Consider the following 72,089-nt stretch of genomic DNA (forward strand, 5'->3'; position numbering starts at 1 on the left):
CTGAGTAGACAGCGACCGGTGAACCGTCTCCGAAGCGTGGAAAGATTCAAAAGTCCGCTGGCCTCTGTTTTTTGGGATGCGCATGGAATAATTTTTATCGATTATCTTGAGTAGGGAAAAACCATTAAAAGTGACTATTATATGGCGTTAGTGGAGCGTTTAAAGGTCGAAATCGCGGCAAAACGGCCCCATATGAAGAAGAAAAAAGTGTTGTTCCACCAAGACAACGGACCGTGCCACAAGTCATTGAGAAAGATGGCAAAAATTCATGAATTGGGCTTCGAATAGCTTCCCCACCCACCGTATTCTCCAGATCTGGCCCCCAGCGACTTTTTCTTTTTCTCAGACCTCAAAAGGATGCTCGCATGGAAAAAATTTGGATGGGGGTATATTAACTTCCCAGCAAAAAAGAGCTGCCAAAAAAGTAGTTTAGATCCCCAATCTGTGATCCGGAAGTAGTGCAAACTTGGATCATCTCCAATGAATTTTACATGGGCTTGTCATAGCATGGAAGTACTCCCTTTTTGGATCCTTTGCATTGCTTTAGAAGTTGTGCCCTGGAAGTGAATTTGAATGAAGAAATTTAAAAAGCGAGAAAAAATTGTTTTTTCAACCAATTTCATTTTTTTTCATCCATATGTTTTATTACACTATTATTTTCCTATTATCTAATTTTTACAATTTGAAAAACTTTTTCGCTCCGACCAGGGATTGAACCTGGGTTTACTGGCACCATAACAGAACGCCTTAGCACACTCAGCCACATACGCCATTGAACATAAAGCGTCGAAAGGTCAATTCAAATATTTGTGATATGATCGTAATACGACACCAAGGAATAACATTCTAATTGCTTTTCGAGATGTTCTTTATTAGTATGAACGAAAAAATAAGAAACGTAGGTTCAAATCTCACCAGCAGCAATTTTTTTTATCAAATATTTTTCTAAAAAAATATTTTTTATGTTATGTATCGTTTTTATTTTTTATTTTCGGCATATATTTTCGTATAAATATATTTTTTTCTATTAAAATCAATAAATTTGAAAACCCTTCTCAAAAGAACTTCCATGGAAATGAAAACGGAAAAAACGGGGATGAAATTTTTTTTTGTTATTATTATTATTTTACTTTTTTATGGATTTTCTATCTTTTTAATTTTTTTATTAGTTTTCTATTATTTTGTAAAATTTAATTGTCCAAAATTTGCACTTAAAATATCCTGATTGCGTTCTTTCTAATACTTGTCCACACCGGAAGTAGAAAAAAATCATTGGGGGATCCCAAGATGCACTTTAGAAGAAATGTTTGTGTGCATGTCCAAAAGGACTGCATCGGAAGTGGAAAAAAATCATTGGGGGATCCCGCGATGCTCTTTAGAAGAAATGTTTGTGGACTTGTCCACAAGGACTGCATCGGAAGTTGGAAAAACTCGATGGGGGATTCTGGGATGGGCTTTGAAAGAAATGTTTGTGGAACAACTTCCAATTTTTTTGTTGGGTTTGTCATTCCGTTTGTAACACATCGAAATTGGTTCTGAAATTCTGAATCGATCTGACCATGTCCGTCCATCCGTCCGTCCGTCCGTCTGTTGAAATCACGCTAACTTCCGAACGAAACAAGATATCGACTTGAAACTTGGCACAAGTAGTTGTTATTGATGTAGGTCGGATGGTATTGCAAATGGGCCATATCGGTCTACTTTTACGTATAGCCCCCATATAAACGGACCCCCAAATTTGGCTTGCGATTGCACTAAGAGAAGCAAATTTCATCCGATCAGGCTAAAATTTGGTACATGGTGTTAGTATATGGTCTCTAACAACCATGCAAACATTAGTTCACATCGGTCCATAATGATATATAGCCCCCATATAAACCGATCCCCCGATTTTGCTTGCGGAGCTTCTAAGAGAAGCAAATTTCATCCGATCCGGCTGAAATTTGGTACATGGTGTTGGTATATGGTCTCTAACAACCATGCAAAAATTGGTCCACATCGGTCTATAATTATATATAGCCCCCATATAAACCGATCCCCAGATTTGGCTTGCGGAGCCTCAAAGAGAAGAAAATTTCATCCGATCCGGCTGAAATTTGGTACATGATGTTGGTATATGGTCTCTAACAACCATGCAAAAATTGGTCCATATCGGTCCATAATTATATATAGCCCCCATATAAACCGATCCCCAGATTTGGCTTGTGGAGCCTCTAAGAGAAGCATATTTCATCCGATCCGGCTGAAATTTGGTACATTGTGTTGGTATATGGTCTCTAACAATCATGCAAAAATTGGTCCACATCGGTCCATAATTATATATAGCCCCCATATAAAACGTTCTCCAGATTTGACCTCCGGAGTCTCTTGGAGGAGCAAAATTCATCCGATCCGGTTCAAAATAGGAACGTGGTGTTAGTATATGGTCGCTAACAACCATACCAAAATTGGTCCAATCACACAAAAATTGGTCCATATCGGTTCATAATCATGGTTGCCACTAGAGCCAAAAATAATCTACCAAAATTTTATTTCTATAGAAAATTTTGTCAAAATTTTATTTCTAGAGAAAATTTTGTTCAAATTTTATTCGGTTCATAATAAAATTTTCATCATTTTCAAAATTTTATTTCTATAGAAAATTTTGTCAAAATTTTATTTCTATAGAAAATTTTGTCAAAATTTTATTTCTATAGAAAATTTTGTTCAAATTTTATTCGGTTCATAATCATGGTTGCCACTCGAGCCGCAAATAATCTACCAAGATTTTATTTCTATAGAAAATTTTGTCAAAAGTTTATTTCTATAGAAAATTTTGTTAAAATTTTATTTCTGTAGAAATTTTTGTCAAAATTTTCTTTCTACAGAATATTTTGTCAAAATTTTTATTTCTATAGAAAATTTTGTGAAAATTTTATTTCTATAGAAAATTTTGTTAAAATTTTATTTCTGGAGAAAATTTTGTCAAAATTTTATGTCTACTTTGTCAAACTGAATTATATACGTATTGGATCGATCTTTTTGATTTAATATATACCACGTATGGACTTAATCACTATGGACTGAATAGTCTAAGTGAGCCTGAATCTTAATCGGGCTGCCACTTTAACCTACCACGTATGGACATACATACAATGTAGAAGATGGTGTTAGGAGGTTTTAAGATACCTTGCCATCGGCAAGCGTTACCGCAACTTAAATAATTCGATTGTGGATGGGAGTGTTTAGAAGAAGTTTCTATGCAATCCATGATGGAGGGTACATAAGCTTCGGCCTGGCCGAACTTACGGCCCTATATACTTGTTTAGTTTAATATATACCATGTATGGACTATGTTGTATATATTACGATGTTAGGAAGTTTTAAGATACCTTGTCATCGGCTTCAGTAGAAGTTTCTACGCAATCCTTGGTGGAGGGTACATAAGCTTCGGCCTGGCCGAACCTACGGCCGTATATACTTGTTTTTTTTATTAAAATGATTACGAGAGGTAAAATCTGGAAATTTTACTTTCAGTTTCAATCAATTTCCATGATCAGTACGATGGCCAAATTTTGTAAATTGTTGTTAAAAATCCTAAAATGTCAATTAATTTTTGTTATTTTAATCATCGCAATCAGAAAAACATGGAATACAATTTAGTTCAATTTGCGCACAAAGTAGTTCACTTTTCCCATAAAATAGTATCGTTTTGTTTTCTGGGCGGCAAAAGGGAACCCAATTAAGGTTCCAACTAACTCCACCTTCTAATTAGTCTCCATATATGTATGTCTCGGTCTATAATGCCAACTAATGGATGTTACAAACCCTATGACCAAATGAAAATACCATCATCTACACTCTACTAATGCAACTAACGAATGTACTTTAGTGTACAAAAGATAACATTGTTTTGGCTATGTTCGAAAAGAAAAAAAGTAGCTGTTGTATCAGAAGCCCTAATAACTGATAAGCAAAGTAAGTTTTGATAAGCTACCGCCAATTCCATTATCACTTCTGGTCTGATTGACCATTTACCAAAAAATTATTATTGAATATTAGTAACGCATTCTATGGCATTTGTAACGGACTTCAAACATTAAACCATGGTATCCGCGAAATAGATAATCCGCAATTAATTAATCGATCGTTTAAAAGATAATGAAATTTCTTGCTAAAAAGTGAATAAAAAAATCCCCAAAAAAACAAAAAAAAAATGATAACTCTGTTAAAATGGATATATATCTTATTTTTAAATTTTGAATATTTTAACTACGGAAGTGCAGTTTTTTCGAAATCGCAAAAATATGTGGGGAATTATTTCATTAATCAGCTGTCGTTAGACCAAGATATTCGGTTGGCTGAAAATCCTACAGATTTTGAAAATTCGAATATTTACGGTGATTTTGTGAATACGGAAATTAGTCAATTGCCAACATCAACGGACAATCCTCTTGAGAAGAATCGAAATATTTTAAGTAATCTGAATAATGTGGATTTTGAACCTCTGCTACAGAAACTTGATACCGATAATGGTTACACTTGCCTCTTGGATGATATTAAAACTGCCCTATTATGGTGGTCATTTCCCAATGGAACTCTAAGAAATTTCCATTGGAAATTCACACGTAGGTTCTGTTTTTGCTTAGCATTTCAAAAATTTCTTCCAAGTTATTTTTGAATATTTCAGCGGTACACAATTACTTGGATTTGTCTTATCGTCACTATTCGTCAGACGAAGCCCTCTATAATAGAACCCGTCTCTTTTGTGTCAATAACATTGTGGTCTTTTCGGCTGCCCATAATAATCTTACAAGTGCACCGCGTCGTACATTGGAATCAGTTGCAGATAGTTTGATGTATTTAACATTAACTGGTAATAAATTCAATAGCCATTCATCAGACGTTCAAAAGGATGGTAAGTTGTAAAAAAAGCCAAGTACACCGAATAAAAATATTTCAATCGCAGAAATGATAGTGCCACTCAGAGTTGGAATATGATCACCTCCAGAGCAACTTTAAAAGTTCTTCCAAAAATATCCTCCCAAATATGTTCTTTATATGAACTATACAGGAAATTTTTTTAGTTAAAATTTGTATAACTTCCTTTTTATAGCCTCCACCATAGGATGGGGGTATAACAGGTTGGCTGATAAGTCCCCGGTCTAACAAAGAAAAACACATTTCTTTATCAAAATTCGTTTTTATTATTCAACATAGTTCCCTTCAATAGCGAGACAACGATTATAACGACCTACCAATTGTTTATACCCACCACCATAGAATGGTGACGGGGGTATAATAAGTTTGTCATTCCTTTTGTAACACATCGAAATATCGATTTCCGACTATATAAAGTATATATATATATTCTTGATCAGGGAGAAATTCTAAGACGACATAGCCATGTCCGTCTGTCTGTCTGTTGTAATCACGCTACAGTCTTCAATAATAAAGCAATCGTGCTGAAATTTCGCACAAACTCGTCTTTTGTCTGCAGACAGGTCAAGTTCGAAGATGGGCTCTATTTGTCCAAGTTTTGATATAGTCCCCATATAAACCGACCTCCCGATTTGGGGTCTTGGGCTTATAAAAACCTTAGTTTCTATCCAATTTGCCTGAAATCTAGAGGTATTTTATGACCACAAAGAGGTGTTTTGGTATAGCCCCCATATAGACCGATCTCCCGATTATATTTCTAGAGCTTCTAGAATCGATAGTTTCTATCCAATTCGCCTGAAATTGGAAATCTAGAGGTATTTAAGCACCATAAAGAGGTGTGCCAAAAATGGTGACTATCGGTTGATGTTTAGGCATAACCCCCATATAGACCGATTTCCCGATTTTACTTCTTGGGCTTCTAGAATCCGTAGTTATTATCCAATTTGGTTGAAATTTGAAATCTGGCGGTATTTTACGAACATAAAATAATAAAAAAAATGTGCTAAAAATGGTGAGTATCGGTCCAGGTTTTGGTATATCCCCCATATAGACCGATCTCCCGATTTGGGGTCTTGGGCTTATAGAATCCGTAGTTTTTATCCAATTTGCCTGAAATTGGAAATCTAGAGGTATTTTAGAACAATAAAGAGGTGTGCCGAAAATGATGAGTATCGGTCCAATTTTTTGGTATAGCCCCCATATAGACCGATCGCCAGTTGCTTCTTCTTGGGCGTCTAAAATCTGTAGCTTTTATCCAATTTGCCTGAACTTAGACATCTAGAGGTATTTTAAAACCCTAAAGAGGTGTGCTGGAAATGATGAGTATCGGACCATGTTTTTATATAGCCCCCATATAGACCGATCTCCAGATTTTATTCTTGGGCTTATAGAAACCGTAGTTTTTATCCAATTTGTCTGAAATTGGAAATCTAGAGGTATTTTAGGACCATAAAAGGGTATGCCGAAAATGGTGAGTATAGTTCCATGTTTTGATATAGCCATCAGATAGACCTATCTCCCGATATTACTTTTTGGGCTTCCACTTTGCCTGAGATCGAAAATCTGGAGGTTTTTAGGAATACAAATAGGTGTGGAAGTAATTATTTTATTTTTTAGGCTTCTAGAATCCGTAGTTTTTATCCAATTTGCCTGAAATGAGAAATCTACAGGTATTTTATGACCTTAAATATGAGAGCCGAAAATGGCGTGTATTGGTCCATGTTTTGGTTTATCTCCCAAATAGACCGCTCTCCCGATTTTACTTCTTGGGCTTTTAGAAACCATAGTTTTTATCAAATTTGCATGAAATTTTAAATCTAGAAGTATTTTAGGAACATATGTTAAAGAGGTGTGCCGAAAATGGTGAATATCGGTCCATGTGCAGTGATATTGAAAATTGATTGAAACTGAATTATAGTTTCCAGATTTTACTTCTGGTAATCATTTAAATAATGGGGGTAAAAATCGACAGATGTTAGATTTTAAATCAAGGCGTTATTTCATCGTTTTCTTGCACACTTGCACACGATGTTTATGATTCCCCTAAAACTCAAACATATATGGTTCTTATAAATCCAGAATCTGATCTAGTCTTCATAGGTAAAATCTATGAATTTATCTTCGGGAAGTGTACTGGTTGAACTGATCTGCTTGTCACCAAATCCCCCTGAAATTTTCACAGGAAACTTTAATATTTGATTCATAGTGGTGGGTATTTAAGATTCGGCTCGGCCGAACTTACTGCTTTATATACTTGTTGATACTATTTTGGTAGTACTCCTTCGGTTTTGCCTCAAAATAGGCCTCAGTTTCGGCGATCACCTCTTCATTGCAGCCAAATTTTTTCCCTGCGAGCATCCTCTTGAGGTCTAAGAACAAAAAAAAGTCGCTGGGGGCCAGATCTGTAGAATAAGGTGGTTGGGGAAGCAATTCGAAGCCCAATTCATGCATTTTTGCCATCGTACTCAATGACTTGTGGCACGGTGCGTTGTCTTGGTGGAACAACACTTTTTATACCCACCACCATAGAATGGTGACGGGGGTATAATAAGTTTGTCATTCCGTTTGTAACACATCGAAATATCGATTTCCGACTATATATAGTATATATATTCTTGATCAGGGAGAAATTCTAAGACGATATAACGATGTCCGTCTGTCCGTCTGTCTGTCTGGCTGTCTGGCTGTCTGTCTGGCTGTCTGTCTGCCTGTTGTAGTCATGCTACAGTCTTCAATAATTAAGCAATCGTGCTGAAATTTTGCACAAACTCGTCTTTTGTCTGCAGGCAGGTCAAGTTCGAAGATGGGCTATATCGGTCCAGGTTTTGATATAGTCCCCATATAAACCGACCTCCCGATTTGGGGTCTTGGGCTTATAAAAACCTTAGTTTCTATCCAATTTGCCTGAAATTGGAAATCTAGAGAGGTGTGCCAAAAATGGTGAGTATCGGTCCATGTTTTGGTATAGCCCCCATATAGACCGATCTCCCGATTATATTTCTAGGGCTTCTAGAATCGATAGTATCTATCCAATTCGCCTGAAATTGGAAATCTAGAGGTATTTTAGCACCATAAAGAGGTGTGCCAAAAATGGTGACTATCGGTTGATGTTTAGGTATAACCCCCATATAGACCGATTTCCCGATTTTGAAATCTGGAGGTATTTTACGACCATAAAGAGGTGTGCTAAAAAGGTGAGTATCGGTCCAGGTTTTGGTATATCCCCCATATAGACCGATCTCCCGATTTGGGGTCTTGGGCTTATAGAATCCGTAGTTTTTATCCAATTTGCCTGAAATTGGAAATCTAGAGGTATTTTAGAACAATAAAGAGGTGTGCCGAAAATGGTGAGTATCGGTCCATGTTTTGGTATAGCCTCGATATAGACCGATCGCCAGTTGTTACTTCTTGAGCGTCTAAAATCTGTAGTTTTTATCCAATTTGCCTGAAATTAGAAATCTAGAAGTATTTTAACACCCTAAAGAAGTGTGCTGAAAATGATGAGTATCGGACCATGTTTTTATATAGCCCCCATATAGACCGATCTCCAGATTTTATTCTTGGGCTTATAGAAACCTTAGTTTTTATCCAACTTGCATCAAATTGGAAATCTAGAAGTATTTTAGGACCATAAAAGGGTATACCGAAAATGGTGAGTATAGGTCCATGTTTTGATATAGCCATCAGATAGACCGATCTCCCGATATTACTTTTTGGGCTTCCACTTTGCCTGAAATCGAAAATCTGCAGGTTTTTAGGAATACAAATAGGTGTGCAAGAAATGATTTTATTTTTTAGGCTTCTAGAATCCGTAGTTTTCATCCAATTTGCCTGAAATGAGAAATCTACAGATATTTTAGGACCTTAAATATGAGAGCCGAAAATGGCGTGTATTGGTTCATGTTTTGGTTTATCTCCCAAATAGACCGATTTCCCGATTTTACTTCTTGGGCTTTTAGAAACCATAGTTTTTATCAAATTTGCATGAAATTTTAAATCTAGAAGTATTTTAGGAACATATGTTAAAGAGGTGTGCCGAAAATGGTGAATATCGGTCCATGTTTTGGTATATCCCCCATATAGACCGATCTCCCGATTTGGGGTCTTGGGCTTATAGAATCCGTAGTTTTTATCCAATTTGCCTGAAATTGGAAATCTAGAGGTATTTTAGAACAATAAAGAGGTGTGCCGAAAATGATGAGTATCGGTCCAATTTTTTTGGTATAGCCCCCATATAGACCGATCGCCAGTTGCTACTTCTTGGGCGTCTAAAATCTGTAGCTTTTATCCAATTTTCCTGAACTTAGAAATCTAGAGGTATTTTAAAACCCTAAAGAGGTGTGCTGAAAATGATGAGTATCTGATCATGTTTTTATATAGCACCCATATAGACCGGTCTCCAGATTTTATTCTTAGGCTTATAGAAACCGTAGTTTTTATCCAATTTGTCTGAAATTGGAAATCTAGAGGTATTTTAGAACCATAAAGAGGTGTGTTGAAAATGGTGAGTATCGGTCCATATTTTGGTATAGTCCCCATATAGACCGATCTCCCGATTTTACTTCTTGGGCTTATAGAAACCGCAGTTTCTATTCAAATTACCTGAAATTGGAAATCTAGAGGTATTGTAGGACCACAAATACGTGTGCCAAAAATTGTGAGTATCGGTCCATATTTTGGTATAGCCCCCATATAGACCGATTTCCCGATTTTACTTCTTGGGCTTCTAGAATCCGAAGTTTTTATCCCATTTGCCTGAAATTGGAAACCTAGAGGTATTTTCGGGTCATAAAGAGGTGTGCCCAAAACGGTGAGTATCGGTCCATATTTTAGTATAGCTCCCATAAGAACGATCTCCCGATTTGACTCCTTGTGTTTCTAGAAACCGTAGTTTTTATCTGATTTGCCTGAAATTGTAAATATTCTGGTATTTTAGGTTCACAAAAACGTGTATCGGATTAAGTTTTTATCAGTCCATTTGCTAATGCCTCCATATAGACCTACTTCACTTCTTGAGGGTGTAGAAGGCGCACTGATCATGAAAAGATTTTACTTCTACAGATTTAAGATTTCAAATCAAGACGTTATTTTATAATTTTCTTGCACACTTAAAAGAGATGTTAATGATTCCTCTAAAACTCAAACAAAAATGGTTCTTATAAATCCAGAATCTGATATAGTCCTCATAGGTGAAATCTTTAAATTTATTTTCGGGAAGAGTCCTCAAGCCCTCCTGAAATTTCAAAGGAAACCCTAATATTTGGTTCATGGTGGTGGGTATTTAAGATTCGGCCCGGCCGAACTTACTGCTGTATATACTTGTTGTCTTCAAATTTAATATTGAGCACTTTTTTAAACTTTTCTCATGGCCATAACTCGAAAAGTGCTGTGATTTTTTAGGTCGTATGAAGTTGGTATGTACAAGAGAGGTTCTACCCATCTTCGGACAAAGGGGAGTTCCTCCTCGCCGATCAGATATCAAAAGATATCGAATAATAAATTAACATTGTCTAGACACCACCCCTAACCTTCCCCGAAGATTTCCAGCAAATCTTCTTTGAATTTTTAAAATATCGTGCAAGAGGGGGGTCCCTCTTCTCGACTAGTTATCAAAAAATGAGGTATTCTATCTTCATTTCTCCAACCCCCCACGTCCACTGTAAATTTCAAGTTAAGCTAAGTACTATGTTCGCTTTTCGAATTGAAATTGTTGCGGTTACTTTTTAAAACAATTTAATATAAAGCAGATAAATTAACTCAATTGATGCGCAGTTTCTTGTTCCTCTAAATTTCGGCAAGACATTATGGGAATATGTTTGTTTTCGTTTATAATTTTGATTATTTCAGGAAAAGTAATCGCGAAAATAAAGTGATTTTCAACTCGAAAACTGAACATAGTACTCACCTTTAATCGCAGAATTTTAGATTTTTTATACCCTCCACCTTAGGATGGGGGTATATTAACTTTGTGATTCCGTTTGTTATACCCTCCACCATGGGATGGGGGTACATTAACTTTGTCATTCCGTTTGTAACACATCGAAATATTGCTCTAAGACCCCATAAAGTATATATATTCTGGGTCGTGGTGAAATTCTGAGTCGATCTGAGCATGTCCGTCCGTCCGTCTGTTGAAATAACGCTAACTTCCGAACGAAACACGCTATCGACTTGAAACTTGGCACAAGTAGTTGTTATTGATGTAGGTCGGATGGTATTGCAAATGGGCTATATCGGTCCACTTTTACGTGTAGCCCCCATATAAACGGACCCCAAAATTTGGCTTGCGATTGCTCTAAGAGAAGCAAATTTCATCCGATCCGGCTGAAATTTGGTATATGGTGTTAGTATATGGTCTCTAACAACCATGCAAAAATTGGTCCGCATCGGTCCATAATTACATATAGCCCCCATATAAACCGATCCCCCGATTTGGCTTGCGGAGCCTCTAAGAGAACCACATTTCATCCGATCCGGCTGAAATTTGGTACATGGTGGTAGTATATGGTATCTAACAACCATGCAAAAATTGGTCTACATCGGTCCATAATTACATATAGCCCCCATATAAACCGATCCCCAGATTTGTCCTCCGGAGAATTGGTCCATATCGGTCCACAATTATATATAGCCCACATATAAACCGTTCCTCTGATTTGATCTCCGGAGCCTCTTGGAGGAGCAAAATTCATCCGATCCGGTTGAAATTTGCAACGTGGTGTTAGTATAAGGCCGCTGATAACCATGCCAAAATTGGTCCATATCGGTCTATAGTTATATAAGCCAATCCCCAATCACACAAAAATTGGTCCATATCGGTTCATAATCATGGTTGCCACTCGAGCCAAAAATAATCTACCAAAATTTTATTTTTATAGAAAACATTGTCAAAATGTTATTTCTATAGAAAAGTTTGTCAAAATTTTATTTCTATAGAAATTTTTTTCCAAATTTTATTTCTAAAGGAAATTTTTTTCTAAATTTTACTTCTATAGAAAATTTTGTCAAAATTTTATTTCTATTGAAAATTTTTTCCAAATTTTATTTCTATAGAAAATTTTTTCCAAATTTTACTTCTATAGAAAATGTTGTCAAAATTTTATTTCTATAGAAACTTTAAACTTAATTATGTACGTATTTAATCGGCCTTTTTTAGTTTAATATATACCACGTATGGACTATGTGGTATATATTACGGTGTTAGGAGGTTTTAAGATACCTTGCCAGTCTTTAGTAGAAGTTTCTACGCAATCCATGGTGGAGGGTACATAAGCTTCGGCCTGGCCGAACACTTGTTTTCACTATACTTTAAAAATGTAGGCAACGGTGTGATACCCCTCCCCGACCAAATATTGAAAACTGAAGTGGCGGATCGTTGTCTAAATGCCACCCCTCTCCTTCCTTGAAAATTTCCAGCAAACTTTAGTCCAATTTTCAAGGAGTCGGGCAAGGAGGGGTTTCCCCTCTCCGATCAGATATCAAAAAATGAGGTATCCTATCTTTTACACCTTACTACCTTATTAATCTGAAAATTTAAAGTAAATCTATTCAGCCGGTTTCCAGCTTACCCGGAACATACAAAAACATAAAACACTTTTCATATAAGACCCAAATTGAATCATCTCACCCAGCCAGATCTTACTAGAGACTATGTAAATGTGGATTAGCCAACACTGGAAAAATATGTATAGCCAGGCTTGTAAGATGAGTATCTGGCATTTTCTTTTCAATTATGCTATTCCATTAATCTTCATGTCCAATTTGCTCGCATTTAAAATTGTTATTAATGTAAAATGAAACACTTTTTTTTTTGATTCAATTAATTTTTTAATTGAAATGTCTTCAATCACGAAAATGTTATTAACAATAATAGTTTTAGTTGGGCAAGCAAAAATATTTGATTAAAAATTAATTGATTTGAAAATTTCAATTTCAATTAAAAATTAATTAATTGCTGTCGATTGGAAAACTCCACCAGTTTTTAAATGATTCAATTAAAAACTTTTTAACCAAATCAATTAATTGTGTTTTGCAATCAATATCGATTAAATTTTTAATTAAATTGTTGATTGGAACAATTAATTTTTTAATGAAACCCACGAACATTCTCATTCATTTTCTTAGCTAAATTTATGTCCATAGTGTGAATAAAACATAATTGTATTAATTAACTTTTTTATTAAAATTAAATAAATCATTAGTTTTAAATATTGGACTTAACATTTTTGATTCGACTGATCGGCCACTAATGTTTCCCTGCTTTTTCACCTTTCATAATATTTTACCACTGATTAATGCCCAACATTCTATGTACACACAGGTATTGCATGGGCTACATTTCCACGCCTTCCAAAACTTATAGAATTGGACATAAGTAATTGCAGAATTGAACATATTACCCGTGAGGTATTTCGCAATGTGACTTCGTTGAAAAATCTCTACATGTCGCACAATCGAATGCTGGTGATTATCTCCGATACATTCTACCATGTGAGATCATTACACTATCTGGATTTATCCTTTACCAACACTTTCGATTACAGTGCCAAACCATCGGTAGATAGTATCATCAATCTTTTCTATGGCCTTAAAATTCAACAGTCCACCTTTAAATATTTACCGAATTTAATTTACTTGGATTTATCGCATACCAAGGTGACCAGGAACAGTGCGGTGGCCTTTAATCATTTGAGTGATAAGCTGAAATATTTGAGTTTATGCTTCACAGCATTTCCCATGATTGGTCCTGGTATGTTCAAAACACTTGTGGGCCTCGATTTATCGGGAAATGCCTATGCTGCCTATAATATACTCGATGGAGCTTTTGATGGCATCTCCAAGACATTGAATGTCTTCTATTTTGAGTTATCGAATTTGAAGAACATCTCATGGATAAAGAATTTCAAGAAGTTAAGGATATTGGGATTGGCTGGCAATAACATCAATTCAATATCGCTAAATCTCTTTGGGACACTGAAAAATTTGGAGATACTCGATTTGGGTTCGAATCATGTGGGCAATTGGTACAATCAAGTGTTTGCCAATAATGAGAAACTGCGCGTGCTCAATCTCAGGGATAACAACATCAACATCATCACCTCGGAGATGTTGAAGGATTTTGCTTTGCTCGATTATCTCAGTATGGGAGAGAATAATTTCGTATGCGATTGTTTATTAAGGGATTTGGTTGATGTTTCCCAATCGAATAATAAAAATTGTGCCCGTAAGGTCCTAGATGATGCAGTGGGTCTGGTGTATAATAAGTTGTCATCATTGCCCTTGGACCCAAAAGCTGTGATGAATATCACATCGATAATAGGAACACATGCCTTCAAGAGGTTACTGAAAATGACGAAAAATCCCACAATAACCAATAATTTCAATTTGAAAGGAAAACTCAAGAAATTCCGTTACATTTTGAGTCATCCTCCCGCGATAAAGGCCACTCAGGGCTGTAGCCCATCTTTTGAGACGCCATCTTTAATGGGTAGCCGACTCAACGAATCTACCCTATTGAAATTTCAACTTTTGGACTATGAAGATGAACACTATTGGTGTTTCAATGAAACCGAGCGCCTTAGTTTTGTTGACCTGAATTGTAATAAGCGATCCCTGGTAGAGGATATAGCCGATCAATTGAATAATCTAACATTTTATGTGCTAGTGAGTGTGGGAACTGTCTTGGGAGTGTCCATGCTAGGAGCCATTATCTATGTGAAACGTTGGCATATCTATTACTACTATTCATCACTGAAATCGGCTGCCCTTATGTCTGAGGCAACTAAGGAGAGATTTCAGACAAGCTCTGGTGTTTCAGATGACATGATGTATGACATATTCATTAGCTATTGTCAAAATGATCGAGATTGGGTATTGCATGAACTTATGCCAAATGTTGAGGAGAATGGTGATATTTCCATTTGTTTGCACGAAAGAGATTTTCAGGTGCGTAAGAGAATTTTTTTTTTTTGTAGATTTTAGTTTTTTAATTATATTCTTTCCATACAGATTGGCGTTACTATTCTTGATAATATTATATCATGCATGGATCGATCTCGTTCACTTATGCTGATTATCTCTTCTAATTTCTTGCTTAGTCATTGGTGTCAATTTGAAATGCATTTGGCACAACATAGGTAAGTAAGAGGGGTGAACGTTTTCCCATAATATTGTATCCCATTGAATCGAAATAAAAATTTTAGTGAAATTGTTTATATAGAAAATTTTGTAAAAATGTTATTTCTCTAGAAAATTTTGTCAAAATTGTATTTTTATGGAATAATTTTCTTTTAAATTTTATTTCTATAGAAGTTTTGTCAAAATTTTATTTCTATAGGAAATTTTGTAAAAATTTTATTTCTACAGGAAATTTTGTCAAAATTTTATTTCTACGGAAAATTTTGTCAAATTGTTATTTCTATAGAACATTTGTCAAAATTTATTTACATAAAAAATGTTATCAAAATTGTATTTCTATAGAAAAATATTGTCAAAATTTTATTTCTGTAGGAAATTTTATCAAAATTTTATTTCTATAGAAAATTTTCTCAAAATTTTATTTGTATAGAAAATTTTGTCAAAATTTTATTTCTATAGATTTTTTTTCAAAATGTTATTTCTATAGAAAATTTTTTCAAAATGTTATTTTTATAGAAAGTTTTGTCGAAATTTTGTTTCTACACGGATGAAAAAGACTGTTTTTCATATGTTTGGAACACAAATTTTTAAACACAATATTTTTGAGTGCAAGCATATAATGTTCATAAACTAGCATAACATGTTTGGGACATATATGTTAATATGTTAGAACATATTATGTTTGGGACATAAAATGTTTGTAAATATAATATGCTTGGATGCAAACATATATTAATTTAGAAATAGCCTATAAACATATATGTGTTTAGTAGTTTGGAGCGCTATTTAACAGGGAGCGATATTGAATTAAGTTGGTGGTTGTTGCTTGTTATTACAAAATTAACATTTTATTTTTCCTTGGGCAATTGATCAGCTACTTCTTTGATCCTTACAAACTGTGTGGTCCGCTGTTCGAATCCCCGTCCGGCAAAAGGTAAAATTAAAATAAAAAAAAATCATAAATTGAATAATTTCTTCTACAATGTTTGTATTACAGAAAAAGGTGCTAAGAACTAAAAAATCTCGTGAAAGTGAGAATGATGTCGGGGAATATACAATTGGGCAGAAACAAAATTTTGAGCATTCAGGTCGAAAACCTATGTTGTTAGCACCTATATTACCTGTTTATTTTCATAATTCATTATGATTGTAAATATATAAATAAATAAATAAAATTTTGAGCACAATATTGTTTGGGAGAATTTTTTTTAAGCATATAATATTTTTGGGTGCGAAATGCTTCCAAACATATTATATGGTCACATAATAACATATTGTTTTTTGGAAGACAACATTATTGAATTTGGATGCAAAAATACAAAATGTTTGGAACTTAGACTACCCAAACATATTATATTGTTTAGACCAATAGACTTTCAAACATATTATATATTGGAAGAGATCAAACATATAAATGTTTGGGCAATACTCAAAAATGTATATGCTTGAAGCAAAATATGTTTGGGACTATATGTTACAGAAGCGATTTTTTGTGAGGGTGTATACAAAATTTTGTCAAAATGTTATTTCTGTAGGAAATTTTATCAACATTTTATTTCTACAAAACATTTTCTCAAAAATTTATTTCTATAGAAAATTTTCTGAAATTTTATTTGTATAGAAAATGTTGTCAAAATTTTATTTCTATAGAAAATTTTATCAAAACTTTATTTCTGTAGATTTTTTTTTCACAATTTTATTTCTGTAGATTAATTTTTTCAACATTTTATTTCTAACGAAAATTTTTCAAAAGTTACAAATGTCAATGTCCTAGTAATTTTTGTAATATTTTAATATATATATTTTTACTTTTATTTGGTTAATTTGTGTTAAATTTTCTTCTTTTGTTAAAGTTAATTTTACATGAAGACAGACAACGATGGTGTTCGAAATACTGGAAATAACTAAAAATAAAACACTATAAAAAACTAAGATTTTATCTTGTTTTATTACAACATGACCTCAAGCGTTACAAACTCCGCACATAATTATACTAAAAGGTCAACATTTTGTATAGAAATAAAATCTGGAAAAAATTTTCTATACAAATAAAATATCCTGTAGAAATAACATTTTGACAAAATTTCTATCGAAATACAATTTTGACAAAATGTTCTAAGGAAATAAAATTTTGACAAAATTTTCTATAGATATATAATTTTGACAACATGTTCTATTGAAATAAAATTTTGACAAAATTTTCTATAGAAATAAAATTTTGACAAAATTTTCTTTAGAAATAAAATGTTGATAAAATTTTGTATAGTAATAACATTTTGACAAAATTTTCTATAGTAATAAAATTTTGACAAAATTTTCTATAGAAATAAAATTTGGTAGATTATTTTTGGGGATCGGTTATATAACTATAGACCGATACGGACCAATTTCAGCATGGTTGTTAGCGGCCATGTATTAGCCCAATGTACCAAATTTCACCACGTACCAAATTTCAACCGGATCGGATGAATTTTGCTCCTCCAAGAGCTCCGGAAGTCAAATCTGGGGATCGGTTTAAATGGGGGTTATATATAATTAAGACCGGTATGGACCAATTTTTGCATGGTTACTTACACCACGTACAAAATTTCAACCGGATCGAGTGAATTTTACTCCTCCTTGAGGCTCCGGAGGTCAAATATGGGGATCGGTTTATATGGGGGCTATATATAATTATGGACCGTTATGGACCAATTCCTGCATGGTTGTTAGAGATCATATACTAACATCACGTACCAATTTTCAGCCGGATGGGTTGAAACTTGCTTCTCTTAGAGGCTCCGCAAGCCAAATCTGAGGATTGGTTTATATGGGGGCTATATATAACAAGTAAGTAAAGTCTAAAGTCGGGCGGGGCCGACTATATTATACCCTTCACCACCATGTAGACCAACATTTGTGTTACCATCTCAAATACTTCAAATTTGCTGGGAGCTATATAAAGGAGACAAGATATATATATGCGAGCCATATCTAAATCTGAACCGATTTCAACCAAATTTGGCACAATTACCGATACTACAAAACGTACTCCTTGTGCCAAATTTGAAGCAAATCACGACAAAACCCTGGATTTTGAGGCCATATAAGTTCAAATCGGACGAAAGATATATAAGGGAGCTATATCTAAATCTGAATCGATTTTGACCATATTTGGCACATACAATAGTATCGTTAAAAGTACCGCTTGTGCAAAATTTGAAGCAAATCACGACAAAACCCTGGATTTTGAGGCCATATAAGTTCAAATCGGACGAAAGATATATATGGGAACTATATCTAAATTTGAACCGATTTCAATCAAATTTACCAAACATTGGTAGAATGTCAATTCTACCCTCTGTGCAAAATTTCACGAAGATCGGTAGTAAACTTTGGCCTCTGTGGTCATATGAGTCTAAATCGGACGAAAGATATATATGGGAGCTATATCTAAATCTGAACCGATTTGGCTGATATTTTGCAAGATTTTCGAGATTCATAAAATATTTGGATGTACGATATTTCAAGAAAATCGGTTGATAAACACGCTAACTATGACCAAATCGGGGATAAATATATATGGCAGCTATATCTAAATCTGAACCGATTTTTTCCAAAACCAATAGCGATTGTTTCTGTCCCAAGAAACGGCCCTATGCCAAATTTGAGGACGATCGGACTTAAATTGAGAGCTGTACTTTGTGCACAAAATTACATATACAGACAGACGGACGGACAGACAGACAGACAGACAGACAGACGGACATCGCTAAATCGACTCAGAATTTAATTCTAAGCCGATCGGTATACTAAAAGATGGGTCTATGGCAACTATTTCTTGGCGTTACATACAAATGCACAAACTTATTATACCCTGTACCACAGTAGTGGTGAAGGGTATAAATATGGGAAATATGAAGCGAGAGAAATTTTTAGGCAATTGTACAAAAGAGCATTTGCGATTTATCAGGCGATACTTATGTATTCGAGATATAGGACAATTTGAGTAACATTTACAATTTTTGCTACTCAGCAGTGACGATTTTACAAGGATATTGGTTAGATCTTGCCAAGATTTGTGGTCGGGCGACTTGGAGCCTTATTTAAAACTCAACCGTTCTGTGGAAAGTCTGGCATTACAGTGTGTAGGATAAATATGACTAAGATATGAGGAAATTATCACAGAATTTTGTGTAAAGTGTGGGAATTTTGGCCATATTTGTATAAACCGGAAAAACGAATATATGGAGGCATTATCTAATTCTGAACCAAATTAGATCAAACTTGACACACTTAAATATCATATTAAATATATTCTCCGTGGAAACTATGCAGTCAATTGGAGGAAAATCCCATTGAAAATGGGTCTAAAATATGAAATAGTCTACCATATTTTCCCAACTCTGGTGTACATATAACGGGAGTTATATATAATCTGAACCGATTTCGACTAAATTTGACATGCATAGTTAGAATAATAATTCTGTTATCTCTGCAAAATTTCACGTAAATGGGAGTTTAACTTTGGCTCCCGTGGTCATTTGAGTATAAATCGGGCGAAAGATATATATGGGAGCTATATCCAAATCTGAACCGATTTCAACCAAATTTGGCACACTTACCGATACTGTTAAACGTACTCCTTGTGCACAATTTGAACCAAATCACGGCAAAACTCTGGCTTTTGAGACAATATAAGTTCAAATCGGACGAAAGTTATATATGGGAGCTATATTTAAATCTGAACCGATTTGAATCAAATTTACCAAGCGTTGGTAGAATGTCAATTCTACTCTTTACGCAAAATTTCACGCAAATCGGTAGTAACCTTTGGCCTCTGTGGTCATATGAGTCTAAATCGGACGAAAGATATATATGGAAGCTATATCTAAATCTGAACCGATTTAGCTGATATTTTCCAAGTTTTTCGAGACTCATAAAATATTCGGATGTACTGAATTTGAAGAACATCGGTTGATAAACACGCCAATTATGACCAGATCGGGGATAAATATATATGGCAGCTATATCTAAATCTGAACCGATTTTTTCTAAAATCAATAGCGATTGTCTTTGTCCCAAACAACGACCCTATGCCAAATTTGAGGACGATCGGACTTAAACTGCAACGTGTACTTTGCGCACAAAAATACATGAACAGACAGACAGACGGACGGACAGACAGACAGCCAGACAGACAGACGGACATCGCTAAATCGACTCAGAATTTAATTCTAAGACGATCGGTATACTAAACGATGGGTCTCAGACTTTTCCTTCTTGGCGTTACATACAAATGCACAAACTTATTATACCCTGTACCACAGTAGTGGTGAAGGGTATAATTATGGACCGATATGAACCAATTATTGCATGGTTATTAGAGACCATATACTAACACCATGTATCAAATTTCAACCGGATCGGATGAATTTTGCTCCTCCAAGAGGCTCTGCAATCCAAATCTGAGCGTCGGTTTATATGGGGGCTATACGCAAAAGTGGTCAAGTTTCACGTCGATAGCCTGTTTCGTTCGGAAGTTAGCGTGATTTCAACAGACGGACGGATGGACGGACATGCTTAGATCGACTCAGAATTTCACCACGACCCAGAATATATGTTATATACTTTATGGATTCTAAGAGCAATATTTCGATGTGTTACAAATGGAATGACAAAGTTAATATACCCCCCATCCTATGGTGGAGGGTATAAAAATGATTATGTCTAATATTTATACCCTTCACCATTACTGTGGTACAGGGTATAATAAGTTTGTGCATTTGTATGTAACGCCAAGAAATAGTGGTCATAGACCCATCGTTTAGTATACCGATCGGCTTAGAATTAAATTCTGAGTCGATTTAGCGATGTCCGTCTGTCTGTCTGGCTGTCTGTCTGTCCGTCCGTCTGTCTGTCTGTTCATGTATTTTTGTGCGCAAAATACACGTTGCAGTTTAAGTCCGATCGTCCTCAAATTTGGCATAGGGTCGTTGTTTGGGACAAAGACAATCGCTATTGATTTTAGAAAAAATCGGTTCAGATTTAGATATAGCTAATTTTGTGCACAAAGTACAGCTCGCAATTTAAGTCCGATCGTCCTTAAATTTGGCATAGGGCCGTTTCTTGGTACAGAGACAATCGCTATTGGTTTTGGAAAAAATCGGTTCAGATTTAGATATAGCTGCCATATATATTTATCCCCGATTTGGTCATAGTTAGCGTGTTTATCAACCGATTTTCTTGAAATATCGTACAACCAAATATTTTATGAATCTCGAAAATCTTGCAAAATATTAGCCAAATCGGTTCAGATTTAGATATAGCTCCCATATATATCTTTCGTCCGATTTAGACTCATATGACCACAGAGGCCAAAGTTTACTACCGATCTTCGTGATCTTTGCACAGAGGGTAGAATTGACATTCTACCAATGTTTGGTAAATTTGATTGAAATCGGTTCAAATTTAGATATAGCTCCCATACACACAAAAAAAAAATCTGATTCAATCACAAAATTAATTGATCCAATTAATTTTTTAATTGAAATGTCTTCAATCACGAAAATGATAGTATCAATCACAGTTTTAATTGGGCATAGAAAAAATTCTTAATTAAACAATTAATTAATTTCATTACCAAATTTCAATTAATTTTTTAATTGATTCAATTAAAAATTTAATTGATGTTGATTGCAAAACTCAATTAATTTAGTAATTAAAAAAGGTAACTATTTTCAATTACATTCTGAATTGGCTTAGAAATTTTATTTGGATTAACAATTGATTGTTTGAAAAAAATTTAATTAAAAATTTAAAAAAAAATGTTCATCACTTTTTTAACTGACTTAGTCTTCCGAATTTCTTTAAAGGTTAATTGTATCAATTAACTTTTTAATTAAAAATTTTAAAATTTTCAATCATTGACTTAATTAACTTAATGTTTCTATCTTGATTAAAAACTTAATTGTACCAATTAATTTATTAATTGAAAAAAAAAATTCAACTTCAATTAACTTTTTAATTGGAAATATTTTGGTGATATTTTTTTCTGTGTATATATCTTTCGTCCGATTTGAACTTATATGGCCACAAAAGCCAGAGTTTTGCCGTGATTTGCTTCAAATTTTGCACAAGCGGTACTTTTAACAATACTATTGTATGTGCCAAATATGGTCAAAATCGATTCGGATTTAGATATAGCTCCCATATATATCTCTTTCTTTCTTTATTTGCTTTCCCATGCACAAGACCACTTGAGTCTCATATTTCAGCATGAGAAGTTTAAAATCATAATTAAATAGATATAATATAATTACAATATTAGGTTTCATGAAAAAAAAAAATTAAAATTTAAAAAATTAATCAAAATAGATCTATAAGCAAATAACCTTAATATTTTATATTGAAAAACTGATTACAGACTGAAAAAAAACACTATTAGAATTTAAGTTTGACAATTGTAAAAAGAGGAGAAAAATAACAGCAATTAAAATAAAATTTATAAAATTTATAATTACAGATAATGGATAAAGAATATTAAAATTGAAAATATGAAAAAGAAAAACAAAAACAAAAACAAAAAATTGAACGAAAATTTTATAACAAATAAAAGAAAGTTATAAATAAAAGTACATATTGCATAAAAATAAGGGTACATATTGCATGAAAACGAAAACAAATTTTAAGAATTAAAACTAGCTAGCAAACAGTTTAGAGTAAAATAAAACAAATGATAAAGAATCTTGTTTAATTATTACTCAAAAACGAGATAACATTTTTCTTAAAGGCATCTGCATTACTTATACATTGGATATTATAAGTAAGTGAGTTCCACAGACGGATGGAGTTAATAAAAAATTGCCACTCAGAGACCAAACAGCTATGACGAAGCAAAATTAATCTTTTTCCTCTATTAAATCTTGAAAAAACGCAGGCGTTGAAATAAATGCACCGGGTGATCACTATAAATAATCCTATGCAAGAAAACAAGGACTCTTAACTTAAGTAGATTGTGAAATGTCATGTCATACAAGCATACTGAGAAAGCCGAAACACTGTCATATCTTCGTATACCATATACGTAGCGGGTAATGCTATTGAACGTCCTATTCATTCTCTGCATACTTAGGGCATCGCACTTAGCAAAAAGTTCACATCCGTAAAGCATAATGGACATCAAGAATGACTTGGCTAAGATAACCCTAATATCTTTCGTCCGATTTGAACTTATATGGCCTCAAAATCCAGGGTTTTGTCGTGATTTGCTTCAAATTTGGCACAAGGAGTACGTTTAGTAGTATCGGTAATTGTGCCAAATTTGGTTGAAATCGGTTCAGATTTAGATATGGCTCGCATATATATATCTTGTCTCCTTTATATAGCTCCCAGCAAATTTGAAGTATTTGAGATGGTAACACAAATGTTTGTCTACATATTGGTGAAGGGTATAATATAGTCGGCTCCGCCCGACTTTAGACTTTACTTACTTGTTTTTCTTGAATTTGTCGAAAAATAATTACTTATTCTTGTGAAATCGGCGAGACATCTACACTCATTATACAGTTTAGTTAAAATTTTACAAATGATTTCTAAATTTTCTAAAATTAATCAAAATTTTCCTTCCTGGCGGGTTCAACTGTTTGTTGAGAGTAGTTTCAGTAGTCATGTCACTACTGCAAGATTATCACGCAAATTCTATTTCAAGTCACAGCATGTGGAATGGAATTTAATGTACAGGACGAGGTCAACAACACACCTGGCCCTGTATTTCGACGTGCTGACCTCATTCCTTTTTGTTGAATATGAAAAAGAGCAAAATGATTAGATTTCTAATTTTAGTTCTTGTTTTTTCTTTCAAATTTACAGAATGTTCGATGTCTGCAAGGATCAACTTATACTCGTATTCCTCGAAGATATCCCACGAAGCAAAAGGCCAAAAAATCTACAATATCTTATGGATGTCAAGACATATATTAAATGGCCGGGTCGTAAGAATGGAAAACAACGCCCTGATGAATATAAAATATTTTGGAGACGTTTAAGGCGTTCCATGCAGAGAATGGCAAATAATGCTCTGTAATATGGGTTGGACTATACTGCGTAAATAATACGAGAATGCATATATGTCTATATATTTATAATTAAGGTAAAGGATGTCACAAATCCTGTGGTGAGATCAGCCATGATGATGATGACATAAAGCTTCAAGTACAGCTTTCGAATTTCAGGGTATTCGATGTTGGGTGCAAAAAATAACGACAACACCATTACTTACAGCACGATTAAGAAACGGATTTCTGTTCTTCGCTTCGGATATAGCTATAATGGAGAATAATTCTTCAAAATTATTTACTGAAAGAAATTAAATAATTTTATAATAATAATAAAATATGAAAACCTTATATTTAAAATTCTAATATGAATTAAATGTGATATAACATAATATATATAATAATACATTTCTATTTTATTTTTGCTTCGACAGCGTCAATCTAATTTTTAGGTTGGTTAATAAGTTAATTTGCTCTAGACCTTTCCAAGAAGAAATTTTAAGTAAAAAATAATAATGTATATGCATTAAAATAGAGTTATATTCTCAATGGCGGCTTCCCATTGAGAATATGCACTCAAAGAAAAATAATTGTAATATTAAAGAATGGTGTTATACAACGAACGTTTACGTTAATACAATGAACATTTACATTAATACAATGAAACCAATTATCTTATTAACGAATTTGTACAAATGTACTCATCGATTAGTGTAGAATGAACCGATATGGATTAATTTTCGTATGGTAGCTAGAACGAATGGTGATATCGCGTACCAAATTTGAACCGGATCGGATGAAAATCGCTCCTGAAGAAGGCTCGCGAAGTCAAATATGTGGGTTAATTTATATAATTATGTTACAGATTGATTTTTGCATGATAGTTAGAGGCACCCCATGCCGGGATGGATTCAAGAAGACAAATCTAGGGATTGATTCATATATGCGATATATATAAATATGAACTAATTTGTTGCATGGACATATATTGATAACACATACCAAATTTCAACCGGATCGGATGATATTTGCTCTTTCACGAAGCTCCGAAAATCAAATCTGGGGATCGGATTATATTATAGGCTGATATGGACAAATTTTTATAAAGTATTTAGAACTAACATCAGAAATTAAAATTTCAAAGGGATTGGATGAAATTTGATCTTCCACAAGGCTCCAGGATTCAAATCTGGGTATCGGTTTATATACACGGATGAAAAAGACTGTTTTTCATATGTTTGGCTATAAACATTATATGTTTGGAACACAAATTTTTAAACACAATATTTTTGAGTGCAAGCATATAATGTTCATAAACTAGCATAACATGTTTGGGACATATATGTTAATATGTTAGAACATATTATGTTTGGGACATAAAATGTTTGTAAATATAATATGCTTGGATGCAAACATATATTAATTTAGAAATAGCCTATAAACATATATGTGTTTAGTAGCTTGGAGCGCTATTTAACAGGGAGCGATATTGAATTAAGTTGGTGGTTGTTGCTTGTTATTACAAAATTAACATTTTATTTTTGCTTGGGCAAATGATCAGCTACTTCTTTGATCCTTACAAACTGTGTGGTCCGCTGTTCGAATCCCCGTCCGGCAAAAGGTAAAATTAAAATAAAAATAAAATCATAAATTGAATAATTTCTTCTACAATGTTTGTATTACAGAAAAAGGTGCTAAGAACTAAAAAATCTCGTGGAAGTGAGAAAGATGTCGGGGAATATACAATTGGGCAGAAACAAAATTTTGAGCATTCAGGTCGAAAACCTATGTTGTTAGCACCTATATTACCTGTTTATTTTCATAATTCATTATGATTGTAAATATATAAATAACTAAATAAAATTTTGAGCACAATATTGTTTGGGAGAATTTTTTTAAGCATATAATATTTTTGGCTGCAAAATGCTTCCAAACATATTATATGTTCACATAATAACATATTGTTTTTTGGAAGACAACATTATTGAATTTGGATGCAAAAATACAAAATGTTTGGAACTTAGACTATCCAAACATATATTGTTTAGACCAATATGCTTTCAAACATATTATATATTGGTAGAGATCAAACATATAAATGTTTGGGCAATACCCAAAAATGTATATGCTTGAAGCAAAATATGTTTGGGAATATATGTTACAGAAGCGATTTTTTGTGAGCGTGTAGGGACTATACCTAAAGATGACCAAATATGACCCATTTGCAATACAATTGGATTTACCTCACAACCAACTACTTTGGAAGTTTGTCTGATTTCAACAGGTAGAAGAACGCCGCTAGATCAACTCAGAATTTCACCATCACCCAGAATATACATTCTTTTTGGTGTTTGAGACCAATGAGACCTATGATTGAGGGTATACAAAAAATACATTTTTCCTATTGTTTAAGAAATTTTCTTTAGCGCTACGAAGTTAAAGCCAGACACAATTAAAGAAAAACAAGTAAGTAAAGTCTAAAGTCGGGCGGGGCCGACTATATTATACCCTTCACCCCTATGAAGGCCAAAATTTGTGTTACCATCTCAACTACTTCACATTTGCTGAAAGGTATATAAAAGAGACAATTTTTTATTTCTACAAAATCTCTAGAATTAAAATTTAAATCGGCTAACGCTGTCCAGTTAATTGGAGGAAACTTCTATTGAAAATGGGTCTAAAATGTGTAACAGTCTACCATATTTCCCCAACTCTGGTGTACGTATATATGGGAGCTATATACAATCTGAACCAATTTTGACTAAATTTGACATGCGAAATTTCACGTAAATGGGAGTATAACATTGGCCCCCCTGGTCGTATGAGAGCAAGTCGGACGGAAGATATATATGGGAGCCATATCTAAATCTGAACCGATTTCAACCAAATTTGGCACAGTTACCGATACTACTAAACGTACTCCTTGTGCGAAATTTGAAGCAAAAAACGGCAAAACCCTGGATTTTGAATAAGTTCAAATAGGACGAAAGATATATATGGGAGCTATATCTAAATCTGAATCGATTTTGACCATATTTGGCACATACAATAGTATCGTTAAAAGTACCGCTTGTGCAAATTTTGAAGTATGTCAGGGCAAAACTCTGGCTTTTGAGACCGTATAAGTCCAAATCGGGCGAAAGATATATATGTGAGCTATATCTAAATCTGAACCGATTTGGCTGATATTTTGCAAGATTTTCGAGATTCTTAAAATATTTGGATGTACGGTATTTCAAGAAAATCGGTTGATAAACACGCTAACTATGACCAAATCGGGGATAAATATATATGGCAGGTATATATAAATCTGAACCGATTTTTTCCAAAACCAATAGCGATTTGAGGACGATCGGACTTAAATTGCGAGATGTACTTTGTGCACAAAATTACATATACAGACAGACGGACGGACAGACAGACAGACGGACATCGCTAAATCGACTCAGAATTTAATTCTAAGCCGATCGGTATACTACAAGATGGGTCTATGGCCACTATTTCTTGGCGTTACATACAAATGCACAAACTTATTATACCCTGTACCACAGTAGTGGTGAAGGGTATAACAAGTATATACGGCCGCAAGTTCGGCCAGGCCGAATCTTATGTACCCTCCACCATGGATTGTATAGAAACTTGTACTAAAGACTGTCATCCCCAATTGAATTACTTGGGTTGCGGTAACACTTTCCGATGGAAAGGTATCTTAAAACTTCTTAACACCGTCTTCTCAATATATTAAAAAAAAATAAATAAATAATTAAATACGTATATAATTCAGTTTGACAAAATTTTCTATAGAAATAAAATTTTGACAAAATGTTATATTGAAATAAAATTTTGACAAAATTTTCTATAGAAATAAAATATTGACAAAATTGTCTATACAAATAAAATCTTGACAAAATTTTATATACAAATAAAATCTTCACAAAATTTTGTATAGTAATTAAATTTTGACAAAATTTTCTATAGAAATAAAATGTTGATAAAATTTTGTATAGTAATAACATTTTGACAAAATTTTCTATAGTAATAAAATTTTGACAAAATTTTCTATGGAAATAAAATTTTGGTAGATTATTTTTGGGGATCGGCTATATATAACTATAGACCGATACGAACCAATTTTGGCATGGTTATTAGCGGCCATGTACTAGCCCAATGTAAAGTCTAAAGTCGGGCGGAGCCGACTATATTATACCCTTCACCACCATGTAGACAAAAATTTGTGTTACCATCTCAACTACTTCAAACTTGCTGGGAGCTATATAAAGGTTTACATTTCCAGATACAAATACTTTTAATGGAGACAATTTTTTGTACTATTACAAAAACACTAGAGTTACAATTTAAATTGGCTAACGCTATCCAGTTAGTTGGAGGAAAATCCCATAGAAAATGTGTCTAAAATATGAAACAGTCTGCCATATTTCCCCAACTCTGGTGTACATATATATGGGAGCTATATATAATCTGAGCCGAATAATAATTCTAGAATAATAATTCTGTTATCTCTGCAAAATTTCACGTATAACTTTGGCCCCCGTGGTCATGTGAGTCTAAGTCGGGCGAAAGATATATATGGGAGCTATATCTAAATTTGGCACGCTTAACGATACTATTAAACGTACCCCTTGTGCAAAATTTGAAGCAAATCAGGCAAACCTCTGGCTTTTGAGGCCATATGAGTCTAAATCGGGCGAAAGATAAATCTAAACTGATTTTAACCAAATTTAGCACACTGAATGCTACTCTTAAACTTACTCCTTGTTCAAAATTTGAAGCAAATCAGGGCAAAACTCTCGCTTTTGAGGTCATATTATTCGAAATCGGACGAAAGGTATATATGGGAGCTATATCTAAATTTGAACCAATTTCACCGAAATTTGGTACACTTAATGATACTATTAAACGTACTCATTGTGCAAAATTTGAAGCAAATCAGGGAAAAACTCTTGCTTTTCAGGCCATATAAGTTCAAATCGGACGAGAGATATATATGGGAGCTATATCCAGATCTGAACCGATTTGACTGATATTTTGCACATCTTACGAAAGCCCCAAAATATTTGGCTGGCCGAAATTTTGAGAAATTCGTTGATAAATACGTCAATTATGACCAGATCGGTGATAAATATATATGGCAGCTATATCTAAATCTGAACCGATTTCTTCCAAAATCAATAGGGTTCTATTCTGAGCCAAAACACATACTTGTGCCAAATTTGAAGTCGATTGCGACTAAAACTGGAGCCATCGTGGTGCAATGGTTAGCATGTCCGCCTTGCATACACAAGGTCGTGGGTCCGATTCCTGCTTCGACCGAACACCAACAAGTTTTTCAGCGGTGGATTATCCCACCTCAGTAATGCTGGTGACATTTCTGAGGGTTTCAAAACTTCTCTAAGTGGTTTTACTGCAATGTGGAACGCCGTTCGGACTCGGCTATAAAAAGGAGGTCCCTTGTCATTGAGCTTAACATGGAATCGGGCAGCACTCAGTGATAAGAGAGAAGTTCACCAATGTGCTATCACAATGGGCTGAATAGTCTAAGTGAGCCTGATACATCGGGCTGCCACCTAACCTAACCTAACCTAAAACTGCGACCTAGACTTTGATTACAAAAATGTGTTCACGGACAGACGGACATGGCTATATCGACTCAGGAGCCCACCCTGAGCATTTTTGCCAAAGACACCATGTGTCTATCTCGTCTCCTTCTGGGTGTTGCAAACACACAAAAAATTTTTTCTCTGATTCAATCACCAAATTAATTGATCCAATTAATTTTTTAATTGAAATGTCTTCAATTACGAAAATGATAGTTCCAATCACAGTTTTAATTGGGCATAGAAAGTATTCTTGATTAAAAAATTAATTGATTTTTTCAGCAAAATTCAATTAATTTTTTAATTGATTCAATTAAGAATTTAATTGATGTTGATTGCAAAACGCAATTAATTTATTAATTTAAAAAGGTAACTATTTTTAATTACTTAGTTAGATTGGCTTAGAGTTTTTATTTGGATTAACAAATGATTGTTTGAAATACATTTTTAATTAAAAAAGTAAAAAAAAATCAGCACTTTTTTAACTGAATTAGTCTTCCGAATTTGGTAAAAAAGTTTTTTTTTTTTTTTTTTTTTTTTTTAATAATCTTTATTTCATTTAAATTAAATTTTCCATGCTTTGTTGGTCTCAGCGCCCTTAAGGCATTATTGAGACGAGCTGGCAACAATTTACTTATATGTACTATTTACAAATCGATTCAATTAAAGTTTAAATTTAATTAAAATAATTTATATCTTAATTAGGTAAGAAGCGTTTCTAGTTTACTTAATATGTAGGCTTTGATAGCTACTTTATATTGAGATATCCTGGTAATAGACTTTAATTCGTCAGGTAATTTATTATATTCACTAGCTCCCATGAATTCAATACGTTGTTTCGTGACTTCAAGTCTGCAACGCGACGTTCTCAGGTTATGGCGATTCCTTGTATGAAATAACATCTGATTTGGAAAATATTGCACCGTGCGATAACCTATATTATTCATAGATTTAAACACATATATTAACAATTGGTACAAATATATGCCACGAATTGGCAAAATTGGCCTGCACACATCCGCATAAAGGGAAAAAGTTGGATATGTTTGTGGTAATTTATGTACAATCTTTATTGCCTTGTTCTGCAGTCGTTGCAGAGTTTTCAGTGTTGTGGTATTTCTGCTTGCAAAAATTACTGCTGCGTAGTTTAAATGACTCTGAATTAACGCTTGATAAAGAAGAGTCTTTGCCTTTTTGGAGAGTTTATTCTTCATTTTGAATAACACCCCAATGGCAGGAGCTATCTTCCGTTTAATTTCAGATAAGTGCATATCCCATGATAGGTTTGCCTGCAATGTTACACCCAGGTACTTCACGAATTTACTTGTCTGAATAGTATGTCCACCCATTTGAATATTGAAATCCCCTTCATCACTGGAGCGAGGAGTAAAACGTACAATTTTTGTCTTTGTCGGATTTAATATTAATTTATTGATACGGACAAATTCAAGAATAAGAGAAATATCTCTCTCCATATTAATCTTTAACATCAAATCGTTCCCATACGGATACAACAAGCATACGTCATCAGCAAATATGAACATTCTACCCGCCAAATCCAAGTTGCTTATGTCATTTATATATATTGTGAAAAGCAAGGGCCCCAAACAACTTCCTTGTGGCACACCGCAATTCACAACTGAAGTGCTACTTCGACAACTACCGACTTCCACAAACTGCTTTCTATCACGCAAGTAACTTTTAAGCAACTCTCTCTCACTTCCATCCACGCCATAATACCTCAGCTTTTCTAACAGAATCTCACTGTCAACAAGGTCAAAAGCTTTTGTAAAATCGAGGAACAAACCTGCTACACCCTTTGATCCACGATCTAAACCATCACATATGCTATTCACAACATTTAAAACGGCTTCCTCAGCTCCACAACCCTTCCTAAATCCGAACTGGTACCTATAAATATACCCTTCGAAATGTAAACGAAGCCTTTGATACAAAATTTTCTCAAATATTTTGTCAAGTACCGAGAGAACTGAAACAGGACGAAAACTCTCAACTGCCGAGGCGTTTACAACTTTCGGAATTGGAATGACTTTACTAACCTTCAAGCAGTCGGGAAAAACAGCAGACTCAACCATTTTATTATAGATCCTAAGCAATATTGGAGCCAAGATCTCCTTGCAGAAAACTATAGTCTTAGGGGACACCCTGTCATATCCTGTAGATTTCCTAACATTCAAATCGCACAAAACTGATTCAATTTCCCCAATTGATGCAGTTGGTAAAGAAAACCGGTTCGCACTGCGAGGTAACGTCCGCATACTATTACAGCTATCACCTGGCCTTATATGGATCTGCTGCCGTAAATGACAAACCGAGTCAATAAAGTACCCATTAAATCTATTGGCTATATCTTGGTGATTTGATTCAATTTCCCCACTTTCAGAGACAAGGCAAATGTTGTTCTCCCTCACTCTCCCTATGGCGTTATTAAGAAAATGCCAACATTTCTTAGGATCTTCACCCACTTGCATCAGATTGTCATAATAGTAATTACTGCGAGATATCTTTAAAGCTACTTTTATAATTCTACTCAACCTTTTCACCATATCGTCATACTTCCCATTTCTGCATTTCCTGCGTTTTTTCAATAGTTTCTGCTTGTACATAATCAGAGATTGTAAATTCCGACTAATCCACGGAGCAATACAAAACCTTAATGGCTTCCTATATGTATATGCAGTCGTCGAATTCGAAACACCCTCATTAATAATAGTGACCAGTCTCTCTGCTGACTCAGATGCTCCTAAACTTTCATCGAATCCATCTAAATGAACCTGCAAATATCGATTAAGACTATCATAGTCACACCGGCTGACATTAATCTCAGTATCACGGTTACTAACAAAGTCGCTCGCAATTTCAATATGTACAATGTTATGATCTGTCAATTGGCATTCAACCGAATGTACAGTAACTTCGGTTGAAATATTACTGAACACATGATCAATGCTCGAACCACTTGCGGGCCTGGTAATAAAATGGTGACAAGCCTGCACATCATAATTCAAAAACATGTTGGACAAATCCGAGTAATGTGGATTACGAAATAAATCAATATTCATATCCCCCATAAAAACCATAGGAAGTTGTGAACGAGATTCCATAAAACTCTCCAGGTATAGTAAAAAATCATTAGTACAACACTTTTGAGAACGGTATACAGTAACAATTTCCAATGGCTTATTGCCGACGCGAAAATTATTAAGTACTATTGCTATTCTATCTATATAACCTTCACTTTTGCAATATTTAGTTGAAAATTTTAATCTATCGCTAACGTATAGCGAGGTACCTCCGTACCCATCACTCCTGCAGCAGTGAACGTCCGAATAACCTGGAATCTTATATAATTGGGTTACATGTTCTTCAAACCACGATTCTTGTATAGCAATTATATCAGGAATTTTCGAAAATTCTGCTATAAGCGATTTAAATTTATTAAATTTATCCAGCGAAGAAACGCTTCTCACGTTTAAGCAAACAATATTTAAAAATTTGTAATTAATATTATCTAAATAATTATTAAATAATGAAAAGTTTTGAAAATAACAATTATTCATTTTTAACGAAAAGGAACTAATGCAATTTATGTATAATCAATTATATATAAACATTACTTAAGATGGAGAATCATATGGCATATCATTACTTGCGTCTGATTCAATGACAGTTTCTATTTCATTTTGGACTCCCGATCTTCGTTTCCATGGCTGAGTAGCCGAATTTAATAGAATTTTATCAACTTCATCCTTGTTTCTAATTATTTGGGCTTTCGATATGGCATTACGCTTATAAAAAACTTTCCCATCTCTTGCAAAGATATAAGAATATCCAATGTTTTTTAAAGTTCGAGCATAATTTAGTAGTTCCATTGTGTCTTTGCTAAGGTAATCGTTTACAAAGACTCGACTTGTAGCTTCGCTGTCTTTAAACTTTGTCTTAGCAGCCATTAACAAATCCTTTGTTTTTTTTGAAGAAAATTTTACGACCACGGATTTTTTTGCGTTTGAATTAGGTCTATTAGCTCTAGAATTATCGTTCTTTTTCTGAATAAAAAAAGCTTCTTCAATATGGTCTTGAGTTATTTCAACACCAACAGTTTTTGAAAGTTTAATTACTGAATCAGCTGCCGATTGACCATCAGTCACTTCCATACCATTAATTACACAGTCATTCTTCACCCTCATATCATTTAATATTTTGACAGACATTTTAAGATCAGCCACTTCATTTTTTAATAGTTCATTTTCCTTCTCAACAGCATTTAATCTTTTTTTGTTCTCAACAATACCCTTTAAGATATCATCATACTTCTGCGACATAAAGTTGATCGACTGTTGTATATCTGTCAATTTACTCAGTTCTGCTTTTATTGCTTTGATTTCACCCAATTCTTTTTTTATTTCTCTAAGTTCGCTTTTTATTTCTCCTCCTTTATCACAAAAGTGACATTCAAACGTTTCAGTCTCATCATTCAATAGCTTTTCAAATTGTCGTTTATCTAATTGAGTGCATTGAGAATGAAATCTCTTTTCGCAGCTATCACACTCTATGTATGCCTCTTCATCTTCTTTGATAGATAATTTACATTGATCACAATGTTTAACAGATTTTAAGCTTTTACGACGTGTTGGTGGCATTCTTCACTGCTCTTTACCTCCGAAGAACTCTTTCACTTTGCCTGTCAAGTATTTTCCGTATCTTTCAACGTTATTTTTATTTATTTACGCAAAAAATATTATTTGTGCCGAACTTGTGGCCAGAAAACACGTCTGCTCTTCAGGGTTGCCAACTCTGTTCGTTAATTGTATCAATTAATTTTTTAATTAAACATTTTAAAAATTTCAATCATTGACTTAATTAATTTAATATTTCTATCATGACTAAAAAGTTAATTGTATCAATTAATTTATTAATTGAAAAAATTTTCAACTACAATTAACTTTTTAATTGGAAATATTTTGGTGATATTTTTTTCTGTGAACATATGCACTAACATAATACCCTGTTCCACAGTGTGGCGCAGGGTACAAAAATCAGGTACCGCATATTAATTTCATAACCTCACCTCTATGTAAATCTTAAATAAATTAGAGAATTTTAGTTTTTCTCGCTTTGAACGAAATCGGATAATTTTGGTTCATTTTTCAAAATGTCGAAAACGGGAGGTCCCCCTTCCCGTCCAAATATCGAAAAATATAGGAGCGGACCTTTGTCTAGACGACACCCCTATCTTTCCTTGAAAATTTCACCCAAATCGGAGAACTTTGCTTCAATTTGAAAAAGTCGGGCAAGGGGTAGGTCTCCTCCCCCACTATATATCAAAAACTGAGGTAACCAATTTTCACCTCATGTTTACCCTCTACGTTCTCCTCTACCGAATTTCAAGTAAATCGAGTCAGTACTTTTTCGAACTTACCCGGAACATACAAGCAAACATACTTTGAATTTTATAAATGTAGAAGAAGAAGATAGATATGGATGTAATGGAGTACAACAAATATATTGAGCTGTAAATAAAACCAATGCCACGTATCTGACATATCCCAGTGTAAATTCCCATAATACAAAAGTCCAATGTGTCATATAACTACATGTGTAGCTACAGGGTAATTTAGCACATTAAGGGGTAATCGATATCAAATATCTGTAGTAATACGATTTTATGAAAATACATCAATGATATGATCCATAATTCAATCTCATTGGACCATGTACATAAAATGTGTTTTCATTACCACGTTTGTGGTAGCTTTGGTTATAGTACAAATTTAGTCGAAGTTCCTCCATAGGCAATATTAGCACTATGGTATCCATGTATCGCTTATTTAAATTGGTAATAAAAATTTTCATATTACAATATGTGGAAGCTAAGGTATGTTGGCAAACGTCATTATATCATAGAAGTCGTAATTTACAAGATATTTTATAGCGTGAACTAAAAATTGAAATTTTGGATTTCCAAGTCAATGTTACAGATGCCTCTATGATTTCTGAATCAATCTATTCGACGTTCAATAAACAACAGTTGACACTCGAATTCAGCACCACCAAAAGAATTTTTGAATGGTCTGGGATTTTGAATATCGAGATATTGCCATCAAGTAAACCCCCTACCCATATACTTACACTGAATGCCAATATTTGTGATTGCTTGAGATCGGCTTGTCGAAATAATTTGGTAGTTGCTTTCTTTAAAGAAATCCTAAGGACCTCTAATTTTCCTCCAAAATGTCCTCTGTTGGCGGTGGGTTAGGGAGCTTACTTTGCTGTATTTGGAAAATAAAAATTATTTAAATATTTTTACTTTCGACTTTACAGAATAACAAATACTATCTGAAGAACTATACCACTCGTGCCAAAGATTATCCAGCATATTTGCCTACGGTGGTATGGCAAGTCCACATTGATATGCTGTTCAATAAGAAATCTGCCATGATTTGGTATATCAAAGGACGTACGCTTAAAGTATAAGGATATTTCATTTATTGCTATCATTTTTTTTTATTTGGATAAATAAATAATATCGATATGTCGATGATATAAATTAAATATGCTTTTAATTTTACCACTATGACGTTTTAACAAAGATAAACAAAAAACGAAGTTACGCTACTTAATTTTTCAAAATTTGGTCGGGTCAGAATAGTGAACGAACTAAACTTCTCCGATTTAATTCAAAATTTATTGAGGACATGGGGGCACGATTGCCACTCGAGCCAATGATAATCTTCCAAACCCCAAAAAAAAAAAAAAATTTATTTCTATAGAAAATTTTGTCAACATTTTACTTTTATAGAAATTTTTGTCAAAATTATATTTCTATAGAAGATTTTCTCAAAATTTTATTTCTATAGAAAATGAAATTTTGCCCAAATAAATTTGACAAACATTCTTTTCCTCTGTTGGTAAAGCTACACTTGTAGTTTAGTCAATGTATGGTTTTAAGCTGCAATAAAAACAACAACAATGCTTAAAGAAAAAAACCAACAATAACAAAAGAAATAACATTTTGACAAAATTTTCTATAGAAATAAAAGTTTGACAAAATGTTCTATAGAAATAAAATTTTGAGAAAATTTTCTATAGAAATAAAATTTTTACAAATTTATCTATAGAAATAAAATTTTTACAAAATTTTCTGTAGAAATAAAATCTTGACAAATTTTTCTATAGAAATAAAATTTGGGCAAAATTTTCTATAAAAATAAAATTTTGACAAAATGTTCTATAGAGATAAAAGTTTGACAAGATTTTCTATAGAGAAAATTTTGTCAAAATTTTATTTCTATAGAAAATTTTTAACACAAGTTTATTTCTATAGGAAATTTTGTCAAAATTTTATTTCTATAGAAAATGATGTCAAAATTTTATTTCTATAAAAAATTTTCTCAAAATTTAATTTGCATAGAACATTTTATCAAAATTTTATTTCTATAGCATATTTTGTCAAACTTTTATATCTATACAAAACTTTTGACAAAATTTAATTTCTATAGAACATTTTATCAAAATTTTATTTCTATACAAAATTTTGCCAAAATTTGATTTTATAGAAAATTTTGCCAAAATTTGATTTCTATAGAAAATTTTGTCAAAATTGCATTTATTTAGAAAATTGTCTAAAATTTTCATTTCTTAGGTAAATTTTTATCAAAATTTTGTTTTTATAGAAAATTTTGTCAAAATTTTATTTCTATAGAAAATTTTGTCAAATTTTATTTCTATAGAAAATGTTGTCAATATTTTATTTCTATAGAAAATTTTATTCATAGACAATTTTGTCAAAATTTATCAAAATTTTATTGCTATAGAAAATTCTGCCAAAATATTATTTCTATAGAAAATTCTGTCAAAATATATAGAAATAAAATTTTGACAACATGTTCTATAGAAATAAAATTTTGAGAAAATGTTCCATGCAAATTAAATTTTGAGAAAATTTACTATAGAAATAAAATTTTTACAAAATTTTCTGTAGAAATAAAATGTTGACAAATTTTTCTATAGAAATAAAATTTGGACAAATTTTTCTATAAAAATAAAATTTTGACAAAATGTTCTATAGAGATAAAAGTTTGAGAAGATAGAAAAATTTTAACACTAGTTTATTTCTATAGGAAATTTTGTCAAAATTTTATTTCTATAGAAAATTATGTCAAAATTGTATTTCTATAAAAAATTTTCTCAAAATTTAATTTGCATAGAACATTTTCTCAAAATTTTATTTCTATAGAAATTTTCTCAAAATTTAATTTGCATAGAACATTTTCTCAAAATTTTATTTCTATAGAACATTTTGTCAAACTTTTATTTCTATAGAAAACTTTTGACAAAATTTTATTTCTATAGAACAGTTTATCAAAATGTTATTTCTATACAAAATTTTGTCTAAGTTTTATTTCTGTAGGAAATTTTGTCAAAAATTTTATTTCTATAGAAAAAGTTGTCATATTTTATTTCTATAGAAAATTTTATTCATAGACAATTTTGTCAAATTTTATCAAAATTTTATTGGTATAGAAAATTCTGCCAAAATATTATTTCTATAGAAAATTCCGTCAAAATATATTGAAATAAACTTTTGACAAAATGTTCTATAGAAATAAAATTTTGAGAAAATTTTCTATAGAAATAAAATTTTGAGAAAATGTTCTATGCAAATTAAATTTCGAGAAAATTTTCTTTTTTCATATCTGGACCCAAATATTTGAAAATTCGACATAAGTTCCCCGATTGGCTTGAACTTTCCGGGGATGTTGAGGGTGATCTGTAGAAAAATATTCTACTTTATTTTTCAATATTTGATCTAGACTTCTCCGATTTATGGGGAATGGGGAGAGGTGATTAAACTAATATCACCTGACCTGGCCTAAATACCGGCCGTACACTAATAGAAAAACTAAGTTCCAAAATCGTGAACAGACAGTAACAAAATGAAGCGTAATAGTTCACAAAAAATCAATACGGAATGTTCACCGTTTCGTAAACGGGCATTCATGATTTCTGGAACGGCTTTCGTTTTTCTTTGGCCATGAAATATTCGTTCGATGTTCTTAGAACAACTCCGTCGGTAGTGTAATGTGCTAAAGCGACTGTTAAAGATTCAGGTTCGAGTCACGGTAGCGGAAATTTTTATACCCTGCGCCACACTGTGGAACAGGGTATTATAAGTTAATGCATATGTTTGTAACACCCAAAAGGAGACGAGATAGACACATGGTGTCTTTGGCAATAAGGCTCAGGGTGGGTCCCTGAGTCGATATAACCATGTCCGTCTGTCCGTCCGTCCGTCCGTCTGTCTGTGAACACATTTTTGTGATCAAAGTCTAGGTCGCAATTTAAGTCCAATCGCCTTCAAATTTGGCACATGTTCCTAATTTGGGTCAAAATAGAACCGTATTGATTTTGGTTGAAATCGATTCCGATTTAGATATAGCTCCCATATATATCTTTCGCCCGGTATGAACTTATATGGTCCCAGAAACTAGAGTTTTATCCCGATTAGCTTGAAATTTTGCACAAGGAGTACAATTGGTAGTATAGTCATGTGTGCCAAATTGGATTAAAATCGGTTTAGATTTAGATATAGCTTCCATAGATATGGACTTATATGGCCCCAGAAGCCAGAGTTTTGGCCCAAAATATATATATATATATATATATATATATATATATATATATATATATATATATATATATATATATATATATATATATATATATATATATATATATATATATATATATATATATATATATATATATATATATATATATATATATATATATATATATATATATATATATATATATATATAAAGGGTGATTTGTTAAGAGCTTGATAACTTTTTTTAAAAAAAAACGCATAAAATTTGCAAAATCTCATCGGTTCTTTATTTGAAACGTTAGATTGGTCCATGGCATTTACTTTTTGAAGATAATTTCATTTAAATGTTGACCGCGGCTGCGTCTTAGGTGGTCCATTCGGAAAGTCCAATTTTGGGCAACTTTTTCGAGCATTTCGGCCGGAATAGCCCGAATTTCTTCGGAAATGTTGTCTTCCAAAGCTGGAATAGTTGCTGGCTTATTTCTGTAGACTTTAGACTTGACGTAGCCCCACAAAAAAATAGTCTAAAGGCGTCAAATCGCATGATCTTGGTGGCCAACTTACCGGTCCATTTCTTGAGATGAATTGTTCTCCGAAGTTTTCCCTCAAAATGGCCATAGAATCGCGAGCTGTGTGGCATGTAGCGCCATCTTGTTGAAACCACATGTCAACCAAGTTCAGTTCTTCCATTTTTGGCAACAAAAAGTTTGTTAGCATCGAACGATAGCGATCGCCATTCACCGTAACGTTGCGTCCAACAGCATCTTTGAAAAAATACGGTCCAATGATTCCACCAGCGTACAAACCACACCAAACAGTGCATTTTTCGGGATGCATGGGCAGTTCTTGAACGGCTTCTGGTTGCTCTTCACTCCAAATGCGGCAATTTTGCTTATTTACGTAGCCATTCAACCAGAAATGAGCCTCATCGCTGAACAAAATTTGTCGATAAAAAAGCGGATTTTCTGCCAACTTTTCTAGGGCCCATTCACTGAAAATTCGACGTTGTGGCAGATCGTAAGTCTATTCATGATGAAATGTCAAAGCATACTGAGCATCTTTCTCTTTGACACCATGTCTGAAATCCCACGTGTTCTGTCAAATACTAATGCATGAAAATCCTAACCTCAAAAGAATCACCCTTTATATATATATATATATATATATATATATATATATATATATATATATATATATATATATATATATATATATATATATATATATATATATATATATATATATATATATATATATATATATATATATATATATATATATATATATATATATATATATATATATATATATATATATATATATATATATATATATATATATATATATATATATGTATATATATATATATATATATATATATATATATATGTTTTTCTGATTTGGACAAAAATGGTCAAAATACCAACATTTTCCTTGTAAAATCGCCACTGCTTAGTCGAAAAGTTGTAAAAATGACTCTAATTTTCCTAAACTTCTAATACATATATTTCTAGCGATAAATCATAAATAAATTTTCGCGAAGTTTCCTTAAAATTGCTTCAGATTTAAACGTTTCCCATATTTACTATACCCTGCTCCACACTGTGGAACAGGGTATTATAAGTTAGTGCATATGTTTGCAATACCCAGAAGGAGACGAGATAGACACATGGTGTCTTTGGCAAAAATGCTTAGGGTGGGCTCTTGAGTCGATATAGCGATGGCCGTCTGTCCGTGAACACATTTTTGTAATCAAAGTCTAGGTCGCAGTTTTAGTCCAATCGGCTTCAAATTTGGCACAAGTATGTGTTTTGGCTCAGAATAGATTCCTATTGATTTTGGAAGAAATGGGTTCAGATTTAGATATAACTCCCATATATAGCTTTCGCTCGATTTACACTCATATGACCACAGAGGCTAATTTTTTGGTTCGATTTAGTTGAAATTTTGCACAGGGAGTAGAATTAGCATTGTAGCTATGCGTGCCAAATTTGGTTGAAATCGGTTCAGATTTAGATATATCTCCTATATATAGCTTTCGCCCGATTTACACTCATATGTCCACAGAGGCCAATTTTTAACTTCGATTTAGTTGAAATTTTGCACAGGGAGTAGAATTAGCATTGTTGCTATGCGTGCCAAATTTGGTTGAAATCGGTTCAGATTTAGATATAGCTCCCATATATAGCCACAGAGGCCAATTTTTAACTCCGATTTAGTTGAAATTTTGCACAGGGAGTAGAGTTAGCATTGTTGCTATGCGTGCCAAATTTGGTTGAAATCGGTTCAGATTTAGATATAGCTCCCATATATATGTTTTTCTGATTTCGACAAAAATGGTCAAAATACCAACATTTTCCTTGTAAAATCGCCACTGCTTAGTCGAAAAGTTGTAAAAATGACTCTAATTTTCCTAAGCTTCTAATACATATATATTGAGCGATAAATCATAAATAAACTTTTTCGAAGTTTCCAGAAAATTGCTTCAGATTTAAACGTTTCCCATATTTTTTACTAACTTTGTGTTCCACCCTAGTGCATTAGCCGACTTAAATTTTGAGTCTATAGATTCTGTAGAAGTCTATCAAATTCTGTCTAGATCGAGTGAAATTTAAATGTATGTATTTGGGACAAACCTTTATATATAGCACCCAACACATTTGACGGATATGATATGGTATCGAACATTTAGATCTACAAAGTGGTGCAGGGTATAATACAGTCGGCCCCGCCCGACTTTAGACTTTCCTTACTTGTTTTTTATAAATTTGTAACAATTACGTTTTCAGATCATGAACGCTGGTTGTTGCTTTGACAACGCATGTTGTCATTTTATTTTTGTCAGATTAGAACCGTTTGTTCTCCGTTTGAAACCACATGTGTGTTGATCACTTTCATGAACGGATCGTTTTGAAACATGTACGCCGTTCATGATTTTTTTCCATGGGTGTAATTATAATATATTTTCTGCTACACACTATTCTTTCCATGTAGGCAAATTACAATTCTCTGTATGGTAAATTCTAATTCATTTTTAATGGCTGCCCAAAATAGAACAAAAACGGCCGTGAAATAAATGAAATAGTTAGTGATGTTTGGAGTTTGTCCCACAACGGTGATGATGATGAAGAATCGCTTCTGGGATATAATCATAATGACATTAGTTCTATATAGTCAAAATACCCAAGCAAAGGTAATATCTATATATAAAAAATTTAACCATCGTTTCTCCACTTTCTTAGCATTTGGATTTATTTAAATTACAGCGTGACTTTGCTATTGAAATTCTGAATTTCCAAGTCAATACTAGCGATCTGGAGCTATTTAAGTTGCCCATTCAATCGACATTTACTCGTAATCAACTTTCGGTGGAATTCATGCTGAAGCAAAGCATTTCAGAATGGTCTGCTTTACTTGGAATCGATTCGTTACGCTCCAAAGAACTTAAGTTGGCGGTAAATATGTGCGATTGTTTGAAGGGAGCTTGTCGCAATAATCTTGTGGTCACATTGCTCAAGGAAATGTTACGTACATCGAATTTTCCCAAAAGCTGTCCATTGAAAGCCGTAAGATATCTAAAGTTTTATTGCTAATCGTAATTTTCTATTTCGGCTTTTCTTTTGCCCCTTCCCGATAGGATAAGAAATATGCCATTACGAACTATACAGTTCGTCCGGATGATTTTCCTCGTTTCATACCCACAATTAATTGGCAATTAACAGTGGATATGATGTTCAATCGCAAACTGGCTATGATTTGGTCCATCGAGGGACGTACGGCAAAGTTGTGAAGGTGATGGTGATCTTTCTTCCTTAGACTACAAAAGTAAAGTGAAATGTGGATATTTTCCAAGTGGGAGTATTTGTCTAAGCCGTTGTCTAAAATGATTCGAATTAATATATGCAATATAAATAATCCATGGTATTGGTAAAGATTTAATAACAATAAATTAAATAATAATGTAATTAAGGTAATTTCATTATATTTCTCACAAACACAAAACAAAAACAAGTATATACGGTCGTAAGTTCAGCCAGACCGAATTTTATGTAGGGAACCACCGTGGTGCAATGGTTAGCATGCCCACTTTGCACTCACAAGGTCGTGGCTTCAATTCCTTCTTCAACCGAACACCATAAAGTTTTTCAGCGGTGGATTATCCCCTCTCAGTAATGCTGGTGACATTTCTGAGCTTCTCCAAGTGTTTTCAATGCAATGTGGAACGCCCTTCGGACTCTACTATAAAAAGGAGGTCCCTTGTCATTGAGCTTAACATGGAATCGGCCAGTACTCAGTAATAAGAGAGTAGTTCAACGCTGTGGTATCACAATGGACTATAAGCTTTTTTAAAGGAAAGATCTTTTATTTTCAATTCCTCAGTGCAAATTAAAATTTTATTTTTCTCTAAAGGGTGATACGGTCAAAATTTGGTCAAGGGAAAACGCGTGTAAATCGGTGAAATCGTTTATTTAAAAAATCAAATTAAATTCCTTTTTCAAGTTCAAATAGTATAAAATTCAGGAAAAATATTCAGTTAGGCTTTCGCTTTTCCAAATCCGAATTGCCGGGCCTCACGCTTGACACCTGCCATCAGATTTTGTACAGCCACCTTGTCCACCTTCTTCGCCGCAGAAAGCCAGTTTGCCTTGAACTGCTGCTCGTCCTTAGCAGTTTTTTGGTCTTCTTTAGGTTCCGCTTGACAATAGCCCAGTATTTCTTAATTGGGCGGAGCTCCGGCGTGTTGGGAGGGTTCTTGTCCTTGGGAACAACCTGCACGTTGTTGGTGGCGTACCACTCCATGGCCTTTTTACCGTAATGGCGAGATGCCAAATCCGGCCAAAACAGTACGGAACAACCGTGTTTCTTCAGGAAAGGCAGCAGACGTTTATTCAAACACTCTTTCACGTAAATTTCTTGGTTGACAGTCCCGGAAGCTATGAAAATGCTGCTTTTCAAGCCACAGGTACAGATGGCTTGCCAAACCAGATATTTCTTTCCGAACTTTGACAGTTTTATGTGCTTGAAAATATCTGCTACCTTTCCCCTTCCTTTTGCCGTATAAACCTCCTGTCCCGGAAGCTGCTTGTAGTCGGCTTTGACGTAGGTTTCATCGTCCATTACCACGCAGTCAAACTTCGTCAGTATCGTCGTGTACAGCCTCCGGGATCGCGCTTTGGCCGTCGTATTTTGTTTATCATCGCGATTTGGAGTCACTACCTTCTTGTAAGTCGATAGTCCGGCTCGTTTTTTGGCTCGATGCACGGTTGTAGACGATACAGCTTATTTGCGGCATCTCGGAGGGGTTCGCTTGAAACTACCGCAACTCTCTTTGTCGTCTCAACGGCTTCCGGTTTTCGATTTCCCCCCGATCCAGACTTCCTGGCTATCGACAAACGTTCCCCAAACACTTTAATTACATTTGTAACGGTTGATTTGGCAACTTTTAGCGATTTTGCCAGCTTTGCGTGCGAGTAGCTCGGATTTTCGCGATGCGCGAGCAAACTTGTGATACGCTGCTCTTCTTGCTTGGACGGCATTTTGACAACTGAAGAGTGAATTCCAAAATCAAAGTAGGAGCAAGATTCTACAAACACAAACCTTCAAAATGAGGGGTGTTCAGGTTTTTTAAATGCAAAATTGAAAGAAATACGTCAAGTTTATATTGACCAAATTTTGACCGTATCACCCTTTATAAACTCCAAGAGAAGTCGACGGACGACACCTTCAAATATAAAAGCGGGCATTAAGTTCGAGTTTTGCAGCTAAAACAATTGAAAAAGTTTATTTTCTTTAGAATGAGTTATTAAAAAAAGTAAAAGGCAAAACAGGGTCGTTTTAGAGCGATAATGCCAACTTAATATCGGACTTAAAGGTACAAATGAAATTAAGCACAAAACACGATAAGCTTTAAATGCATTTAAAATGGTGTTAAATGCTAGTAAAAAACTGTTCACGTCTAAATAAATTTGTGTGTATATTATAAAATTATTTATGTATGTTTATACTCGACTCCACGTTCTTCTTTTGTTAGAGTTTTTGAATTCCTTCCAAAATTTCAAACTTTTATACTAAAAACGATTTTTTGTTACAAAATTGTTATTTTTGCAATAAAAAATAATATTTTAACCAAAAGCTCAGTCCAGTTCGCTTATATCAAGCACTGATTCTGACTGTGAATCTTTAATAACCCACATTTCGAAGTTTCATTAAAAAGTTTAATATAGTATAAATATAAATGTGTAAATTAAAAATAAATGGTGTTCGGTCGGAGCAGGGATTGAACCCACGACCCTTTGCATGCAAGGCAGACATGCTAACGACTGCTCCACGTGACCAACAAATGTATGTTTCTGTTAATAATGTTTGCATAGGCTCGTGGGCGCTGCAAATTATGCTATATAAATGTAACTTATAACGATAATTATCTACGTAGTCCAGTGAATAGTGTGTTGGCTTACAAACTGTATGGTCCTCGGTTCGATTCTCCGTCCAGGCGAAAGGTAAAATTTAAACAAGTATATACGGCCGTAAGTTCGGCCAGGCCGAAGCTTATGTACCCTCCATCATGGATTGCGTAGAAACTTCTTCTAAACACTGCCATCCAGAATCGAATTACTTAAGTTGCGGTAACGCTTGCCGATGGCAAGGTATCTTAAAACCTCCTAACACCATCTTCTAAATTGATGTAAGTCCATACGTGGTATATATTAAATCAAAAAAGATCGATCCAATACGTATATAATTCAGTTTGACAAAGTAGACATACAATTTTGACAAAATTTTCTACAGAAATAAAATTTTCACAAAATTTTCTATAGAAATAAAAATTTTGACAAAATTTTTTATAGAAAGAAAATTTTGACAAAATTTTCTACAGAAATAAAATTTTAACAGTTTATTTCTGTAGAAATAAACTTTTGACAAAATTTTCTATAGAAATAAAATCTTGGTAGATTATTTTTGGCTCGAGTGGCAACCATGATTATGAACCGAATAAAATTTGAACAAAATCTTCTATAGAAATAAAATTTTGACAAAATTTTCTATAGAAATAAAATTTTGACAATGATAAAAATTTTATTATGAACCGAATAAAATTTTAACAAAACTTTCCCCAAAAATAAAAATTTTGACAAAATTTTCTATAGAAATAAAATTTTGGTAGATTATTTTTGGCTCTAGTGGCAACCATGATTATGAACCGATATGCACCAATTTTTGTGTGATTGGACCAATTTTGGTATGGTTGTTAGCGACCATATACTAACACCACGTTCCTAATTTGAACCGGATCGGATGAATTTTGCTCCTCCAAGAGGCTCCGGATGTCAAATCTGGAGAACGTTTTATATGGGGGCTATATATAATTATGGACCGATATGGACCAATTCTGCCACGGCTGTTAAAGATCATATACTAACACCATGTTCCAAATTACAACCGGATTGGATGAAATGTGCTTCTCTTGGAGACTTCGCAAGCCAAATCTGGGGATCGGTTTATATGGGGGCTATATATAATTATGAACCGATGTGGACCAATTTTTGCATGGTTGTTAGAGACCATATACCAATATCATGTACCAAATTTCAGGCGGATCGGATGAAATTTGCTTCTCTTTGAGGCTCCGCAACCCAAACCTGGGGATCGGTTTATATGGGCGCTATATATAATTATGGACTGATGTGAACCAATTTTTGCACGGTTGTTAGAGACCATATACCAACACCATGTACCAAATTTCAGCCGGATCGGATGAAATTTGCTTCTCTTTGAGGCTTCGCAAGACAAATTTGGAGATCGGTTTATATGGGGTCTATATATAATTATGGACCGATGTGGACCAATTTTTGCATGGTTGTTAGAGACCATATACCAACATCATGTACCAAATTTCAGCCGGATCGGATGAAATTTGCTTCTCTTTGAGGCTCCGCAAGCCAAATCTGGGGATCGGTTTATATGGGCGCTTTATATAATTACGGGCCGATGTGGACCAATTTTTGCATGGTTGTTAGAGACCATATACCAACACCATATACCAAATTTCAGCCGGATCGGATGAAATATGCTTCTGTTAGAGGCTCCACAAGCCAAATCTGAGGGTCCCTTTATATGGGGGCTATACGTAAAAGTGGACCGATATGGCCCATTTTCAATACCATGCGACCTACATCGATAACAACTACTTGTGCCAAGTTTCAAGTCGATAGCTTGTTTCGTTCGGAAGTTAGCGTGATTTCAACAGACGGACGGACGGACGGACGGACGGACATGCTTAGATCGACTCAGAATTTCACCACGACCCAGAATATATATACTTTATGGGGTCTTAGAGCAATATTTCGATGTGTTACAAACGGAATGACAAAGTTAATATACCCCCATCCTATGATGGAGGGTATAAAAAAAATTATAAAATTGAATAATTTCTTCAACATTATTTGTATTACAGAAAAAAGTGCCAAGAACTAAAAAATTTCGTGGAAGTGAAAATTATGTGAGGGAATGAGCACAATCTCCTTTGGGGAAAATTCTTCCAAGCATATAATATTTTTGGGCTCAAAATGCTTCCAAATATATAATATGTTCACATAAAACAAACATATTAATGTTTCGGCAGTATCCAATAATATATGTGCTTCCTGCTAAATATGTTTGGAACATATGTTAGAGAAGCAATTTTTTTTTTTGAGGGTGTGGGGGTTATATGTAATTATGGACCGATATATACCAATTTATTGCATGGGTGTTAAAGACCATATATAAACAGCACGTATTAAATTTCAAACGGATCGCATGAAATTTGCTTCTGTAGGAGGCTCCGGAAGCCAATTCTGGGGTCGCACAGTGGTTGCAAATCGGTTTTTTTTGGAAATAATTCTGTTACTTTGTAATGGATAAGGATATCAACATAACTTCTTCTTTGTGAGAAAGCTGATGTGTTTTCCTCTAAGTTTGAGGGTCCCTAGTGAGCCCACTGACTGACCAGTAGGCATTGAATGTTGGTCACCTCAGGGGGTATGACATTTTGTTCTAGCTGTCAACTCCGCAATTTTCAACCGATTTCGATTATTTCTTTGCTGGATAGAACTTATAATGCGTTTGCAATTATCTTTTACCGTTGGCCAGATATGGGTCCCACAATCTATTTTTTTGCAAAATTTTGACAAAGAGGGGTCAGTATTTTGAACTTAAACTTCCGTTTTGAGTGTAGTAATTTGTAATTGTAATTTCACAGCTGTTTACTGGTATGATATTGAAACCTTTTACAGTTAGTTAGTGGACACATGGGGCCATTTGGAAAGAAATCGGCTTAGCAATCGGTGCTTTGCCAAATGAGAATTTTTGAAAACAAAATGTTTTCTTTTTGAAAAATTGTCGATTATGAGAGGAGAAGAACTCATATGCTACTGCACCAAAATGGCCGATGAAAGCTTAAACCGTATCCTTATTTGGTGTTATATAAGAAGCAAGTAAAAAAAGATTTTATTTCTATAGAAATTTCAAAATTTTATTTCGTAGAAAATTGTTCAAAATTTCATTTCTATAAAAAATTTTGTCAAAATTTTATTTCATAGAAAATTGTTCAAAATTTTATTTCTATAGAAAATTTTGTAAAAATTTTATTTCTATAGAAAATTTTGTCAAAATTTTATTTCTATAGAAAATTTTGTCAAAATTTTATTTCTATAGAAAATTTTGTCAAAATTTTATTTCTATAGAAAATTTTGTCAAAATTTTTTTTCTATAGAAAATTTTGTCACAATTTTATTTCTATAGAAAATTTTGTCAAAACTTTATTTTTGTAGAAAACTTTGTCAAAATTTTATTTCTATAGAAAATTTTATCAAAATTTTATTTCAATAGAAAATTTTGTCAAAATTTTATTTCTATAGAAAATGTTGTCAAAATTTTATTTCTATAGAAACTTTTGTCAAAATTTTATTTCTATAGAAAATTTTGTCAAAATTTTATTTCTATAGAAAATTTTGTCAACATTTTATTTCTATAGAAAATTTTGTCAAAATTTTATTTCTATAGAATATTTTATCAAAATTTTATTTCTGTAGAAAACTTTGTCAACATTTTATTTCTATAGAAAATTTTATCATAATTTTATTTCTATAGAAAATTTTGTCAACATTTTATTTCCGGTTGAAATTTGATACATGGTGTTAGTATATGGTCTCTAACAAACATGCAAAAATTGGTCCATATCGGTCCATAATTATATATAGCCGATCCCCAATCACACAAAAATTGGTCCATATCGCCAAAAATAAACTACCAACATTTTATTTGATTAGAAATTTGTGTCAAAATTTTATTTCAATAGAAAATTTTCTCAAAATTTTATTTCTGTAGAAACTTTTTCAACATTTTGTTTGGTAGAAAATTGTTCAAAATTTTATTTCTATAGAAAATTTTGTCAAAATTTTATTTCTATAGAAAATTTTGTCAAAATTTTATTTCTATAGAAAATTTTGTCAAAATTTTATTTCTATAGAAACTTTTGTCAAAATTTTATTTCTATAGAAAATTTTGTCAAAATTTTATTTCTATAGAAAATTTTGTCAACATTTTATTTCTATAGAAAATTTTGTCAAAATTTTATTTCTATAGAAAATTTTGTCAAAATTTTATTTCTATAGAAAATTTTGTCAAAATTTTATTTCTATAGACAATTTTGTCAATATTTTATTTCTATAGAAAATTTTGTCAAAATTTTATTTCGTGGAAAATTTTTCAAAATTTTATTTCTATAGAAAATTTTGCAAAATTTTATTTCTATAGAAAATTTTGTCAAAATTTTATTTCTATAGAAAATTTTATCAAAATTTTATTTCTATAGAATATTTTGTCAAAATTTTATTTCTATAGAAAACTTTTTCAAAATTTTATTTCTATAGAAAATTTTATCAAAATTTTATTTCTGTAGAATATTTTGTCAAAATTTTATTTCTATAGAAAACTTTTTCAAAATTTTATTTCTATAGAAAATTTTGTCAAAATTTTATTTCTATAGAATATTTTGTCAACATTTAATTTCTATAGAAACTTTTTCAAAATTTTATTTCTATAGAAAATTTTATCAAAATTTTATTTCTATAGAAAATTTTGTCAAAATTTTATTTCTATTGAAAATTTTATCAAAATTTTATTTCTATAGAAAATGTTGTCAAAATTTTATTTCTATAGAATATTTTCTCAAAATTTTATTTCTATAGAAAATTTTGTCAAAATTTTATTTCTATAGAAAATTTTGTCAACATTTTATTTCTATAGAAAATTGTTCAAAATTTTATTTCTATAGAAAATTTTGTCAAAATTTTATTTCTATAGAAAATTTGGTCAAAATTTTATTTCTATCGAAAATTTTGTCAAAATTTTATTTCTATAGAAAATTGTTCAAAATTTTATTTCTATAGAAAATTTTGTCAAAATTTTATTTCTATAGAAAATTTGTCAAAATTTTATTTCTATAGAAAATTTTGTCAAAATTTTATTTCTATAGAAAATTTTGTCAAAATTTTATTTCTATAGACAATTTTGTCAAAATTTTATTTCTATAGAAAATTTTGTCAATATTTTATTTCTATAGAAAATTTTGTCAAAATTTTATTTCTATAGAAAATTTTGTCAAAATTTTATTTCTATAGAAATATTTCAAAATTTTATTTCTATAGAAAATTTTGCAAAATTTTATTTTTTTTTTTTTTTTTTTTTTTTTTTTTTTTTTTAGAAATAAAATTTTGACAAAATTTCCATTGAAATAAAATTTTGACAAAATATTCTATAGAAATAACATTTTGACAAAATTTTTTTTTTTTTTTTTTTTTTTTTTTTTTTTTTATTTATATATATTTATTACAATATTACAATAAAAAAAAAAAAAAAAAAAAAAAAAAAAAAAAAAATTTTGTCAAAATGTTATTTCTATAGAATATTTTGTCAAAATTTTATTTCAATGGAAATTTTGTCAAAATTTTATTTCTATAGAATATTTTATCAAAATTTTATTTCTGTAGAAAACTTTGTCAACATTTTATTTCTATAGAAAATTTTATCAAAATTTTATTTCTATAGAAAATTTTGTCAAAATTTTATTTCTATAGAAAATTTTGTCAAAATTTTATTTCCGGTTGAAATTTGATACATGGTGTTAGTATATGGTCTCTAACAACCATGCAAAAATTGGTCCATATCGGTCCATAATTATATATAGCCGATCCCCAATCACACAAAAATTGGTCCATATCGCCAAAAATAAACTACCAACATTTTATTTGATTAGAAATTTGTGTCAAAATTTTATTTCAATAGAAAATTTTGTCAAAATTTTATTTCTGTAGAAACTTTTTCAACATTTTGTTTGGTAGAAAATTGTTCAAAATTTTATTTCTATAGAAAATTTGGTCAAAATTTTATTTCTATAGAAAATTTTGTCAAAATTTTATTTCTATAGAAAATTTTGTCAAAATTTTATTTCTATAGAAACTTTTGTCAAAATTTTATTTCTATAGAAAATTTTGTCAAAATTTTATTTCTATAGAAACTTTTGTCAAAATTTTATTTCTATAGAAAATTTTATCAAAATTTTATTTCTATAGAAAATTTTGTCAAAATTTTATATCTATTGAAAATTTTATCAAAATTTTATTTCTATAGAAAATGATGTCAAAATTTTATTTCTATAGAATATTTTGTCAAAATTTTTTTTCTATAGGAAATTTTGTCAAAATTTTATTTCTATAGAAAATTTTGTCAAAAGTTTATTTCTATAGAAAATTGTTCAAAATTTTATTTCTATAGAAAATTTTGACAAAATTTTATTTCTATAGAAAATTTGGTCAAAATTTTATTTCTATAGAAAATTTGGTCAAAATTTTATTTCTATAGAAAATTTGGTCAAAATTTTATTTCTATCGAAAATTTTGTCAAAATTTTATTTCTATCGAAAATTTTGTCAAAATTTTATTTCTATAGAAAATTTTGTTAAAATTTTATTTCTATAGAAACTTTTGTCAAAATTTTATTTCTATAGACAATTTTGTCAAAATTTTATTTCTATAGAAAATTTTGTCAACATTTTATTTCTATAGAAAATTTTGTCAAAATTTTATTTCTATAGAAATATTTCAAAATTTTATTTCTATAGAAAATTTTGCAAAATTTTATTTCTATAGAAAATTTTGTCAAAATTTTATTTCTATAGAAAATTTTGTCAAAATTTTATTTCTATAGAAAATTTTGTCAAAATTTTATTTCTATAGAAAATTTTCTCAAAATTTTATTTTTATAGAATATTTTGTCAAAATTTTATTTCTATAGAAAATTTTGTCAAAATTTTATTTCTATAGAATATTTTATCAAAATTTTATTTCTGTAGAAAACATTGTCAACATTTTATTTCTATAGAAAATTTTATCAAAATTTTATTTCTATAGAAAATTTTGTCAAAATTTTATTTCTATAGAAAATTTTGTCAAAATTTTATTTCTATAGAAAATTTTATCAAAATTTTATTTCTATAGAAAATTTTGTCAAAATTTTATTTCTATAGAAAATTTTGTCAAAATTTTATTTCTATAGAAAATTTTGTCAAAATTTTATTTCTATAGAAATATTTCAAAATTTTATTTCTATAGAAAATTTTGCAAAATTTTATTTCTATAGAAAATTTTGTCAAAATTTTATTTCTATAGAAAATTTTGTCAAAATTTTATTTCTATAGAAAATTTTGTCAAAATTTTATTTCTATAGAAAATTTTATCAAAATTTTATTTCTATAGAATATTTTGTCAAAATTTTATTTCTATAGAAAACTATTTCAAAATTTTATTTCTATAGAAAATTTTATCAAAATTTAATTTCTATAGAATATTTTGTCAAAATTTTATTTCTATAGAATATTTTGTCAAAATTTTATTTCTATAGAAACTTTTTCAAAATTTTATTTCTATAGAAAATTTTATCAAAATTTTATTTCTATAGAAAATTTTGCCAAAATTTTATTTCTATTGAAAATTTTATCAAAATTTTATTTCTATAGAATATTTTGTCAAGATTTTATTTCTATAGAATATTTTGTCAAAATTTTATTTCTATAGAATATTTTGTCAAAATTTTATTTCTATAGAAAATTTTATCAAAATTTTATTTCTGTAGAACATTTTGTCAAAATTTTATTTCAATAGAAAATTTTGTCAAAATTTTATTTCTATAGAAAATGTTCTCAAAATTGTATTTCTATAGAAAATTTTGTCGAAATTGTATTTCTATAGAAAATTTTGTCAAAATTTTATTTCTATAGAAAATTTTGTCAAAATTGTATTTCTATAGAAAATTTTGTCAAAATTGTATTTCTTTAGAAAATTTTTTCAAAATTTTATTTCTTTAGAAAATTTGATCAAAATTTTATTTCTATATAAAATTTTGTCAAAATTTTATTTCTATAGAAAATTTTGTCAAAATTTTATTTCTATAGAAAATTTTGTCAAAATTGTATTTCTATAGAAAATTTTGTCAAAATTGTATTTCTATAGAAAATTTTGTCAAAATTTTATTTCTATAGAAAATTTTGTCAAAATTTTATTTCTATAGAAAATTTTGTCAAAATTGTATTTCTATAGAAAATTTTGTCAAAATTGTATTTCTATAGAAAATTTTGTCAAAATTTTATTTCTATAGAATATTTTGTCAACATTTAATTTCTATAGAAACTTTTTCAAAATTTTATTTCTATAGAAAATTTTATCAAAATTTTATTTCTATAGAAAATTTTGTCAAAATTTTATTTCTATTGAAAATTTTATCAAAATTTTATTTCTATAGAAAATGTTGTCAAAATTTTATTTCTATAGAATATTTTCTCAAAATTTTATTTCTATAGAAAATTTTGTCAAAATTTTATTTCTATAGAAAATTTTGTCAACATTTTATTTCTATAGAAAATTGTTCAAAATTTTATTTCTATAGAAAATTTTGTCAAAATTTTATTTCTATAGAAAATTTGGTCAAAATTTTATTTCTATCGAAAATTTTGTCAAAATTTTATTTCTATAGAAAATTGTTCAAAATTTTATTTCTATAGAAAATTTTGTCAAAATTTTATTTCTATAGAAAATTTGTCAAAATTTTATTTCTATAGAAAATTTTGTCAAAATTTTATTTCTATAGAAAATTTTGTCAAAATTTTATTTCTATAGACAATTTTGTCAAAATTTTATTTCTATAGAAAATTTTGTCAATATTTTATTTCTATAGAAAATTTTGTCAAAATTTTATTTCTATAGAAAATTTTGTCAAAATTTTATTTCTATAGAAATATTTCAAAATTTTATTTCTATAGAAAATTTTGCAAAATTTTATTTTTTTTTTTTTTTTTTTTTTTTTTTTTTTTTTTAGAAATAAAATTTTGACAAAATTTCCATTGAAATAAAATTTTGACAAAATATTCTATAGAAATAACATTTTGACAAAATTTTTTTTTTTTTTTTTTTTTTTTTTTTTTTTTTTATTTATATATATTTATTACAATATTACAATAAAAAAAAAAAAAAAAAAAAAAAAAAAAAAAAAAAATTTTGTCAAAATGTTATTTCTATAGAATATTTTGTCAAAATTTTATTTCAATGGAAATTTTGTCAAAATTTTATTTCTATAGAATATTTTATCAAAATTTTATTTCTGTAGAAAACTTTGTCAACATTTTATTTCTATAGAAAATTTTATCAAAATTTTATTTCTATAGAAAATTTTGTCAAAATTTTATTTCTATAGAAAATTTTGTCAAAATTTTATTTCCGGTTGAAATTTGATACATGGTGTTAGTATATGGTCTCTAACAACCATGCAAAAATTGGTCCATATCGGTCCATAATTATATATAGCCGATCCCCAATCACACAAAAATTGGTCCATATCGCCAAAAATAAACTACCAACATTTTATTTGATTAGAAATTTGTGTCAAAATTTTATTTCAATAGAAAATTTTGTCAAAATTTTATTTCTGTAGAAACTTTTTCAACATTTTGTTTGGTAGAAAATTGTTCAAAATTTTATTTCTATAGAAAATTTGGTCAAAATTTTATTTCTATAGAAAATTTTGTCAAAATTTTATTTCTATAGAAAATTTTGTCAAAATTTTATTTCTATAGAAACTTTTGTCAAAATTTTATTTCTATAGAAAATTTTGTCAAAATTTTATTTCTATAGAAACTTTTGTCAAAATTTTATTTCTATAGAAAATTTTATCAAAATTTTATTTCTATAGAAAATTTTGTCAAAATTTTATATCTATTGAAAATTTTATCAAAATTTTATTTCTATAGAAAATGATGTCAAAATTTTATTTCTATAGAATATTTTGTCAAAATTTTTTTTCTATAGGAAATTTTGTCAAAATTTTATTTCTATAGAAAATTTTGTCAAAAGTTTATTTCTATAGAAAATTGTTCAAAATTTTATTTCTATAGAAAATTTTGACAAAATTTTATTTCTATAGAAAATTTGGTCAAAATTTTATTTCTATAGAAAATTTGGTCAAAATTTTATTTCTATAGAAAATTTGGTCAAAATTTTATTTCTATCGAAAATTTTGTCAAAATTTTATTTCTATCGAAAATTTTGTCAAAATTTTATTTCTATAGAAAATTTTGTTAAAATTTTATTTCTATAGAAACTTTTGTCAAAATTTTATTTCTATAGACAATTTTGTCAAAATTTTATTTCTATAGAAAATTTTGTCAACATTTTATTTCTATAGAAAATTTTGTCAAAATTTTATTTCTATAGAAATATTTCAAAATTTTATTTCTATAGAAAATTTTGCAAAATTTTATTTCTATAGAAAATTTTGTCAAAATTTTATTTCTATAGAAAATTTTGTCAAAATTTTATTTCTATAGAAAATTTTGTCAAAATTTTATTTCTATAGAAAATTTTCTCAAAATTTTATTTTTATAGAATATTTTGTCAAAATTTTATTTCTATAGAAAATTTTGTCAAAATTTTATTTCTATAGAATATTTTATCAAAATTTTATTTCTGTAGAAAACATTGTCAACATTTTATTTCTATAGAAAATTTTATCAAAATTTTATTTCTATAGAAAATTTTGTCAAAATTTTATTTCTATAGAAAATTTTGTCAAAATTTTATTTCTATAGAAAATTTTATCAAAATTTTATTTCTATAGAAAATTTTGTCAAAATTTTATTTCTATAGAAAATTTTGTCAAAATTTTATTTCTATAGAAAATTTTGTCAAAATTTTATTTCTATAGAAATATTTCAAAATTTTATTTCTATAGAAAATTTTGCAAAATTTTATTTCTATAGAAAATTTTGTCAAAATTTTATTTCTATAGAAAATTTTGTCAAAATTTTATTTCTATAGAAAATTTTGTCAAAATTTTATTTCTATAGAAAATTTTATCAAAATTTTATTTCTATAGAATATTTTGTCAAAATTTTATTTCTATAGAAAACTATTTCAAAATTTTATTTCTATAGAAAATTTTATCAAAATTTAATTTCTATAGAATATTTTGTCAAAATTTTATTTCTATAGAATATTTTGTCAAAATTTTATTTCTATAGAAACTTTTTCAAAATTTTATTTCTATAGAAAATTTTATCAAAATTTTATTTCTATAGAAAATTTTGCCAAAATTTTATTTCTATTGAAAATTTTATCAAAATTTTATTTCTATAGAATATTTTGTCAAGATTTTATTTCTATAGAATATTTTGTCAAAATTTTATTTCTATAGAATATTTTGTCAAAATTTTATTTCTATAGAAAATTTTATCAAAATTTTATTTCTGTAGAACATTTTGTCAAAATTTTATTTCAATAGAAAATTTTGTCAAAATTTTATTTCTATAGAAAATGTTCTCAAAATTGTATTTCTATAGAAAATTTTGTCGAAATTGTATTTCTATAGAAAATTTTGTCAAAATTTTATTTCTATAGAAAATTTTGTCAAAATTGTATTTCTATAGAAAATTTTGTCAAAATTGTATTTCTTTAGAAAATTTTTTCAAAATTTTATTTCTTTAGAAAATTTGATCAAAATTTTATTTCTATATAAAATTTTGTCAAAATTTTATTTCTATAGAAAATTTTGTCAAAATTTTATTTCTATAGAAAATTTTGTCAAAATTGTATTTCTATAGAAAATTTTGTCAAAATTTTATTTCTATAGAAAATTTTGTCAAAATTTTATTTCTATAGAAAATTTTGTCAAAATTGTATTTCTATAGAAAATTTTGTCAAAATTGTATTTCTATAGAAAATTTTGTCAAAATTTTATTTCTATAGAAAATTTTGTCAAAATTGTATTTCTATAGAAAATTTTGTCAAGATTGTATATCTTTAGAAAAATTTTTCAAAATTTTATTTCAATAGAAAATTTTGTCATAATTTTATTTCTATAAAATATTTTGTCAAAATTTTATTTCTATAGGAAATTTTGTCAGAATTGTATTTCTATAGAAAATTTTGTCAAACTGAATTATATACGTATTTAATCGGCCTTTGTTTTGTTTAATATATACCCCGTATGGACTAACTTACAATTTAGAAGACGGTGTTAAGAAATTTTAAGATACCTTGCCATCGGCAAGTGTTATCGCAACCTAGACCTCGCTTTGCGTTGTTTTCGAGTTGCGTCGCTGCTGAATTGGTACTAGTTTTCACTTTGCGTCGTTAGATTTTCGAAGTTACGTTGTTATCTATCTCCAATCTGCCATAGAAAGTAATAATTCACTTTGCGTCGTTTCAGTTTGCGTCGTGTTTGTTTGGAACGTATCTGCGACGCAAAGCGAGGTCTAGATGTAATTCGATTGTGGATGAAAGTCTTTCGTAGTAGTTTCTATGCAATCCATGGTGGAGGGTACATAAGATTAGGCCAGGCCGAACTTACGGCCGTATATACTTGTTTTGTCTAAAATAGACTCCATATGGGCTAACTTACAATTTAGAAGATGATGTTAATAAGTTTTAAGATGCTTTGACATTGGCTAGTGTTAACACAACCCAAGTACTTCGCCTGTGTACATAAGATTCGGCCTAGTCGAACTTATGGCCGTACATACGGTTATGGCAACTGAATCCGGTTAACCGGTGTCGGTTTCGCATAGCCTACTTTTGTGACTCCATTTACTTTTAAGTAGACATATTTTTAACAATTTATAACTTTGACTATTGACAATAGTGATGTATATCAACCCTGTCATATTAACCAAATGTTACCCGGTCAATCTATTACATTTTGCTAGTTCTGGTGTTTGTCCAAGATTGTGGATGTTGTCCATGCTACAAGCCCACCGAATACTATAACAAGCCGAGTAATGTAATGGAATATTGGCGGTTGATATGACCTTTCCAGCAATATTGAGTGGAAAAATTTCAAAAAAGTTTGGGAGAAAGACAAACCAGTGCGAAGGAGCAATATCCCCAAAATTATATTTAGTTCATTAGTAAATATTTCTCCAGTATGAGTTTCCTTGGCTTTAAAACTTTTTTGTGTGCGTTAGTTAAAATGACATAAAACAAGTATATACAGCACTAAGTTCGGCCGGGCCGAATCTTAAATACCCACCACCATGAACCAAATATTAGGGTTTCCTTTGAAATTTCAGGAGGGCTTGAGGACTTGAGGACACTTCCCGAAGATAAATTTAAAGATTTCACCTATGAGGACTATATCAGATTCAGGATTTATAAGAACCATTTTTGTTTGAGTTTTAGAGGAATCATTAACATCTCTTGTAAGTGTGCAAGAAAATTATAAAATAACGTCTTAATTTGAAATCTTAAATCTGTGGAAGTAAAATCTGGAAATTTTACATTGAGTTTCAAGCAATTTTCATGATCAGTGCGACTTCTACACCGTCAAGAAGTGAAGTCGGTCTATATGGAGGCATTATCAAATGGACCGATAAAAACTTAATCCGATACACGTTTTTGTGAGCCTAAAATACCAGAATATTTACAAATTCAGGCAAATCAGATAAAAACTACGGTTTCTAGAAACCCAAGGAGTTAAATCGGGAGATCGTTCTTATGGGGGCTATACTAAAATATGGACCGATACTCACCGTTTTCGGCACACCTCTTTATGACCCGAAAATACCTCTAGATATCCAATTTCAGACAAATTTGATAAAAACTACGGTTTCTATAAGCCCAAGACCCAAAATCGGGAGGTCGTTTTATATGGGGGCTATACCAAAACATGGACCGATACTCACAATTTTTGGCACACGTATTTGTGGTCCTACAATACCTCTAGATTTCAAATTTCAAGTAAATTGAATAAAAACTGCGGAACCGAACACCAAAAAGTTTTTCAGCGGTGGATTATCCCACCTCAGTAATGCTGGTGACATTTCTGAGGGTTTCAAAGCTTCTCTAAGTGGTTTCACTGCAATGTGGAACGCCGTTCGGACTCGGCTATAAAAAGGAGGTCCCTTATCATTGAGCTTAACATGGAATCGGGCAGCACTCAGTGATAAGAGAGAAGTTCACCAATGTGGTATCACAATGGACTGAATAGTCTAAGTGAGCCTGATGCATCGGGCTGCCACATAACCTAACCTAACCTATAAGCCCAAGAAGTAAAATCGGGAGATCGGTCTATATTGGGGCTATACCAAAACATGGACCGATACTCACCAGTTTTGGCACACCTCTTTATGGTCATAAAATACCTCCAGATTTAAAATTTCAGGCAAATTGGATAAAAACTACGATTTCTATAAGCCCAAGACCCCAAATCGGGAGGTCGGTTTATATGGGGACTATATCAAAACCTGGACCATCTTCGAACTTGGTGGGATAATCCACCGCCGAAAAACTTTTTGGTGTTCGGTCGTAGCAGGAATCGAACCCACGACCTTGTGTATGCAAGGCGGGCATGCTAACCATTGCACCACGGTGGCTCCCAGCTGTACCTTACATACAAAACATGAACAGACAGACGGACATCGTTAATTCGACTCTGAATTTATGCCCAGTACCGTTGCGGCAGTTGGTAGAATTCTACCAAATTTTTTACTGTTTGGTACATTTGTAGAAATCTTGATGTTTTGATGTTGATTCTTGATGTTGCAAAATATTTCTCTCCGAAGAAGAGGCACTTCACAAATTTTCTATAGAAATAATATTTTGACACCATTTTCTATAGACATACAATTTTGACAAAATTTTCTATAGAAATAACATTTTGACAAAATTTTCTATAGAAATAAAATTTTGACAAAAATTTCTATACAAATAAAAATTTTGACAAAATATAGAAATAAATTTTTCGATAGAAATAAAATTTTGAGAAATTTTTCTAAAGAAATACAATTTTGACAAAATTTTCTATACAAATAAAATTTTGACAAAATCTTCTATAGAAATAAAATTATGACAAAATTTTCTATAGAAATAAAATTTTAACAAAATTTTCTATACAAATAAAATTTTGACAAAATCTTCTATAGAAATAAAATTTTGACAAAATTTTGATAACATTTTCTACAGAAATCAAATTTTCTACAGAAATCAAATTTTGCCAAAATTTTCTATAGAAATAAAATTTTGCCAAAATTTTCTATAGAAATAGAATTTTGCCAAAGTTTTCTAAAGAAATAAAATTTTGAAGGCCGTAAGTTCGGCCAGGCCGAAGCTTATATATCCTCCGCCATGGATTGCGTAGAAACTTCTACTGAAGACTGTCATCCACAATCGAATTACTTGGGTTGCGGTAACACTTGCCGATGGCAAGGTATCTTAAAACTTCCTAACACCGTCTTCTAAATTGCAAGGTAGTCCATACGTGGTACATATTAAACTAAAAAAGGCCGATTAAATACGTATATAATTAATTTTGACAAAATTGTTTATATAAATAAAATTTTGAAAAAGTTTCTATAGAAATAAAATTTCGACAACATTTTCTATAGAAATAAAATTTGGACAAAATTTTCTATATAAATAAAATTTTGACAAAATTTTCTAATGAAATAAAATTTTGACAAAATTTTCTATAGAAAAAAAATTTTGGCAAAATTATCTATAGAAATAAAATTTTGACAAAATTTTCTATACAACAAAAATTTTGACAAAATTTTCTATAGAAATAAAATTTTGACAAAATTTTCTATAGAAATAAAATTTTGGTAGATTATTTTTGGCTTGAGTGGCAAACATGATTATGAACCGATATGGACCAATTTTTGTGTGATTGGGGATCGAATATATATAACTATAGACAGATATGGACCAATTTTGGCAAGAGGCTCCGAAGATCGGAACGGTTTATATGGGGGCTATATATAATTATGGACCGATATGGACCAATTTTTGCATGGCTATTAGAGACCAAATACTAACACCATGTATCAAATTTCAACCGGATCGGATGAATTTTGCTCCTCCAAAAGGCTCCGGAGGACAAATCTGGGGATCGGTTTATATGGGGACTATATATAATTATGGACCGATGTCGACCAATTTTTGCACAGTTGTTAGAAACCATGTACTTACACCATGTACCAAATTTCAGCCGGATCGGATGAATTTTGCTTCTCTTAGAGGCTCCGCAAGCCAAATCTGGGGATCGGTTTATATGGGGGCTATATATAATTATGGACCGATTTGGACTAATTTTCGCACAGTTGGTAGAGACCATATACTTACACCATTTACCAAATTTCAGCCGGATCGGATGAAATTTGCTTCTCTTATAGGCTCCGCAAGCCAAATCTGGGGATCGGTTTATATGGGGGCTATATATAATTATGGACCGATGTGGACTAATTTTTGCATGTTTATTAAATATACTAGTACTATGTACCAAATTTCAGCCAGATCGGATTAATTTTGCTTCTCTTAGAGGCTCCGCAAGCCAAATATGGGGATAGGTTTATATGGGGACTATATATAATTATGGACCGATGTGGACCAATTTTTGCATGTTTGTTAAAGACCATATACTAGTATTATGTACCAAATTTCAGCTAGATCGGATTAAGTTTGCTTCTCTTAGAGGCTCCGCAAGCCAAATCTGGGGATCGGTTTATATGGGGCCTATATATAATTATGGACCGATGTGGACCAATTTTCGCACAGTTGTTAGAGACCATATACTTACACCATGTACCAAATTTGAGCCGGATCGGATGAAATGTGCTTCTATTAGAGGCTCCGCAAGCCAAATCTGAGCGTCGGTTTATATGGGGGCTATACGTAAAAGTGGTCCGATATGGCCCAATACCATTCGATCTACATCAATAACAACTACTTGTGCCAAGTTTCAAGTCGATACCTTGTTTCGTTCGGAAGTTAGCGTGATTTCAACTGACGGACGGACGGATGTACGGACGGACAGACATGCTTAGATCGACTCAGAATTCCACCACGACCCAGAATATATATACTTTATGGGGTCTTAGAGCAATATTTCTATGTGTTACAAACGGAATGACAAAGTTAATATACCCCCCATCCTATGGTGGAGGGTATAAAAAATTGAGAAAATTTTCTATACAAATCAAATTTTGATAACATTTCTATGGAAAAAAAATTGCAAAATAAGAATATTTTTTTGATAGTTTTTTGGTAAAATTTTCCTGAAATTTTGGTAGATAATTTTTGGATCGAGTGGCAACAGTTATTCTAAAACGATCGGTATACGTCTTAGAATTACGCGTTCTTGGCGTTAAACTTAATATACACCACAGTTGTGATTAAGGCTATAAAAACCCATCAGCAATCCCAGTAGAAAATTGAAATACCATATTCATGTGAACTTTGAAAATACTTTGGATTTTTGCAGAAATATTAACTTTTGAAATATTTTGTACATAAATATGGTTGACTCATTTAACGCAAAATGTTCCTTAAATATTTACTTCGAAGTAGATGCTAGTTTTTACACATAATCGTTTAGTTTTAAAAACTCAGGAAGGTTCTTTGAAGCGGGCTAGATTCGGATAGTATACGCATATTACAGTGAGAAAAAGAAAAAGTTTTGTATGATTTCAAAAATTATTATTGTTGTTGTTGTTGTTGTTCTTTTTATATTTAGATAGATTTACAATTTTCGTACACGACCACTTAGAGACAAAGTAATGACACCAATATTGTTCGGTTTACCTTTGATATCAAATTGCCATTGGGTTTCTGGCAAATATGGGGGATAACTCTCATCGTCAATTGTATAATTTTTCACATAATAGAGCTTATTCTGAAGTAGTAATAAAAAATAAACTAGAAAATGCAAACTTCCTTTGGAGAATTATAACGATACGATGGCTGGCTTACCTTACTCAAGGGACATTTCTTAGGAAAATTGGAATTTCGTAAGATTTCCTTCACAAATACGGAAATGAAGACATTTTTAGTTCCTTGTGCTAAAATGTAACAGGCTTCCGATTTAATTTGGAATATAACAATACGACGACCACTTTTCGCATGGACCATAAGTGAAGCTTCTCCGGGAATTTCTTTGATGTCCTGATCAAATAACACATGAAGATTGGATTTCTTATTACCGATTATACTCGTGTTGAGATGTTTCACATAGGTTATATCGCTGGATATATTAAAGAGGATTTGTGTGATTTCTATAGTATAATCACGCTATACGTAATGAAAAAGACAAATTTTGTTTTTAAGATCTTTAAATTGTATCTGACGCAAAACCAAAATTTCATTATACTTGGTATACCTTGGCATGGATAAAAGTAAAGATGAAAGTCCATAGAAATCCCCATATCAGTATGGGCTTACGACTCATCCAAAATAACATGCTGACAATGACTGCTATCAGCAAATGAAATGAAATTTGTAGGCCTTATTCTCTTCTATAAACCAAAGCAAGATAATAGACCAATTAGCCCATTAATGTAATATCATATCAATGATAACTTGCGGATGATACTAATAATTGCTTTAATTTCTCAACTAATTATGATAATTATGACATTAAGCATAATGTACAGCGTGGCAGATATAATCTGCAACAAAGTACAGCGCTAAAGAGCGTTGATCTTATTTTTCAAAAAGTAAAAATATCAGAATTAACTTAACATCAAATTTTAGAATCAGTTTGGATTTGTTCGAATTGGCTTCCTTTGACACGAATTATTTATTTATTTATTTACACGGCTAATAGCAGCCGGGACATTACAAAATATACACGCAGAGAAGGAATATGATCACCTCAAACATGTTTCAAGAGCAAAATGTTATTTTTGTAGGGTGACCATGTAACATGTTTGTCACTAAAATGTTATTTTCTCGTCAAATATAACCTGCTTGCCGAAATCAGATACATGATTTTCGAGAAAATAACATGGTTGCGAAAACCATGTTACATGGTCACCACCCAAAAATGACATTTTGCCCTTAAAACATGTTTGAGGTGATCATATTCCTTCTCTGGGTTTATCTTTTCAATTCAATTAAATATAATTCAATATTCCAAGTGGGCCAGAAGAACCCTACACCCTCAAAAAAAAAATCGCTTCTCTAACATATGTTCCAAACATATTTTGCAGGAAACACATATATTATTGGATACTGCCGAAACACCAATATGTTTGTTTTATGTGAACATATTATATGTTTGGAAGCATTTTGAGCCCAAAAATAGTATATGCTTGGAAGAATTTTCTCCCCAAGAAGATTGTGGTCATTCCCTCACATAATTTTCACTTCCACGAAATTTTTTAGTTCTTGGCACCTTTTTCTATAATACAAATAATGTTGAAGAAATTATTCAATTTTATAAATTTTTTAAAATTTACCTTTCGCCTGGACGGAGAATCGAACCGAGGACCATAGTGTTTGTAAGCCAACACACTATCCACTGGGCTACGTAGCAGTTATAGTCACCAGTAGACAATTATCGTTATAAGTTACATTTATATAGCATAGTTTGCAGCGCCCACGAGACCATGCAAACATAACATTATTTAAAAGAAACATACATTTGTTGGCCACGTGGAGCAGTGGTTAGCATGTCTGACTTGCATGCAAAGGGTCGTGGGTTCAATCCCTGCTCTGACCGAACCAATTTTTTTTTTAATTTACACATTTATATTTATACAATATTAAATTTTTATAATGAAACTTCGAAATGTGGGTTATTAAAGATTTAAAGTCAGAAACAGTGCTTGATATAAACGGAATGGACTGAGTTGTTGGATAAAATATTATTATTTATTGCATAAATAACAATTTTGTAACAAAAAACTGTTTTATATAAAAGTTTGAAATTTAAAACAGTTTTCCGCATACAAGCGGTTTCACAGAAATTGCTCTCTTTTGATTATCTCGATGTGTTATGTTGATTTATTTCGTCAACCCTCCCAGTTTCCATCTCTATTTCTTTCTACTCTTATACTCTCTTTGTTGCTCTCTAAATAAAATATTACAACATATATATGTTTACTCAAAATTTGTAAATTTATATATGTTTACATTCACACATATTATTTTTATGAAACATTCATGCCCCAAACATAATATATTCTAACATATTAACATATGTGTCCCAAACATTTAGTGTTCGTTTAGGAACATTACATGTTTGCACTATATTGTGTTTAAAACTTGTGCCCGAAACACATTTTGTTTATATCGGAACATATGAAAAACATATTTTTCTAACAGTGTATAGGTCAGCGAGTCAGAAAGGACTCCCAAGCTAGTTATTCGAGATGGGTCAGAAGAGACCCCGTTGAGTCAGTAAGGGCTCCGCGGTACTCAATACGGTTCAATATATATAAGCAGATGGGTCAGGAGGGACCCCATTGAACCAGACAAAGTTTAACAAGTATATACGGCCATAAGTTCGGCCAGGCCGAATCTTATGTACCCTCCACCATGGATGGCGTAGATACTTCTACGAAAGACTGTCATCCACAATCGAATTACTTGGGTTGTGGTATCTTAAAACTTCTTAACATCGTTTTCTAAATTGTGAGTTAGTCCATACGTGGTATATATTAGACAAAAAAATTATGTATAGTTAAGTCTACAAATAATTACGAATCGATATGGAACTTTTGCACGGTACGTAGAGAGCCAGCATTGAAATATGGGGGTCGCTTATATGGGGGCTATATACAATTAAGAACTTGATATGGACCAATTTTTGTGTGATTGGGGATCGATTTATTTGAGGGTTATATATAACTATAGACCGATATGGACCTACTTAGGCATGATTGTTAGCGGCCATATACTAGCACAATGTACCAAATTTCAACTGACACAGATGAAAATTGCTCCTCCAAGAGGCTCTAAGACCAAATCTCGGGATCGGTTTATATGGGGCTATATATGAATATGGACTGATATGAACCAATTCCTGCATGGTTGTTGGATACCATATACTAACATCACGTACCAAATTTCAACCGAATCGGATGAATTTTGCTCTTCCAAGGGGCTCCGGAGGTCAAATCTGGGGATCGGTTTATATGGGGCCTATATATAATTATTGACCGATTTCGACCAATTTTTGCATGGATGTTTGAGGCCATATATTAACACCACGTACCAAATTTCAACTGAATCAGATGAATTTTGGTCTTTCAAGAGGCTCCGGAGGTCAAATCTGGTGATCGGTTTATATGGGGGCAATATATAATTATGGACCGATGTGGACCAATTTTGCATGGTTGTTAGAGACCATATCCTAATACCATGTACCAAATTTCAGCCGGATCGGATGAAATTTGCTTCTCTTACAGGCTCCCAAAGGCAAATCGGGGGATTGGTTTATATGGGGGCTATATGTAATTATGGACCGATGTGGACCAATTTTTGCATGGTTATTAGAGAACATTTACCAACATCATGTACCAAATTTCAGCCGGATCGGATGAAATTTGCTTCTCTTAGAGGCTCCGCAAGCCAAATCGGGGGATCGGTTTATATGGGGGCTATATATAATTATGGACCAATGTGGACCAATTTTTGCATGGTTGTTAGAGACCATGTTTTCTTAGAGGCTCAGCAAGCCAAATCGGGGGATTGGTTTATATGGGGGCTATATATAATTATGGACCGATGTGGACCAATTTTTGCATGGTTGTTAGAGACCATATACTAACACCATGTACCAAATTTCAGCCGGATCGGATGAAATTTGCTTCTCTTAGAGGCTCCGCAAGCCAAATCGGGGGATCGGTTTATATGGGGGCTATATATAATTATGGACCGATGTGAACGAATTTCTGCATGGTTGTTAGAGACCATATACTAACACCATGTACCAAATTTCAGCCGGATCGGATGAAATTTGCTTCTCTTAGAGGCTCCGCAAGCCAAATCGGGGGATCGGTTTATATGGGGGCTATATATAATTATGGACCAATGTGGACCAATTTTTGCGTGGTTGTTAGAGACCATATACTGACACCATGTACCAAATTTCAACCGGATCGGATGAAATTTGCTTCTCTTAGAGCAATCGCAAGCCAAATTTTGGGGGGTCCGTTTATGTGGGGGCTATACGTAAAAGTGGACCGTTATGGCCCATTTGCAATACCATCCGACCTACACCAATAACAACTATTTGTGCCAAGTTTCAAGTCGATAGCTTGTTTCGTTCGGAAGTTAGCGTGATTTCAACAGACGGACGGACGGACATGCTCAGATCGACTTAGAATTTTACCACGACCCAGAATATATATACTTTATGGGGTCTTAGAGCAATATTTTGATGTGTTACAAACGGAATGACAAAGTTAATATACCCCCATCCTATGGTGGAGGGCATAAAAAGTGCCAATATGGCCGGTAAGGGTAAGGCGAAAACAGGATAATAGAAGCAGTAATTGGATGAGCAGGATCAAGAAATTGTTATAATACAGCTGAAAATTTAGAAGGAAACACCCCTTGGATCAGAAAATCTGTTATCAAAATTAAGAATAATTTCCTTGATGGCAGGAATCGGATCGTTTAAAGAAATCAATAAATAGACCGAATTAAAGTTTTTACGCAAAACATTAAGGGGATTAAATAATTCAAAGTTATGTCTGCAAAATTCAGTCTTTAGGAATACAAAGTTCCTAGTTGAACGATTTGGAACATTGTAGCAAATTCTCGATGTCAAGTAGTGTGAATCAGTAACATATCTCCATTAATTAGTTTAGATAAAAACACAATACCGTACATAAACCGTCAACGTTCAAGAGATGGAAGATCAATTAACATAAGACGACTAGAATATGGAGGCAAATCGTATAAATTATTTCAGCCTAGCAAAAATAAGACACTGCTTCTGTACAGATTCAATACGATCAATAGAACAACGATAACTTGGTGACCAGATAACACACGCATACTCTAATATCGGTCTAACCAGAGTCGTAGAGAGCCTCTTCGTAAGATAAGGATCAACAAATTCCTTAGACCATTTCTTAATGAAACCCTAAAACCAGTTGCCTCATTGACACATCCCTCAATATGGGGACCAAAGTCAAGCCCGGAATCACACAATACACCTAAATCATTAAATCTAAGCACATTCTCAAGCCTATAATTCCCAACATAGTACTCAGTCTGTTCACAAAATCTACGAGAAAAAGTCATCTTCTTACACTTCACAAAATTGAGTAACATACATTTAGAAACACACCAATCCACTATGGGGCCAATGACCGATTTCTGAGGCATAAATGTAGCTGAGCTTTCAAATTTGGAATACATGATGTGTATGACGTCGGAAGAGCTCATATAAATTTTCAGATCGATCCGCCCACTGTAACCGCTAATATGTTTCCTTTTATATTACCAATAGAAAAACATTTTTTTTTCATTTTAAATTATTATTTTATTCGATAAACTTAGTAATTCTATTATTTGGATTTATTTAACTTTACTGATCTCTTACATTAAAAAATAAATATAAATAATAACGAAAGATTTAATATTATTATACTTTAGAAACTTATATGAAATGTGGTACATATGTTATGTAGTCTATAGAAATTTTCACCTACATATCGTTGATCTCTTTCATCACATAATTAAATTAATAAAATTGTTCTTCACACGTTAAATTGTCTTCTGAGTCTGTATATTCGGAATCTACGCAGAAAAAATGAAGCAAAATAAAAATCAATTATTGGCATAATTGAATGAAAAAATTATATCAAATACCATTTTTATACCCTCCATCATAAGATGGTGGTATATTAACTTTGTCATTCCGTTTGTAACACATGGAAATATTGCTCTAAGACCCTATAAAGTATATATATTCTGGGTCGTGGTGAAATTCTGAGTCGATCTAAGCATGTCCGTCCGTCCGTCCGTCTGTTTAAATCACGCTAACTTCCGAACGAAACAAGCTATCGACTTGAAACTTGGCACAAGTAGTTGTTATCGATGTAGGTCGGATGGTATTGAAAATGGGCCATATCGGTCCACTTTTACGTATAGCCCCCATACAAAGGGACCCTCAGATTTGGCTTGTGGAGCTTCTAGCAGAAGCATATTTCTTCCGATCCGGCTGAAATTTGGTATATGGTGTTGGTATATGGTCTCTAACAACCATGCAAAAATTAGTCCACATCGGTCCATAATTATATATAGCCCCCATATAAACCGATCCCCAGATTTGGCTTGCGGAGCCTAAAAGAGAAGCAAATTTCATCCGATCCGGCTGAAATTTGGTACATGGTGTTGGTATATGGCCTCTAACAACCGTGCAAAAATTGGTTCACATCGGTCCATAAGTATATATAGCCCCCATATAAACCGATCCCCAGATTTGGCTTGCGGAGCCTCAAAGAGAAGAAAATTTCATCCGATCCGGCTGAAATTTGGTACATGATGTTGGTATATGGTCTCTAACAACCATGCAAAAATTGGTCCATATCGGTCCATAATTATATATAGCCCCCATATAAACCGATCCCCAGATTTGGCTTGTGGAGCCTCTAAGAGAAGCATATTTCATTCGATCCGGTTAAAATTTAGTACATGGTGTTGGTATATGGTCTCTAACAATCATGCAAAAATTGGTCCACATCGGTCCATAATTATATATTGCCCCCATATAAACCGATCCCCAGATTTGGCTTGCGGAGCCTCAAAGAGAAGCAAATTTCATCCGATCCGGCTAAAATTTGGTACATGATGTTGGTATATGGTCTCTAACAACCATGCAAAAATTGGTCCACATCGGTCCATAATTATATATAGACCCCATATAAACCGATCTCCAGATTTGGCTTGCGAAGCCTCAAAGAGAAGCAAATTGCATCCGATCCGGCTGAAATTTGGTACATGGTATTGGTATATGGTCTCTAACAACCGTGCCAGAATTGGTCCATATCGGTCCATAATTATATATAGCCCCCATATAAAACGTTCTCCGGAGCCTCTTGGAGGAGCAAAATTCATCCGATCCGGTTCAAATTAGGAACGTGGTGTTAGTATATGGTCGCTAACAACCATACCAAAATTGGTCCATATCGGTTCATAGTCATGGTTGCCACTAGAGCCAAAAATAATCTACCAAAATTTTATTTCTATAGAAAAATTTTGTCAAAATTTTATTTCTAGATAAAATTTTGTTAAATTTTTATTCGGTTCATAATAAAATTTTCATCATTGTCAAAATTTTATTTCTATAGAAAATTTTGTCAAAATTTTATTTCTATAGAAAATTTTGTTCAAATTTTATTCGGTTCATAACCATGGTTGCCACTCGAGCCAAAAATAATCTACCAAGATTTTATTTCTATAGAAAATTTTGTCAAAAGTTTATTTCTATAGAAAATTTTGTTAAAATTTTATTTCCGTAGAAATTTTTGTCAAAATTTTCTTTCTATAGCAAATTTTGTCAAAATTTTTATTTCTATAGAAAATTTTGTGAAAATTTTATTTCTATAGAAAATTTTGTTAAAATTTTATTTCTGTAGAAAATTTTGTCAAAATTTTATGTCTACTTTGTCAAACTGAATTATATAGGTATTGGATCGATCTTTTTTGATTTAATATATACCACGTATGGACTTGCATACAATTTAGAAGATGGTGTTAGGAGGTTTTAAGATACCTTGCCATCGGCAAGCGTTACCGCAACTTAAGTAATTCGATTCTGGATGACAGTGTTTAGAAGAAGTTTCTACGCAATCCATGATGGAGGGTACATAAGCTTCGGCCTGGCCGAACTTACGGCCGTATATACTTGTTATTAAGTCAATACGAAAATTCAATTGGACTAAGTGTAGAAGTTGTTGATTTAAGTATAATGTGTAATTGCCTGATAAAACTGTTTATGACGTTGCTACGTAATGAAAAAATAAATAAATACAAACAATAAACTGGCATTTATTGTTATTATTAAGAAACTTCTCAGATATATGGTCGAATTTACCAGCAAATAAACCGTGGCATCGGTAACGCGATTCGAAATGTTTACATTAACAACATTTTTAGCGCATCATATTTTATTTTTACCGCAGGTAAGTACACGCAAAAAAATAATTCTTTCCTCCCAAACGAAATTTTAGACAAACAAAGTTCGTTTCTCATTTGCTTTTCGCTGTAAGAAAGTGTATTTGGGAGAAAAGTATATACCTTTTGTGATAAACGTTAATTCTTTTCCAGGATGTAAAAACAATTTCATAAGGACAAACTCAAAAAAAAAAAAACATTGTTTTCTTGCTAATTGCATTTTCCCTCACATCTTTCTCACATCCAACATGTTTTTTAG

The 72,089-nt window shown here is 31.7% G+C and overlaps 4 protein-coding genes across 6 annotated transcripts in view; 3 read left to right on the forward strand and 1 right to left on the reverse strand.

The window, feature by feature from the left end:
• Positions 1-4,032: 4,032 nt before the first annotated feature.
• Toll-9 (toll-like receptor 9) lies at positions 4,033-24,500 on the forward strand. 3 transcript variants are annotated; one of them, XM_075305354.1, is made up of 6 exons: positions 4,033-4,607; positions 4,670-4,897; positions 13,241-14,865; positions 14,929-15,056; positions 15,932-15,991; positions 16,055-16,164. In XM_075305354.1, exons 1-6 carry the CDS (start codon positions 4,196-4,198, stop codon positions 16,065-16,067), a joined length of 2,466 nt encoding a protein of 821 aa, XP_075161469.1. In that variant the 5' UTR covers positions 4,033-4,195; the 3' UTR covers positions 16,068-16,164. The 3 variants fall into 3 exon arrangements, 2 of the variants coding, with proteins under 2 accessions (XP_075161469.1, XP_075161467.1); XR_012721600.1 differs by lacking the exons at positions 15,932-15,991; positions 16,055-16,164 and adding exons at positions 23,908-24,187; positions 24,270-24,500 and having other exon boundaries at positions 4,034-4,607; XM_075305352.1 differs by lacking the exons at positions 15,932-15,991; positions 16,055-16,164 and adding an exon at positions 23,908-24,500 and having other exon boundaries at positions 4,034-4,607.
• An 11,034-nt stretch (positions 24,501-35,534) lies between these two features.
• On the forward strand, positions 35,535-36,202 carry LOC142235816 (uncharacterized). The gene is made up of 3 exons (XM_075307074.1): positions 35,535-35,603; positions 35,661-35,975; positions 36,050-36,202. Exons 1-3 carry the CDS (start codon positions 35,535-35,537, stop codon positions 36,200-36,202), a joined length of 537 nt encoding a protein of 178 aa, XP_075163189.1.
• A 6,227-nt stretch (positions 36,203-42,429) lies between these two features.
• Positions 42,430-43,128, forward strand: LOC142235817 (uncharacterized). Its single transcript, XM_075307075.1, has 3 exons — positions 42,430-42,531; positions 42,605-42,904; positions 42,976-43,128. The coding sequence occupies exons 1-3, from the start codon at positions 42,430-42,432 to the stop codon at positions 43,126-43,128; spliced, it is 555 nt and encodes a 184-aa protein (XP_075163190.1).
• A 20,309-nt stretch (positions 43,129-63,437) lies between these two features.
• Positions 63,438-72,089, reverse strand: part of LOC142235818 (uncharacterized) — a 13,563-nt gene continuing 4,911 nt past the window's right edge. The window contains exons 4-5 of the mRNA XM_075307076.1: positions 63,668-63,985; positions 63,438-63,590 (exon numbers count right to left, since the gene is read on the reverse strand). Coding sequence (XP_075163191.1) covers positions 63,438-63,590; positions 63,668-63,985 — 471 coding nt within the window. The remainder of the gene's footprint in view (positions 63,591-63,667; positions 63,986-72,089) is intronic.

The sequence above is a fragment of the Haematobia irritans genome, chromosome 4, assembly GCF_050003625.1.
Source record: "Haematobia irritans isolate KBUSLIRL chromosome 4, ASM5000362v1, whole genome shotgun sequence".
NCBI classification, from domain to species: Eukaryota; Metazoa; Arthropoda; class Insecta; order Diptera; family Muscidae; genus Haematobia; species Haematobia irritans.

What these genes read in the sequence shown, in the direction of transcription:
- LOC142235817 (XM_075307075.1), top strand. Translation starts at nt 42,430, where the DNA reads ATGTTTGGAGTTTGTCCCACAACGGTGATGATGATGAAGAATCGCTTC. An exon ending in GTCAAAATACCCAAGCAAAG is followed by an intron (nt 42,532 to 42,604) that starts GTAATATCTATA and finishes TTTAAATTACAG; the next exon opens with CGTGACTTTGCTATTGAAAT. An exon ending in AAAGCTGTCCATTGAAAGCC is followed by an intron (nt 42,905 to 42,975) that starts GTAAGATATCTA and finishes CCTTCCCGATAG; the next exon opens with GATAAGAAATATGCCATTAC.
- Toll-9 (XM_075305352.1), top strand. Translation starts at nt 4,196, where the DNA reads ATGATAACTCTGTTAAAATGGATATATATCTTATTTTTAAATTTTGAA. An exon ending in ATCAGACGTTCAAAAGGATG is followed by an intron (nt 4,898 to 13,240) that starts GTAAGTTGTAAA and finishes ATGTACACACAG; the next exon opens with GTATTGCATGGGCTACATTT. An exon ending in ATGCATTTGGCACAACATAG is followed by an intron (nt 15,057 to 23,907) that starts GTAAGTAAGAGG and finishes TCAAATTTACAG; the next exon opens with AATGTTCGATGTCTGCAAGG.
- LOC142235816 (XM_075307074.1), top strand. Translation starts at nt 35,535, where the DNA reads ATGGTATCCATGTATCGCTTATTTAAATTGGTAATAAAAATTTTCATA. An exon ending in TACAATATGTGGAAGCTAAG is followed by an intron (nt 35,604 to 35,660) that starts GTATGTTGGCAA and finishes GATATTTTATAG; the next exon opens with CGTGAACTAAAAATTGAAAT. An exon ending in CAAAATGTCCTCTGTTGGCG is followed by an intron (nt 35,976 to 36,049) that starts GTGGGTTAGGGA and finishes TCGACTTTACAG; the next exon opens with AATAACAAATACTATCTGAA.